General features: G+C 41.1%; 2 protein-coding genes across 3 annotated transcripts; both read right to left on the minus strand.

Moving 5' to 3' along the window:
• Positions 1 to 18560: 18560 nt before the first annotated feature.
• LOC131240136 (uncharacterized) lies at positions 18561 to 26223 on the minus strand. Its single transcript, XM_058238210.1, has 5 exons — positions 25178 to 26223; positions 23113 to 23875; positions 22359 to 22617; positions 21196 to 21258; positions 18561 to 18829 (listed from the first exon to the last, which is right to left on the minus strand). Exons 1-5 carry the CDS (start codon positions 25479 to 25481, stop codon positions 18764 to 18766), a joined length of 1455 nt encoding a protein of 484 aa, XP_058094193.1. The 5' UTR covers positions 25482 to 26223; the 3' UTR covers positions 18561 to 18763.
• A 2606-nt stretch (positions 26224 to 28829) lies between these two features.
• Positions 28830 to 55985, minus strand: LOC131240146 (uncharacterized GPI-anchored protein At1g61900-like). Of its 2 annotated transcripts, XM_058238219.1 has the most exons (8): positions 55820 to 55985; positions 44812 to 45042; positions 43735 to 44340; positions 40116 to 40361; positions 39391 to 39402; positions 37626 to 37772; positions 30296 to 30340; positions 28830 to 29159 (listed from the first exon to the last, which is right to left on the minus strand). In XM_058238219.1, the coding sequence occupies exons 1-8, from the start codon at positions 55899 to 55901 to the stop codon at positions 29089 to 29091; spliced, it is 1440 nt and encodes a 479-aa protein (XP_058094202.1). In that variant the 5' UTR covers positions 55902 to 55985; the 3' UTR covers positions 28830 to 29088. The 2 variants fall into 2 exon arrangements, with proteins under 2 accessions (XP_058094202.1, XP_058094208.1); XM_058238225.1 differs by lacking the exon at positions 39391 to 39402.
• Positions 55986 to 72089: the final 16104 nt, after the last annotated feature.

Below are 72089 nucleotides of genomic sequence, written 5' to 3' on the forward strand. Positions count from 1 at the left end.
GCTTGACCCAAAACTTCAGTGGCATCTAAAAGTCTTCAACTGTAAGTGTTTAATCCACATGCTGTGGTCCACTTGAGCCTTAGAACTGATTCAATTTTTTAGCTTGTATCCTTAAAATGATATGGCAAAATGAATGGACGGTGTGGATAAACCCATACATTACAGTGTTCGTTCCTAGGGACAAGGAGGGTAGTATCCAGTTCTCCTCACTTGTGGGTAAAATGGTGGCCTGCTTAATGGTTGGACCGGCTAATGGAATGGCTTGGACCATTCTTCGTTGGGTTCAACCTGGTCTAGTCCCTTGGGCCAATCTTAAGTCTCTAGTCCTGTGGGCCCGGCTGTCCAACCGATTGCTACCACAGTCTAGCTAACTTCGGAGGAGGAAGCGTGCTAGCCTTACCACGTGCAAGTAATGTGGAGACGATTATAGGTAACAAAACACCACGTGGGTTGAACACGTACGAGATCCATGCCATCCATTAGGTGCACTGCCTCATGCTCACCTTGGAAATCAGAATTTGGTTGGTAGAGAACTCAGGCAGGCCACACACCATAAGGAAGATTTGGGGGGCACGGCTTCGGTGGTCCCCCTCAACCACCAAGGTGGGTGGGATCCCTGACTGTGAGGCCCACCTCAATGTATGTTCCTTACATCGATGCCATCCAACCGTTGTTTTTTTTTTTTTTTTGAAATCTTATTTTATGGTATGATCCAAAAAGTGAAACAGATCCCATTCTCAGTTGGACCATACCACATGAAACAGTGATGACTGATCATTGAAAGCTTTTTGTGGGCCACGAAAGTTTTGGATCATGATGAGATTTGTGTAGACCCTTTATACAGGTCTTTATTGCCTTATCAAAAGGTTGGATGAAAAATAAACATTTCTGTGGTCCCGAAGAAGTTTTTAATGGGGGATTCAATCACTACTGTTTCCTGTGTTGTGGCCATCTAAGATTTATATATGCTTTATTTTTTGTATAACATCTTAAAATGAGCTGTAAAAACAGTTGGACGGTGTGGATATATTTAAGATACGTCAAAACGGGCGCCACATTCAGGGATCCCACCCACCTTGGTGGATCCGGAGATCCACCGAAGCTGCACCCAGATTTGGGAGGAGATACATACCGTTGGTTGCAAATGAGCCCAAACGTAGATATTATTTTCCATCCAATCCATTCATACGAGTCTTCTCATCAAGATAAAGATTCTACACAAAAATCACGCTATTTAAAAACTCAGTTGGACCGCATCACACGAATTTAGAGATTTAATGCATATTTTACGCTTTCTCTTGTGCTGAGGCCCACATAAGTTTTGGACGAGTATGATGTTTGCGATCAAAGCATAACATGGGGTGGCGCAACTAATGGACGTGATGGATTAGCCTAACACAGGGTGGCGAAACCGATGGACGGGTGGATTTCATTCATTTAAAGTGATTCTCCCACGTCAGCGTAGCGTCACCAGTTCGTTCTTATAACGTCACTACCTAAAACGTGTAGACATACGGAGAGGTCGCAATCATATGGAAAGGATTGGCTAGTGGCTACTCCACTGCCACTAGCCCGGTTGCTAGTTGTCGGTGCTCTGTGGCCCCACCATATGTCTTTTATCCATGCCGTTCATCCATTTTCACTGTTCATTTTAGTTATTCTGTATGAAAAATGAGCGGGATATAAATCTACGGTCGACCACACCAAAGGAAAACAGTGGTGATTGGATATCCACCATTAAAATCCTCTTCACGCCCACTGTACTGTTTATTTGACATCCAATCTGTTGATTAGGTCACACAGACCTAGATGAAGTGAAAAACCAAAGATCGGCTTGATCCAACAATTTTATGGACCCAAAAAGTTTTCAATGGTCACATTCAATCAACACTGTTTCCTGTAATGTGGTCCAATTGAGATTGGGATATACCACATTTTTGGTTTCATGAATAAAATTATCTATAAAAATAGATGGACGGCATGGATGAAACACATACGTCATGGTGGGGTCCACAGCACCGACTGGCAGGGGGAGTAGCCAATCCGTTCCCACGTGCGGGACGCGTGGTGCTTGCGCGGCCACAAGAAGTTCCTGCAGTCAGAAGCTGTGGGGCCCAGCGATATGCCTGCACCAGCTCCACATCATTCGTCAGTTTCACGATATGACAATATGACAGGATGGACGCGGATTTCCTGCGAAAGCCGTTCGCAGGCTGCGGTGGAAGCTTAGGTGGGCCCCTCAGTGATATTTGTCAGATATACAACCGTCCACTCGTTTTGTGATATTATTTGGGGCTAAAAATGAGCTGATCCAGTACTCAGGTGGGCCCAAAACGTGAGGATTGAACGTACGTAGTTAAAATAACAGTGGGTTACTAGTAGTTTTTAATTTCTGTTCATTTAAGTAGGGATGACGCTACGATTGCATAGAAGGCATGTAAACATCGGTCGGAGGTTTCTGTAAGAATTTTCGTACCCAGCTTTTACTTCAGTGCGCCTACTTAAGTTTTGGATATCGTTTATTTTTTATTTTAAGACTTAGAATGAACTCACAAAATGAATAAATGGAATAGATTTCTCACAAATATCGCAGTAAGCCTCACTTATGTTTCCAGCGCAGAAGACTGCGAGAAATCCGCATCCCATTGATTTTGCTGAGAACTTGGGTGGGGATGGAAGCGGATTGCGTACTGAGTAACTCGGTGCGGTGAGGGTACTGAGTAAACTCCGTGGGCCCTGGGTCATTCATGCATTGTATCCATTCCGTCCATCTCTTTTAACACATAATTTTAGGGCGTGTTTGGCTGGGCGTTGGATATGGCATTAGATGGGATTAGGAGGGTTATCGTGCGCCATCTCATCCCATCCCCCGTTTGGGATGGCGGGATGTACCTCACCCTCGTAAACACCGCCCGTAGCTAACATGGATTCTGCCAATCCCAGGATATGAATTTTCGCCTCTATATGGGGCCCACCAAGATATCAATGAGATATCCACTTCATCCATCATTTTGACTGACCTACATTTAGCCATAAACCTGTTTTAAGGCAAATATAAAATAGTGACTGGGGCACACCACAAGAAGCAGTGTAGATGCAAGCCCATCCATTTGGGACGGTCCAAACAGGCTGCTGCATATCCCATGGGCTATCCCAAACCCATGGGAGCAAGGGACAAACACGGACACCATCATCGTTACCTTAAAATCCATTTCATCCCACCTAATCCCATGGAATTGATCCGGCCAAACATGCCCTTAGGGCTTTATACCAAAAATGGATTATATCAAATTTTCAAATGGACAGAAATTGTGTGAATTGAACATCTACCGTTGTAAAATTCTTGGGGACAACAGAGGTTTTAGATCAAGTTGATATTTGTGTTTTCCCTTCATCCATGTCCTTCTGATCTTATGAACAGGTTGGATGACAAATAAACATCACTGAGGCCTTAGAAAATTTTCAACGGTTAAAATCAATACTTCCACTTTTTCCAGTGGTATGGCCCACTCGAGCGTTGTATATGCATCAATTTTGGGTTGAATCGATAAAATGACCTGGAAAAACGAATGGACGGCATGGATAAACCACATGCATTCGCAGTGGGCCCAACTGAGTTTACTCAGTACGATAAAAGCGTACTGAGTAACTCAGTAGGCAATCCGATTTCAGTGGGGATGACCGCGATGTCTGTGAGAAATCTATCCCATCCATCCAGTCTGTGAATCATTTTAGTACTAGAAATAAAAAATACAGTTTTCAAGATTCAAATGTGCTGCACTAAAGGAAAAGGTGGGTAGGGAAATTCTTACGATTCAAACCTCCCCAGGTAGGCAGTGATGTTTACATGCCATCCATACCGTTCATAGCACCATTTGTACTGAGATGAGCTGAAAACACAAATATAATTATGATTGGCCCTACAAATATTTCAAATGTTCAATTGTGGACATTTAATCCTCACATTTTCAGCCCACATATTGGATCTGTCTCATTTTTGGCCTCATGTTCTAAAATAATCAGAAAGATAGAAGTGGACTGCATGGTGTGCCACGATCACCTAATGTGTTGACCTAACTAGGTTTTGTGCAGGGTTGAAAGTCGGGCGGGTTGGTGCTCTAACCCAACCCAAGGTTCCTATATCTCAACCCTAACCCAACTCAACCCAATCTAGGATTGGGAACTCTCAACCCAAGCGAGCTCAGTCAGGTTGAACGGGTTGGTCGAGTACATACCTGCTAATATTTTCATTATTACATTAGTTTATTATATTTAAATATAAGATTTATTTTTTGTATTTATGATTTTATTAATTATATATGTGATTATTCATCATAAAAAATTTCATTTTTTTCTTTAAAAAAACAAGTTGAAATATAAGACGACTACTCCATTAAAAGTCATGTGGCATAACATGTAATCTATTTGGGAGAGAGAAATCCGGCATATGTTGTTAGCTTGAGTCCTTGAAAATGACGTGGACAATTGAGACCCGACATCACTAGTGTGCCTTCGACACAAATGATCCACACTCAATTATAAATTATAAGTGACTTATATATTGATTGGGTTCGGGTTGGGTCGAGCAACCCGAGACCTCAACTTGAGCACAACCTAAGTTTTATCGGGTTAGTGTTTGTATAGTCCAAGCTTGAGATTGGACCCGATATATCTTGCCCAAGCCCAACCCAATGTCGGGTCGGTCACGGGTCGGTCGGGTTGAACCCGCCGAACTTTCAGCCCTAGTTTTGTGGGCCCTATATGTATGTGTTATATCTACCATATCTATTTATTTTTGTGAGATGATTTTAGGAGATAGGTAAATGTGTTATATCTATCCTGTCAATTTATTTTTGCCAGATGATTTTAAGGGATAGATAAAAAAAGAATATACAGATATAAAACTTAAGTAGTCCACACTATAAAACAATTGAAATCTTCATGGGGCCACCAACATAATGTTTATTTGCCATCCAACTTGTTCATGAGGCCAACTGGAACGAAAGGAGAAGATAAATATTAGCTTGATCCAAAACTTTTGCAGCCCAATAAGTTTTCAATAATAGGTGTTCAATTCCCACTATGTTTTATAATGTGGTACACTTGAGCATGCTATCTGTTTCATTTTTTACCCTGTACTTTAAAATGATCTTGCAAAATGCATGAACAGTGTGGATATAGCAAACACACTATGTTGGGCCCATATAACCTTGTTTACGTAAACACACAAGTGGGGCGTGTGACACGCCACTCAATCAGCTTCCAAAGAGGATCCAAAACTCATGTGCCCAAAAGATGTTTACATACGATCCAATCATCCAAACCGTTCATACTATTACTATCACTCAGATCAACTTTAGTCACAAATATCACTCTCATACAGAACTTCTGTAGCACCAGCTGCAAAGCTTTCAATGGTAGGTCTTCCATCACCACTGTTTCGTATGGTGTGGCCTACTTGAGTTTTGAATCTTACTAATTTTGGAATACTATTTTAGGGCCAGTTTGGTACTTGCATTAGAGTGAATTAGAAGTGATGAAATTAGCTTTAAGGTAGTGAGAGGACTTTAAGAGGTTGTACATAAATTCCAGTGGATTGGAAGACCCTGGGATGATCTCCCTCCTCCGGCTATATACTCGTGGGAGTGTTTTAAAATGCAAGCATTTTTAACAGTGTGTGTCTTTAGCACTACTACTTCCTACGATGTGGTCCACTGTAGCCTTAGATCTACCTTTATTTTGATCTAATTCTCTACATTGAATCGACCTTACGGTGTGAATCGAAGTTATACATCATTGGGGGTCACTTGTGAGGCCGCCTGTGGTCTCATCCGGTATCCCACGCTGTATGGGTGATAGGCAAAGTCTGAAGGAATGATTTCACGAATTTCTTAGAATGCCCATGCAATTTATGAAGTATTATCCGCTTGAGTAACATCCGGCCATCCAAACAGACTATTTGGATAGAAATATGAATCAAATCCCTCTTAATACTATCTGGTTCCTTCCGGTCCCATGGGCCAAACATGACCTTAGTAGGATATTTAGATATTTAGAAACTGATAGAATTTGTGGAGGTCATTTCTATGGCCAGCTTTGCTTCGGAGACTACAGCAACTTGTATGACAGGGTCACAGCTAATCATCTTCCCCACCGACCAATGTGTGGTCAGGAAAAAAGCTTTCCCGTTGAAAGGGACAACGGACGCGACTTGGATGTGTGCCCCGGCCGCCAGTTCCTGTGGTAGGAAGCTGTGGGAGGAACCTGTGGGATCCACAGAAATTCTTGTGATAGATCCACTCCATCAATCAGTTTCAAAAGACCACGATATAAACGGATTCTAAAAATTAGATAGAAACAAAACTTAAGGGAGTCACACCATACGAAAAAGCTGGGATTGAATGCCTACCTTTGAAAACCTTGTGAGGCTAAAGAAGTTTCGTACCAGGATGATATTATACCTAAATTTTATCAAGTGTTAATAACCGTATAAACGGTTTGGATGGCATATAAACATCATGGTCAGCTCTAGGAAGATTTCGACATTGGACGTTTCCGTTCTAGGTATATCGTCCCATTGTGGTCCTGCGGAACTGATGGACGGAGTGGATTTGTCACGGGAAATCTCTACGGGCCCATATAGCTTCTGATCATAGGAAGCTTATGTGGCCGGGGCCACAGGAGGGACAGCTGCACCTTGTTTTCATCTTGTTCAAGAGAGCTTGTTCGTGCATGTAGTTTCGTGCCACGCAAGCAGTATCCACTGAAAGTGAGCCGTCAATCATGGACGCGGATTGCGTCCTACGGGCTCTGTGGGGCCCACCTTGATGTAAGTGTTTTATCCACGCCGTTCATCTTTTTTCTCATATCATTTTAAGGTATGATCCAAAAAATTGAGGCAGGTAAAGGGCTTAAGTGGACCACAAAGGTTCACCATTAAAAACTTCTTGGGAGCCGGAGAAGTTTCGAATCAAGCTGATATTTGTTTTTTCACTTCATCCACGTCTAAATGACCTTATGAATAGGTTGGATGGTTTTTTTTTTAAAAAAAAAAACATCACGGTAGCCCTTAGAAAGGTTTCAACAGTGGGTGTCATTATCCCTGCAGCTTCCTTTGGTGTGGCCCACTGAAGCCGTGGACCTGCCTCATTTTTAGTTTCAATCTTTAAAATGTTCTGAGAAAACCAATGAACGGCGTGGATAAAACAATTACATCATTATGGGCCCCACAGAGCCCTGCCCGGACGGATTACCGTCTGGGCTGGGGTAGGACGCAATCCGCGTCTGTCAATCATACACTTCCATTCGAATACGTAGGGGGTTCGATCGTATTTGGGAAGATGATTAAATAAAAATATTTTAAGTGGTCCACTGTCACTTAGATTGATGTCCACCGTTGAACCTTGGAGATATCTACCATGATGTTTATATAAAATGGGGTTGAATTAATGAATCTTACTAGGAAAGCAAATAAATATAGTTGAATTGATGGATCCCACTGAGAAAAACTAATGATAATAATAATAAACATAGCCGTAATCTAAGACTTCGGTGGACTCAAGAAAGTTCTAATGATGAGGCTTTCTTGAATGTTAGATATGCCTACTTTCTAAGTGATTTTGTATAACGAGAGTGGAGTGGTTGGTGCTCTGTGGGCCCCACCAAGATGTATGTGTTTCATCACCCCGACCCTCCATTTTTCAGATCATTTTAAGACATGATCCAAAAAATAAAGTAGATCCAAATCTAAGTCGGACCACCATGACACCCACCATTAAAATTTTGTCCAGGGCTACAAAAGTTTTGTATCAAGATGATATTTGTTTTTTCTCTTCACCAGGTCCATATGACGTGAATAACCGGTTGGATGTCAAATAAACATTACAATACGCACTAGGGGGGGTTTTTAACTGTGGGCATTCAATCACTTCTGTTTTTTATGGTGTGGTCTATTTGAGATTTAAATCATGGTGGGGGCCACAGATTATCGACCACTAGCCAACTAGCTAATGACAGCTTGACTAACCAAACACTGTCCATGGAGTAAACTCAACGTATACATCATAATGAGCCCCGCAAAGCCTCTTTTCTTCTTTTCTTTTTCTTTTTTTCGTGGCTTATCTGAGCACTCAACAAACCTGCATTGGGGTAGATTAGATTACCTCCTTAGAACGCGAGGCCCCGTGAAAAAACCTTTGTGCACTTGTAGATGGACACGGATTGCATGTTGACCCCAACACCAGGTGACCCAAGCAGTCTTGGTAAGAAGTGGGATCTGATTGTGCCATATGCCACAGATGTAGCCTATGCAAGGCATGTTTGAAATAGGGCTGAAAGTCGGGCGGATTCAACCCAACCGGCTGGTGACTGACCTGACATTGGGTTGGTCTCGAGCAAGATGTATTATTGGTCTTGAGCTTGGGCTATATAAACACCAACCCGATAAAACTTGGGTCAGGCTTGGGTTGAGGTCCTCGGTTGCCCGACCCAACTCGAAATCAATCAATATATAAGTTATAAATTATAATTGAGTGCGGATCGTTTGTGTTGAAGGCACAAGAAATTCCATTGTCGTCGGTCTCATTGGTTCACGCCATTTCCGATGACTCGAGCTAACAAGATACGCGGATTTCTCTCCCAAGTAGATTGTGTGCTACACAACACTACTTTTAAAGGAGTATTTGTCTCATATTTTAGCTTCCTTGTTTAGAAAAAAAATGAAGTTCTATACAATAAATAACTACACGTATAATTAATAAAATCATAGGTATAAAAAATAAGACATATATTGAAATATGATAGACTAATGTAATTACGAAAATATTAGCATGTATCCACCTAACCAACTTGACCGAGCCCGCTTGGGTCGAGCTCGGGTTGAGAATTCCCAACCCGAGGTTGGGTTAGGGTTGAGGTATAGAAACCCTGGATTGGGCTTGGGTTGAGCGCCAACCCACCCAACTTTCAGCCCTAGTTTGAAAGGGGAGTGGATTAGGTGAGACTCTGACACCCAAGACAATGGAGCCCTTACTGCGGGGTCCACCTTGATGTGTGTATTTTGTATCCATGATGTCCATCCCTTTGTCCATATAATTTTAAGGACATTATCCAAAAACTAAAGTGAATCTAATTATTAGGTTGACCATAACATAGGAAATAGTGGTCCATATAATTTTAGGACATTATCTAGAAAATAAAGTGGATCTAACTGTTAGGTTGACCATAACATAGGAAATAGTGGTGATTGATCATATATTTGTATTTTACTTTTATCCAAGCTTACATGACCTTGTCCACAGACTGGATGACAAAAATGCACTCCATAAACATTAAGGTGCACCCTAAGAAGTTTTTAATGATAGGGCATCCAATCACCACTGTTTCTTATGGTATGGTCCACCTGTAATTGGATCTACTTCATTTTAGGGATAATGCCCTCAAATGACTTGCAAAAATGGATGGGCATCCTGGATACAAAATACATACATCAAGGTGGGCTCCCATTGTAAGGGTTACACCATCTTGGGTGAGGCCGGGGTTTTCACCGCCCAATCAAATCCCGCTACAACCTAACACCACCGAGTGATATAGTTTTGGGGTCATCATGCAATCCACATCCCTGTTTGCCGTGAAGCTGCAGTGAAGAGCAAGGATGATTTATAACATCCTGAATTTTCGCTATTTTGGATTGCCAAAAATTCTTAATTTTTTTGAAGTATAATAATTTTTTTAAAGTATAATAATTAGCTCACGTCGTCACTTAGTGATCCTTGATGCTCGAGGTGAGCCTATACGTAAGTAATACTAGTAAAGAACCGTACAAATTCAATTAACCAACCGTATGAAGCGAACTAATCTGCCTGATCACTTAAACCTCAAGTCTAGCCTCGTGAATTGTTCATCTAGGGCTTAAATCTAATTGACTCATCACCGACTAATCAAGACAACCATAACTAAATTAAGGATCTACTCAAAGCCGAGCCAGCTATGACTCGGATCTTAACTAATGGACCAAGTCAACCTATTTACTCATTTAGCCTAATAACCAATGGTTTAGAGTGATCATGACTGAATCAGCATTTTCATTAATTTCGAATAGGCCACACTGTGCACTTAGTTAATCCAGACCATAAAAATGGCGCCCAAGAAATCTCCCTACCCAATTCATTTGAAAAATGCCCCGATTATTCTAACAAGCTCTAGACCACTCGTTAGTGGCCCACCAATTCCGAAATTATAGAATAAGGTCCGTCTCACTGGGCTTGACGCCTATCGCAGGTGGTGAACCAAGATAGTGCCCAAAATTGCTCAACTTGAACCAGAAGCCAAGTGCTTGATACGCACGAATCCCCTAAGTTGAAATCTGAAAACTTAAGTGAACTAGACATTCTGCTCTTTCGCGAAGTTATGACTTTCTGACCGTTAGATCGCAACCAAACTCGGGCCATGAGTCAGGGATATTTCTTTGCTCATATCTATATAACTGGTGCCCTAATCGAACATCAATGACTGTTAATCCCAAATAAGGCCCCCGCGGTAAATTGAGTCATCCGTTTGCTGCCAAATTCAGACCAATCACTCATCCGACAATGGGGCACTTGCCCCATGGCACAGAGGGGCCAGGGGGCCATTGAAATGGCCCTAGGGACCAAAAATCAACTTATTAGGGGCATGCATGCTAGAATAAAAGCTCTTAAGGTCATTTAGATGAAAATTTCATGCTATATAAGTCCAAGAAATTCACTCCCTCACTCCTATACGAATTTTGCTGCAAGGGAGAGAGAGAGAGTGGCGAGAATAAAGAGAGAGGGAGCTTCAAAGGAGCTGAATTTTGAGAAATTCTCCCTCCTACCTCAACTCACATCGGAGCCCAGGACTCCGCCGCCATAGAAGCAGCCCTCCAACCATAGAAAGGTAATCAATTCAGCCCCTTCCAAATTTTAGGTATCCTAAACCACTTACATGAAATCTAACATGCAAATTCTATTGGCACAGGGCTCCGTTATACCAACCCGCGGAACCAACGCCTTAGGAGCGGCTCCACAAACTGCCAAACCATTCTTAGGTGTTGAAATTAATAATTGTGTGTATGAAATTTGCTTTGCGCACTGATTTATAGGAAATCCTTAGATAGTTAATTCTCTACAAATTTGCCTATGCATGTTTAGAATAATCAATACTTAATTCCATACTAGATTAGAATAAGCCATTAAAATGCTGCCCTTTTTCCTTGTTTTCCCTTTTGATTATGTGAAATTGAATTTGATTCATTCCCAAATCTGTGGCAATTTGAGGGAAATGTACCGCATGTCTTCTATACGTTTAAATTGGATCAAATGTTTACGATTATTTACATGCATGCCTGAATTTTCTACAACTAGGAATAGTTCATGATCTTCTTATGATATTAAGCAATTTAAACTTTATATATATATATATATATATGCATTGCCGAATGCTCTACAACTCGAAGTAGTTCATGATCTTTTCTATGATGTTAAGTAATTTAAATCTTTTGCCGGGTTGGCCAGCAAAACTACAAGGCCTGTGTGGGCAGCCCCACCGGTTGGGCTGCCCAATGACCAATTTGACCAATTTAAATCGAACACGGATAGGCGATAGTAGCTGGACTACGCGGGATGCTCGCACCCAATGTCGGGTGTTCTATAGTTCGCCCAAATCGGACAAATTGGTTCACTAACTGACCAACCATATTTGTTGACAATGTATGATCACGCCTGTTTGAACCTGAGACACTTCATGCCTTTGGAACACCCATTTACAACCATTATGATGCAATCCACAAGTCTTGTGAGTCAGGTATGGTGGAATGTGACACTATGCTCGAGCTGTTGGCCTACGCTAGAGTGACGAGCTTCCCTATAGTGACTGCGAGCAATCCAGGGTACAAACCCACCTCGTGAGCAAGGCATAGTGGAATGGGACAATATGCTCGAGTTGTCGACCTACGTAAGGGTGATGAGCTTCCCCATAGTGACCGCGAGTAAACCTACTTTACAAAATCACCTTTGTATGCGTTTTCTAGGAGTGACGAACCCAAAAGGATCAAGGATCGCAAGCGCAAGGCCGTCGCGGCCGCCTGGGCTTCACGATTGGGTTAGGGCATTGACTATGCTAGGGTGTCCTAGTTTCCCCAACCTACTAGGTGAATGAATATAACTAAATACTCGGCTAACATGTTCATGACGACATCGCATTAGTTAGGTTGGCGACTCGGTAGTCGATGTTTCACTGGGGGAGTGTCGGGCATATACGATCGTTAGATGGTGTCGCTCGAGAGTGTGTTGGATGGTGAGAGCATGTATCATATCACAACAACATGTATACACATTAATAAGAGTAGTTAGGAACTTTGTGTCTGATATTTTTCATTAATCGCACTTATGGAATTGATAACTTGTATAACTTATTGCTAATGGAACCCATTGAGTTGATTACTCACTCCCACTCTGAGACGGTGTTTTAAAACACCAACCAGAACCTATCTTAGATGTAGGTGTCACGGAACTTAACGTGCTAGATGGGGCGAGCATAGACGAGGAGGATGAGCTCTCCTGCTTTCAGCTTCTGGGCGGATCACCATAGGCAGCCCGAGGACTAGTGATGGGGCCTTAGGGCAAGAGGACATTTGCGCATTCTTTTAGATCATATATTTTGTTAGGACGTTATTCCGTACCTCATGCGTGCTATTTCCTTTTGATGGTCATACGTTATATTAGTCGCACTTTATTTCAATAATTTAGTCGTAGTTTATGACACATGATCCATTTAATTCCTTGAATGTTCATGTGCTAACTAAATAAACCTAAATTACTTGCTTACACAAGGCATAAGTGACACCAGGGATATCGGGAGTCGAGAATTTACTCGGCCCCAAAATCCAGAGCACTACATGATTTGATTGTGAGGGCTCATTTCTAAATGCATATCTTATGTATTCTAACCCTGGCCACCTCTCGGCTAACAATATAACATGACTTTCTTATAAATCTTAGAGCTACATGAATCCCCATGATTCTAAATTCAGCATGTTGGGTTTTTATAAAATAAAGAAAGAATGAAAAAATCGTTGGGTTTTCAAATTTATAAAGAAGAGATTAGAAGAAGAGTTGTGGCTTTTAGTGATTATTAGTGATCATTCATTTGTAAATAGTGATGTCTCATGGTGAATAGGGCATCCTTTGATTTTGAAAGATTAATAAAATGGTGTTATTAATGATAAAAGGATGTCATTGTTGAAAAAACAGTAAAAAGAAGATGTCTTTTACTGAAAATAAACTTTTTTTAGGGTATTAGCAACACACTCTATTCTTAGCCACACACACTCTACCCCTAGCCACACTTATTAAGTTCATTAAAAAGTAACCCTTATAGCGTTATAAAAAAACTCATTTTCGGATCATTTCAAATCACAATAACTCCAATAATCTTCTTTCTTTTTTCTTCATTTTCAATTTTTCTTTGAATAGCTATATAGAATTTTCAAGAAGTAAATTGCAAACAATTAAAATGTCACAAAATAAATTATAATAACATAAAAGTCATAAGTGTATATTTTAAAAGTGTATTCGGGATATGGTTTTTCAATTTCGCAGGTTAAAGTCACATCCATCTGATTTTAAAGAAGAGACTTATTGTATCTTGAAGACAGATTTATTGCAATCCTCTTGCAAACTGGTTTAACTACCAATATGGTATGAATATCATTTTAAAGATAGTGACATCATGATAAGCCTTAGGCTATCTTTAGGTGAGTGTTTTTTTTTTTTGGTTCCGCCTTTACTCTTACGATTTTAAAGTGATATTATAGCCTTTTTTAATAGGCAATCCCAATTCCACTTGAGCAATATCATTTGATGGGTTGAATTTTCTTCGATGGCAATCGAGACTCAAAAGTATACTCCTTTCTTGCATCATTTGAGTTGGATCACGTGTTCGCTTAAGAACTTCCAGTTATATAAAAGTAGTTAGACAATAACATTAATCACCGGAACCTTCCCAATGCTCACAATTATGTTTATTTGTCAACTCATTCGTAATGACACCCATTTATCGGATTGATCCAAAATTTTCCCAGCTCCAAAAAGTTTAGTGCCTGTTTGATTTTTCAAATTCATGGTAAATGCCTTGAAAATACTTATTATAATTTCACCCTTTCAAACGCATCTACTTCTACTTAGGAAAATAGTCCAAAAGGATTAATTTAAATTTGTGGGCCTCACCATGATGTATATGACATATCCATGTTGTCCATCTGCTTTATTATGATATTTGAGGTATGAGCCAAAAAAAATAAGGTAGATATAATGTTGAAGTAGCCCACACCAAAGTAAACAGTGGCCGGGAGAAGTTTTTAACGTGGGGTGTTTGATTCCCTTTTCCCTGTGGTGTAGTCTACTAAAACTTTAAATCCTGCTCCCGCTCTCTCTCTCTCTCTCTTTTTTTTTTAGCTCGTCCTAGATTCAGTCAGCATAACGGCTGGACGTTTGGATAATCCACGTACATCACGGTGTGCCCTCGCAAAAATTTGGCAGCATTTTCAATTTTAGCGCCGGCAAAAGTAAGAGCCAAATCTAGAAAGGGATGCACTAACCACGCAAGAAAATAATTATAACCTACTTATACTGCAGTTACGTTTACTTTATAAAAACACATCCCGGATACGTACATTCCTTGCAATTTTCCACGACCGTCGCCTTTGATGTGGCTCCATGAAAAGAGACATCTCACTTTTGTCAGAGACACGGATTCCGTGGTGATCTTAACGCCACGTAGCCCCGGCAGTGTAGGAACGTGGTTGGGCCATGAGCTGCCTTGGGGATGTGACCTGTTCAAAGCATGCTTTTGATGGCCAATAAGTACTCTTTACTGTGGTGCGGTGCACCTCAAATTTGTATCTACTTGTGCTCTGGACCATCCCTAAAATAAACTGAAAAACCAGATGGATTTTGTGGATATAAAATGCATTTGACATCCAACCCTTCTAGAGGATGACCTGGTGAAAAAAAATCAGTCCTATCTGTTCATCAGGTGGGCCATATTATAGAAAACAATGTCTAAGCCATTGATAAATAAAAAACACAAATGTGGTCCAATGGATCGGTGAATATAGACGAATTCTTGCAGAATGTGATCCTTGTGATAGGGCCAACATGTTGGATGGGTTGGATGTCAGGAACACTCAAAATATTAGAAATCATACCTCTAAGTGAACCGTAGGGTATTATCCCATCGGTTGGACTGGAGAACCTTTTTCAATTACCTCTCACAGCTAAACTAGCACAAGAGAAATGATGCAGTGCTCTCATTGCATTATGACTTATAGGTGCTTCTCGTTGCATTAACATTTGGACATTTCCATTTGATTGATCCAGACCATCCATTAGATACCCTTCATCTTTATAGCCGTTCATCTTCCAAGCCATGGATGGGATGGCTTAGGATTCTTTCACAAGTGTGCACAAGCAATCAAATATGAGGCCCAACAAACAGATATCTCGAATGGTTAGTTAGGCCCATTTTTCAACAAATGATATCGACCATCTATTTTATAAGCTTTCGATCTGATGGTTAGGATTGTCCAAGTTGGTTTAACTTTTAGTGGCAGCTCATGAAACATGAAGATAATATTCAGCGATGCCAAACCGTTGATACGATCGGCCTCACAATGGACTATGCACCAAAATTCAAAGAGAAGGAAAGAAATACAACCATTCGCATTCAATCAACGGATAAGATCTTCTGATCTACTGAAATTCTGGTGCATGGGCCATATGGAAAGGCCCAGATCATCAATGGTTTGGATTAATTATGGGTCCTCTACCAACTCTATTCCCATGAATTGTAAAATAATTATGAGGCCAGTTACTCTACTACTATTGGATAATAAGTAGAGCTGGACACAAACCTAGCCAGCTCAAAAGCTAGCTTAGATTGGTTCGAAACCAAGGCTCGGAGTCAAGCTCGTTTGAAAAAAACAAATTAAACTCAAACCAAAGCAGTCTCAGCTTAGCTCGGCTCAAAACTCAACTTGATTCAGTTCCGTTTGTTTTAGTTCATAAATTGTATACACACCTTTTCTTGAGGTGTGAACCACTTGAGCTTTGGATATAATTTAATTTTGGAACCATGTACTAAAATGATATGTAAAAACGAATGGACAGCATGAATAATACATAAAGAATAATACATATACTTGATGATGTGGATAATACATAATACATATACATGAATGCACACGATTTCATGTAGTATATTCAGCTCGGCTTGAATATTTGGACCAAATTAAATCAAGCTCAAGCTCAAATAATTTAGCCCGAACCAAGATTAAATAGTAGGAATAGACCTTAAATAGTGTAAAACTAGAACCATGTGTCATGTAAACAAGCCAAATCAAATTTTGGTCAAATTCGATAATAAGATTGGATCGTGTACAGATAATAAGATTATCTACAATTTTTTGCATTGCCCCAACCTTATGTAGGGCTCAGATCCACTCCGTCCATAAGGTGTGCCCTTCAATATCACCATGTATCTATAAATTCAAGCCAATCCAAAACGCAGGTGAACCACCACCACATGGAACAGTTGGGATGGTGACACCCACCAACTCAAACCAATGCAAAACACAGGTGTATCACCACCACATGGAACAATTGGGATGGTGACACCCACCACTAAAACCTACTTTGACTGTGGGTCCACTGTTTTTGTATGGAAACGGATTGGGTACTGCGTAAACTATGTAGGTTCCACCGTGATTTACGTATTTTATCCACTCCATCCATCCATTTTAACAACAGATAATTTTAGGGCTTAAGCCCAAAACTGATGCATATCCAAATCTCAAGTGCGACCACACCACAGGAAATAGTGTGAATTGAATGTCCACCGTTGAAAAAATCTTGGAGGTTACAGAAGTTTTGGATCAAGCTAATATTTGTGTTTTCACTTCATCCATGTCTTTGTGATCTTATGAACAGGTTGGATGACAAATAAAGATCACTGTGGACCCTGGAAAGGTTTCAACGGTCGAAATCACTATTCCCACTGTTTCCTGTGGTATGGTCCACTTGAGCTTTGGATATGCTTCATTTTTCGGCTCAACGTCTAAAATGAGCTGGAAAAATGGATGGACGGCATGGATAAACTACATACATTCACGGTGGGCCCAACTGAGTTTACTCAGTACGATAAAAGCCGATTTTGTTGCCATCCAAACATCCGATGGGAGGGGATTAGGTGTTACGGTAACACCTGGTTGTTACCCTTACCATGTGGGGCCCATCTTGATGAATTTGTTGCATATCCACTCCGTCCATCCATTTTTACAGCTCATTTGACGTGATCCCAAACTTTAGGAGATCCAAATCTCATGTGGACCACAACACTAGAAACAGCAGAGCTGTCAACGGGCTGGGCCTGGGCTTGGCTTGGCATTTTTAACTGATTCGGGCTATAACTATGGGCTGGGCCTATTCTAAATTTTGATTTTGTCAGGCAGGAGACCAGCGCATTGACAGCCCTAAGAAATCGTGGTGAATCACCGTAAAAAACTTTTTGTGGCCCACAAAAGCCGGAAACGGATTGACTACTCCCCCTGACACCAGCCAATGGCTGGTGGTCAATGCTCCGTGGGCCCCACCATGATGTATGTGTTTCATCCATGCCGTCCATCTATTTTTACAGATCATTTTACAGTATGAGACCAAAAATGAGGTATATCCCAATCTTAAGTGGACCACATTACAGGAAACAGTGTTGAATGAGCGTCAACCATTAAAAAACATTTTGGGGCCATAAAAGTTTTGGATCAAGTTGATTTTTGTTTTTTCCCTTCATCTGGGCCTGTATGACCTAATCGACATATTGGATGTCAAATAAACAGTACAGTAGGCCTTGGAGGATTTTAATGATGGATATCCAATCACTATTGTTTTCTTGTGGTGTGGTCCACAGAGATTTATATACCTCTTATTTTTAGGATCAAGCCATAAACTGATCTGTAAAAATGGATGAACGGAATGGATGAAACACACACATCATGGTGGGGCCCACATAGCACCGACAACCAGCCGCGGGGGCTGGTGTCAGGGGGAGTAGCCAATCCGTTTCCACAAAAGCCAATCTTTGTATTTTCCGTCCATACAGGTGGGCCCTAGGAAGTTTTTAATGGTGGGAGTTCGATCACCACTGTTTCTGGGATGTGGCCCACCCGAGATTTGGATCTGCTTAATTTTTGGGACCATGTCCTAAAATGAGCTGAAAAATAGATGGACAACGATAAATAATCAAGGTGGGCCCCACGGTAAGGTAGCACCTAATCCACTCCCCCATCCAATCCATTCATAAGAAGCGTCCTGCCAGGAAGGATGGACACCTAAAAATCAGGCCATTCTAAAATTCTTGTGGGCCAAACCATGTGATTTTAATGGTTTTAGGCATGATTTTACAAGGTGTGCCCCACCTAAGTTTTCGATCAGCCTGATTTTGGGATCAAATGAGATAGGAAGCGCACGAGATGGATGGAATGGATGTCATGCAAGCCCCACGGTGGGGCTTATACAAAACTGTAGAATAAGCTTACAAGATGGTGAGAAAATGCGGAAGAATAGAGACACTCATTAGCAGCTGGTCTTGAAACTCAGTGACTCAATTAACGATTTTGATGCATTTATACATATATATACAACAATTAAAATCTAATTATAGTAACCCACATCCACATCTCTCTCTTCCTCTCTCATCGCTTCGAACTCTTCTTTTCAGCAGCTTTCTTTTTTGACTTCCTGAATCCTGCACCACTCTCCTGTCAGTAACAACAAGAGCAACATCAGAAGAGCTCACCCCAGTTGCAACTGTTAAGCCACAAGACCAGTTTTCTCTTGTTGTCCCAAAGTTATAGTTTAATGGCTTGCAATCCAACTTAATTATGAGGAAATAAACAATGCTCGACCTGAACTACCAGCATTTTCGTTCAGGCCTGCATATCGACTACCTTACAGGTGGGTCCCACTTTTCACAGATCATTCATCTCAGCACCAAGCCATGTAATTGGACAGGGGCAACTTCAGCGATGAAAGATTTTTATCTCAGGCTGCAATTTTTCAGTGGCCAATGGGAAGTTCGGAAGCCGTAGATAATAGCAACTGAACTACAAAGAGTTTATAATTCTATTAAAAAATTAAAGAGGTTTATGGTTATTATTTTTAAATAAATTGATCATTTACCACATATATAATATGGAATTAGGCGTATTTTAGTCATTCCATGGTAAAAAGAGAGCAGTGAGTACCTTGATGAAGAATGTGGACTTATTAGGTGCGCCCATAATCATGCGGCCGCTCCAACAAAAAGGAAAATAGAGAAGGATTGTCATCACATGACATCATGTGGATGCCTATCTGGGGTTATTAGGTACGCTATCTTAAGTTGGGTTTTTAGTTAATCCCTGGCTGAAAATGAAGTATGGGTTTGTTCAGTGTTACCTAAATCGCCAACCCTCCTACATTTTCCATTCCGAATCGTACAATCTGGATGATGAGTCATTTGTCATCTGGGTTACCACTTTTACCAATCTGAATTTATGGTTTTATACTATTACTGTTGATTAAGTTGTAGTGTAAATTTATATCTACAAAGTAGAGGTTTGTACTTTAATATACGCAATAGCATGCATATAACACCCTACTGAATATGTGGGGTCTATAATAATAAGATTCACTATTTCAAATATAAATTACAAAATCAATTCGTAAATAAGAGTATCAGATAGACTTGATTTATGTACTGAAGTGACAGCAGCATGATCCTAGCCGTAGCATACCACTTATTGGAGGAAGTAATGTATGCATACCAGTTCCTGTACCACGTACTCTACTATAGTTGCACAAAGTGTGAAGTGAGGCAGCAACAAATTTGGGTAAGGGAGCCAGGAAGCGTCTATTTTGAACTGTAAACAAGTATAAATTGGTAGGAAGTGGGAGTTGGAGAGAGTGTGAGGCACAATGTGAAGTGGGAGCAGCACGTATTTAGAAGGATACTGCAACTAAGTACCGTACCAAACCCCGATCCAGGTAACCTTGCATTAGTAAAAGTTTAAGAAAGTTTTTTTTCTTCTTTTTTTCCCCCTTTTCTTTTTGTGGGTTTCTTTTTGGAAATCATAAGTTTTAAAATTGAGTTTTCCACAGTTAAAGAGTTGTTGAGGAGATTTTTATAAGGCTACAAGTTATATATTTACTAACAAAGAGATAATGAACTAGTCTAGTATGAAAACAGAGGTATAGACTACTATTTAATTTCTGAATTTTGGGAACTTATGTTCTTTATTGGGTCAAGATCATGATTAGACGTATTGCCTGAAACTATGTATCATCAGATATGTACCAGTATCAATGATGAACGATATGGCTGTATTAGCCTTTATTGGCCTGAGACAGCCCAATACAATGTGATATGGGGCAATATGATCTCTTACCAGCGGTGATTGATACAGTACACATCATAGCTCTCTCTCTCTCTCCCTCCCTCCCTCCCTCCCTCCTAGATCACCTAATTTTTATTACTTTGCAGCAATTTACTCAGTTTTATGATTCAAAGGAATTCAAGGATTTCAAGTTGCAACACTTGGTTGCCATTCTTTTAGGTGAACCAGTAAAAGGATAATGCTTTGTGTTGTTTACACATCTACAGAAAATTTTGGAGTAATATAGGCTGGCCAGCCAAGCATTTTCAAAATTTGCTCTGACTAATTTTTGTTTGGCTATATGATGAATGGTCTAGAACAATGGTTGATCAAGCAAGTCAAACAGCTGAATCAGGTGATTGAATAATATGGGAAGTGTCTAATTCTTGTGTTGAGCAATTTCGAAACTGGGTAAACAAACAAATATCAGATTTGGGTATTAAGCTTGATACACAACTCCCATAGCCATGTTGTCAGGAGCATTGTGGATGCTAAGGAATGATAGGATCCTCAACCAAAGGATGAACACAGTAAATTCTTGGTTCAGTGATCTAGACCCTTGGTTTATTGGGCCCCACAATGGATGGGCCATGGACCAAAAAGATCTACTCAATTGGACAATCCTGGTTGTTCATAATGTGTGTGTGTGTGTGTGTTATGCACGTGCATACATTCACTACAAACATTTGCAAGCTAGTTGATAAAAATACCTTCCTGTATTGCCGATAGGCCATTTGACCAGTCAACTCTTGCCCATTCTTGTTGACATAAACCTGAAGAAGATTAAATCAAGCATAACTTAATCAGCGAATATGCAGATGAACACATTTTCAGTGTATGCAAGCATAAACATGAAGGCAATTGTATATGATATATGTATATGCATTTAGGGCAAAGGGTTAAAATGGCTGTATTGGGTATCATATCATTCATGACAGATAACCTGATGCATACAGGATGATATGACCAAGTTCTGGTATAAAAACAATCCTAACTTCCAAAACCCCACAAAATGTGTTAAAACATGTTTATAAACATTTTTCAATGCTTAACTCCCACAAATACAGGCTTATAATAGGTGAGTCAGGAGGTCTTTTGTGTGACTTATCTGTATTGTTGGGCACCGAAAACAATATGTATTGGCTGACACATACCGGTTTTAGATGATACTGAAACCATGTTTAGAGAGAGCTTTCCATGTAAAATGAATGAAATAAAATATAAGAGATGTACTTACCAAAATAATAATGATATTAGCAGCAGCACTAAAATACGTGAAAGGACTAGGTGAGACACTGATGTCTAAGTTATCAAGCACTCGATCCCTACAGACATGGCAAAATTCAAACAGATCCAGACCTTTCATCTGTTTAACCTATCATGAATGCAGTCGAGCCCACAAATCACAGGGATAGGGTGATCCAAGTCAATGATTGGAGGACTTCTAAGGAATAGAAATGGACAGTTAAGGTACAGCCAACAGCTGACATTCAACAGGCAGAGCCCTTCCATCAGTGGCTAGGATCATCTGTCCTGCATAATTTGAACCAAACAGATGAAAGGTCCAGACCTCATACATATATGCTATTTATATGGAAATTGAATGCTTGAGAGCTTGGATGTTAGTTTTCAGAACTGCTCTTTTGAATTTCTCAAAAATACTGAAAATCATCAGAAAGAGAGTGGATTGAAAGCACATCTTCTTCTTTTTTTACACACACACCCTCACACCCACACACACCACAATGGGTACTCGAACCCATGACCTTAGTGTTGAAACTCTTGTGAGTCTACCACTAAGCCATGAGTAAGGACCCAATTGAAAGCACATCTTAATGACTGAAACTTGTCTAGACTTGGCATATCTACTTGCCTTTCTTCCATCTTGACCAGTATACCAATGACCAGCAGCGTGAGCATCTGCATGAACTCGTCTTTTTCCAGCATCCCTAGGGATGTTATCACAGCTTCTTGGGTTCAACCAACTCCCAGAATCTTGTGAGACCCCTGGAGCACTTGCATTCTTTAGATTCTTCTTGCTCTTCTTTGAGCTTCCTCCAAGGCCTTTGTTCCCAGTCCCATATGCTTGAGCAGAAACTTTTCTAGAAACATCGGTGTGGCCAAATTGACTCCTGTAATGACATTACAGCATTAGAACAAGTAAAAATAGAGCTTCTCACCAAAAAAATAAAAAGTAAGAGAAATTAGAGGGTTTAATGCATGTGGATGCAAAAAGTGTCCACACTTTGATGCACCAATTTGGTACTAGTCAGGCCCATGGTGATCAAGGCTGTCAACCTTGTGGGCCCCAAATGGATGGCAGACTATCTGAAATCATCTGCATTGGAAGATCTGGTCCATCTGATATCTGGCCTTTATTTATTTTTTTTCCTGAAGAGTAGCTGTACTTTTCCTAACCATCTCTATATGTAGGCCACTTCAAAGGATAATCTTCCCTGTTAGGAGATCATTGGGGCATTCCCATCCACAGTAGGTTAGTTAGATCAATGGGTTGAATTGCCCCATAGCACAGATTGCCATATAAGAACAGTAGTCAAGTTCTTATCCATCAAGACCTCATAATTCCTTGAATAGTAATAATAGTATAGATGTATGAAATGACTTACATATAATCAATAACTGCTGGTTCATACTGCTGCTGTCCTCTGTGGCCCGAAGTAACAATAGGAAAAAAATTGGGCAAGCGGTGGCGGACTAGCTTCTGAACTCTTGGATCATTGTGGCAAAAATAGCGATAAGCAGGAGGAAGATGATTGGGCTGACTACCACATTCCTTTACATTTTCACGGATATTGTTTTTCAGAAAACAACCCATTGTTTCATTCAAAAGACTGTCTTCAGCAAGTGCCTTAGACCTATTAGCTCTCATATCTCCTTCCTTACCATCACTCACATTATTATCCTTCAAAGATCTGAAATATTCTTGACAGAACTCATCCAAAGCAGGTGTTTCCAATTTGTTTTTCTTTGGACTGAAATCCTTCCATAAACTTTCAGTTTGGAGCATACTTGATGAGGTTTTTGCTCTCTTCTGTTGATTCCCAGTTATGGACTGGGTAGGGCCACACGGCCTCTCCTTTGTGTATGCATCAGCCCTTTTAATGTTTTTGGGTTGGTTTTCACAGGAAGAAGGTTCGTCAGTATCAGAATCCAGTAGCTGGAATTTTCTAAGAGGGCTTATAGTTAACTTTGGAAAGGCAAACTTGTTGCCACTTTCTTCTAAACTTGCAGAAGTTGAGGCATTAGAAGCTTGTTTCTTTTCCTGGGTATTGGATTTGATTGCTGATTGAGTAGTCAGGACCCTCTGACTCTGCAGGGAGAACTTTGAACTGCTACACGCAGAACGATTTTGTATTGACAAATGTTCTTCTGTCATTGAAAAAAGAAAAGAAAAAACTGGATGAATATTACTTGAAAGAAAGATAATTCATTTATCTCTCGTCCTTTGAAGCTCAAATTGGAGTTACAAACATATTACCAAAGCATAAATGTACAGAAGCTTACTTCAAATGGAACATATTACAATATGAAAATGAAAGAACATTAAAATACCCAACATATGCAATGGGAATGTTGAGAAGAAATAGATTAAGGCAAAACAAAAGGTCTACCCAAGTTCTCTTTGCAAGTTTATATGATGATACAAAGCCCTTATCATCTGCATGAACCTTTAAATGAAAATCTGCTTCATATTTTAGGTTTTCACTGATATCAACTATTATTTTTACAAGGAGGCTGTAGATATCCAAAACAAGAAAAGGAAGAAGATGTAAAAGGTCAACTTGCAAGTCATCAAGGAACAATTTAGCATGGGGATCACATTGGTGAACTAGCAGTAACAAGGAGGGTGAAGATGATGACACAACAGTGAACCAGAAATCAAATCCATAGATGGGAGATTTGATCCAGGGACAACAAATCAGATCCGAAAACAGACAAAAGGGATCTATAATCCATAGTCGGCAAGGGCATGTGTTCTGAGACGGGTTTGCAGATAGCAAGTAGCTAGTGACTGCTTCAAGTGCACAATAGTTCAAGTGCAAAGTGTTTGAGGTGCGCAATGGTTCAGGTTTGCAAGTTAGATGATCTAACTAGAGCTGAAGATAAGCTCCAATCAGAGAAGGATGGCAAAGATAATCCAGAAAGAAGGGCAGATTTATATTAAGTCCTTTTTTTAAAATACTAAATAGTGGTTGATTCATTCCACAAAACAGAGACATCACTTGAGAGATGATGTTGAACAAGGCACCACACATAAATAGGAGATGGCTAATTAGATCTAGGTTGGGGACTATATATGAAATCCATAACAGATCAATAACCAAATTAACATGGGTCTCCTGAATAGCAGTGTAGATGTACAGGATCTGATAACCTTTGATGGATATGTGGTGAAGATGGTCATGGTGATCAATAACGAAATATTGGGAATGTTCCGTGTCGAACCTGGACTGTCCCAAATGCAGATTGGGGGAAAGAAAATGCAGAAAATCAGAAGCCTGTGCAATTAGGGTCCTGTATTCCTTGCGGGCCCCAATTTCACGGTGGCACTAATCATTACCTGTTCTGCCAAAATATTGTTACGGATGTCATTTTGGGGTACATTCAAATGCATTCTTACAATCTCGGTACAAAACTTCCAATCAACAAGGGGGGAAATTGTTCGAATACCTTTCTGTCGATCTTCCTGAGAAGAGAACTCTTCAATATCGTCATCGGCGTTCGAGAGCTCATGTGGGGATTGTTTCTCGCTGATGGCCGATGAAGGAACCGGAGACCCTCGCTTCAGGCGCTTGAGGACAGGAGGCAAGTCTGGATCTAGGGTTTCGGGATGGAAATCTCTGTCATCTTCGCTGTCATCTTTGACGGACTGAGATGATACATTGATTGGAGTTTCTGTGGATGGCTGGTGAAGAGATTCGTCCGGATCGAAATCGATTCCGAGAGAGAATGAAGGAGCTGCGAAATCTCCCATGGAGAGAGAGAGAGAGAGAGAGAGAGAGAGAGAGAGAGAGATTTTGAATTTTTTGAGGCGCCAATGAATGGAGGGTATTTATTGGAGTAGGTTTTGCCGCGGAACATGATTTGCAGTACCATTGCGTTCCAAATACAAGCGGAACACGATTTTCAGTACTCCTGCGGGATGCCAAACCTGTAGTTTTCACTACTCAGGAACGAAAACATGGCGTAGTTGTACAGAAATACGGACCGTTCATATAATCAAATTTAAATCCACTGTGGATAGAGCACAATCTAAAATTTGAACGGACAAGATAATATAAACCATCTGATTTTTCCCATGTAATTTGGACCACCCACTGTTTATACTTTTAACTATCCATTTGATAGCCGTTGATCGGATGGTTAGGATTGCTTAATAATTATGATTTCTTAGATTTTGGATGGTTTGAATAGTTGTACATTAGTGCCACTTATGATGAGGACGAGTCACCACCAATATTAGGATGGATGCTTATAGAGGGACACGGATTGGGTACTACCCGTCAGAGCTCTGCACAGACAGGAGCTCTGAGGGGCCACCATGATGTATGGATTTTATCTACACCGTCCATCCATTTTACCATATCGTTTTAGGAAATGAGCCCAAAACGAGGCAAATCCAAGGCTCAAGTGGACCACAGTCAGGATTAAACGACTACTATTGAAAACTTCTATGGGCCACAGAAGTTTTGGATCAAGCCGGTATATGGGTTTTCCTCCATCCAAATCTATGTGACCTTATGGACAGGTTGGATGGCAAATAAATACCAACATGGGTCCTGGGAAGGTTTTGACGGTGGGCGTGCTTCTACCTGTGGTGTGGTCCACTTGAATCTTGGATCTGCCTAATTTTGGGATTATGTTCTAAAATAATATGGCAAAATGGATGGACGGTATGGATAAAACCCATACATCATGGTGGGGCCCTCAGAGTCCTACCTGTGCTGAGCTCGGGACATGCACAGGTAGTACCCACAATCTGCGTCCGAAATTATAAGCCTTGGTGAGCCATGAAAGTGGGTCCACTGTTTAAAATAAATTTTTTTTTTTTAAAAAAAAAATCCATTTTTTATCTGCTTTTTGGATATGAATATTTCAATGATTTATTAACCTTTTCAACAGGATTATGCAACTGGAAGGCATCATGAATATATGACTGAAAATGAGTAGCATCAGTCATTCATAATAGCAAATGCTAGAGAATGCTCTACCTAAGTGGTCATTGAATACTGGCTGTTTGGATTCAAGCAAGGTAAATGAAAAGAGATTTTGTTTTGCATTGAAAGGAATTAAAAAAAGAAAAAAAGAAACTGGCAGCAAGGACTGTTTGTTTCTTCCATAAAATAACTTGGTAGTTGTTGGCATGTGCATTTGCAGGCCACCAATTGAACCGTTAGGATTTTTGGGTTTTCGGGAGATTGATTAGACCCATTAGGGCAATGGTCTGGATTGCTGAGCCAAGGGCAACCTTTCCAGAAACTAGAAATTCAAGGTATGAAGGATCATATTGGAGAGTTGGGAGTTGTCTTTGCTATGTTTGGGGTGGTGGATCCTGTTGAAGAGTAGCTGAATCCTGTAATGGTGGGAAAGGAATAGGAAGTGAACCTACTGAAATGAGAAGGTGGAGGTCAGGTCAGGTGAAGTCTCGTGTAATGGTTGGGTAACAAGAGTGCCTGAGACTATTGAAGGGATTTCTGTAGGTGGAATTGCTTTGATCTTGAATTATCAAAGAGACCGAAGTTCAATCCATGGAGAAGCTTGTCACCATTTGATGAAGAAACAAATTGCACGAATGCAATTTGGATTGACGAGCGGGAGAGTTTCTCTATAGAGCCCTGCCCAGATTCAAATTACAAGCGTGCTTGGTTATGGATGTCAGGTGCATATTGCATAGCAAACCTCAATTCATACTTTGGCCGAACGATCAGACACCAATGCCTCCTCCTCCCTGATGGGCTGGCCCCACCATCAATTTGCATGTGGTGGGGCCCACTGGCACCTTGAACCAGGGAGAATGGAAGTTGTGACCATCGTCAAGATCATGGATGCAATGCCAAAAGGTAGACCACTTAGTTCTAATCTGGTTTACGTGAAAATAAAGTCTGCAAACCCTCTATCATAAGAGGGACCCAACATCAGTGATCAGCTCTGTTCATTTAAGAACTCAATCATGGACGCCCACTTACAGAAAAAAAAAAAAAAAACAGACAGATGCTCCTGACCAACCAGTTAATGTGCCTCAGCTTGTGTAAGGAGGGTTTTAAAACCAGGCGCCTCCGATCGACTCGTTCGGTCCCTGAGTCGAGTCATCACTCACCCGAGTCAGGGATGACTCACGGTGTCGAACCGGAACAGGTTTGAGAGAGTCGGAGTCGACTCTGATGTGTTGCATGGGGCTCATCCAGGCAAGTTTTTAAGACTCCAACGAGTCCCAGCCAGCCCACACTCAGACCCAATCCAGTTTGACACCAATAGTGGCTTAGACGATCCACCACTGACTCAAATGAGTTGGGCCAGTCCCCTACTTGTTATTGGAAAGAAATGAAATTTCATATCCACACGATTGTTGCTTCCTGGTTTTTCGAAATTCTACTCGGTAGAAATCCCAAAAAGAATCACAAATAGTTTGAGCCTAACATGGCCAAAAGTGACCCATCTGACCTATCAAAATAATAATTAGAAAAATAAAAATAAAAAATCATAGCCTTAGGGTGTGTTCGGATGCCACTAAAATGTGTTTTAATGCATTTTCCCACACGACAGGCAAGGCACTAACATGGGGAATCACATCAACAGCTAGAATTAGATCTGAAACTGGCCCAGGCAAGCATCCAATGGTCCTGAAATTTCACCCATATGCTTATGCTTCTGCTGCTTCTTCTTCTTCTTCTTCTTCTTTTTTCAGGTCAGCAAGTTTGATAAATGGTTCAAATTTAAAAACATCACATGTTGTTTTAACACGTGAACGACAGTCAAAGCAACGCCTAGCTAACCCCATTTCTTTGAAAGTGGTTTCCTCAAATGCAACCTAATGTTTTACAGTAAGATACATTGTGACTCTTAACCACTGGCTTTGGGCCTTTCTCAATGACGCACCATTCTATCAATTGTTGTGTTTCCACCAGACAAAATGAGGCGTAATATAAACGGTTTGGATCATTGGAGGATGAACCGGATTCAAAGGCGAAAGTCCCAATGTATCACATTGCAATACAAGCAAACCTCTTTTTGAAAAACCCAGGAGGGAGCAGCTTTCCCGACATCTCTGCATGGCACTCACATAGAGAAACGAATTGAGCAGCATGCCATGATCCAAGTCAAATAGGAAAAGCCATGGTTTCTCTACTTACATACTCTTCCTCATTTAGGAAGGATTCCTTTACAAACTACAAACATTATTACACAACTAGCAAGAATCATGAATCAATTACTAAGGAGTATCTGTTCTGCAGCAATTAAATACATACCTTGTCTCAAAACAGCATGGAACCGGTCAATTTCAGTCGGGTCGAGCAGCAGCAATTGCATCAGAGAGCAGCTTCCCATCATAATTACAGGTGCGAGAGCAAATTCTATCAAAATTATACGAATGTGGTAATGATCATTGAGGATGTAAGGAGCAAAGGCAAAATCATTTCTTTCCTTGTTTGGCCTGCCAAAATAAGAAATGCAAGTTAATGAGGAATTTAAATTTGGACAAAAAGGAAATACAGGATGGTCGATCAAGCTTTTGTTCGGCCCAACAAACTGAGATTCAGCTTAACGTCGTCCAAATTGTTCATATGGTGGGCTCCATGGTGAATGGATGTAATACTTGAAATCTCCCCATCAGATGATCCTAACCGTTTGATTTGGGCGATTTTTTCTACACCTGCTTATCTGTAATATGGCAGCTATATTCGTAGAGTGGACCATTCTGCAAGGTGTTCCATAACAGTAATGGTGGCGAAACGGCCACTGCCGTTACTGTTATGAGATAGGCCATCACGGCCTCTCTTTTTTTTTTTGCTGTTGAAAAAACCTATTTCGAGATTGTTACTGGCAGTTTTCTGTAATGGCCGGCCCCGTAATGCATAACAGTGATGGCCGTAATCCCATGCGGTTCTGATTTCATGCCAGGGGTTTTACATGGTGGGCCCCATGTGATGAACATTTGAATCTCAATGTCTGCCACTCTAGAACTAGTGGCATGCCGTGTGCACTGCCTAACACCTGCATGCAGGCATAGCAAATCACTTCGATATATATATATATGTGTGTGTGTGTGTGTGTGTGTGTGTGACGATTACAGGATCCTTGACCCATGACTTCTATTTTGTACAAGTGGAGTCCATGGTTCAGTGATCCAGACCATTGGTCTGTTGGTCCTCATTATTGACAGACCATGCCCCTAAAATCTCCTTCATAGGGTGAATCCTAGCAGTTAAGAGGAGAAATACACCATCAGTGCTCAATGTTGATGCCAAGGATCTTCCAACCTGGGAGACTTTTGGGGTATGGACATCCACGGGACCCAACATACCAATGATCTGGACCACTAAACCATGGGCAACATTTGTCTGAAAACCTGAGAAAACTGCATATCCTTGCTTGAGTATCATAGAATTCCTCTATAAACACAAGAACAGTCTACACATTTATTTTCTGTAGAGCACAATCCATGTCCCCTTTGACCAGTACACGTCTAATTTTCTTCAACTATCCATACAAAATGGGAAAAGAGAGTAACATGAAGGTCTGTAACACTTAAAAAAGAAACAATGAAAAAAAAATTAAGAGTATCCATACCGCTCTGTGAAGTTGTTGCAGCTGGAAGTGCTGGCATGTTTACCGCTGCAAATGTCATTAGTTTAGCTCCATGTGAGATTCAGAGTTAAAAATGTATTTAAAAAAAAAAAAAAAAAGAAGAAGAAGAAAAGAAGAGGAAAAAAGAGAGGAGAAAATGCAGAGAGAACTCATAAGGAAATTATGCTGCAATGTCATAACAGCTCCTTGCAATTGCCAATAGAGATACTTCAAAGAGTTTCTTTCTTGGTGAAGAGAGAAACTTCCGACTCTAATAAAACTATGTTTGCCAGGCCCGCATGCACATTTGGCATGTGTAGGACAGCTGAGCCACCTATCATGTGGGACCAAGGTCACCTGGATCATGGGCACTCTGATACGTGGTATTGGTACTGGTATGCTAATGCCTCCAATATGTGGTAGTCTACGTGCAGGATCACGTGTGTCGCTCTACACTAACATATGCAATATAGGTTTTCATATATGAATGATGATGTAGTTTACATATGAAATAATGAATGTTATTATTATAAATCCCGCCTACATAGTATTATATATGCATGATATTACACCAATTAAGGCATAAACTGATACCTTCTAAACATTGTGTGGGACCAAACTTGTAGATCACTGGCCAAAAACTCAGGCTGTTCAACTTAAGGTAAGCTTCACATACAAATCAATGAATTTTGGAGCTGTCTAGAAAAAAAAATTTGCAATGTGGCTCACACGGTAGTTGAATAACTAGAATTTTCCTATACATTGTGGCTAACACGGTAGTTGAACAACTAGAATTTTGGACAGATCATCTCTACAGCAGATCTGGTTTGTAAGCTGGATTTGGAAAAGGCGTACGACCAAGTCGACTGGGACTTTCTGGACTAAATGCTGTTCCACCTGGGCTTTGGAGACAGATGGAGGAGTTGGATCTGCTACTGTATCAAGATAGCTTCTTTTTCAGTCATGATAAACGTATCTTCCCATGGCTTCTTCAACACTTCTCGTCGCCTTAGACAATGGGATCCCCTCTCCCCCCCATCTTCTTGTGGTTACTGGGGAGGCCTTCAGTAAGATGATGTTCAAAGCTGAGTTGGCTGGTCTTATTAAGGGCTTAGTTGTGGTGGATGATGGAAACACCCTTAATCATTTGCAGTATGCTGATGACACTTTGTTATTCTGCGATGCAGATGTTTCGATGGTTGACAATCTTTGGAAAGTCATTATTTGGTTTGAAGCGGTTTATGGCTTGAAGGTTAACGTTGACAAATGTGAGATGCTTGGGGTTCACATTTCGCAGGATGACTTGAGACAATTTGTTGGAGTCTTCGGGTGCAAGATAGGCTCCTTTTCTTCCTCATATGTTGGCCTTCCATTGTGCATTGGAAAGGCGCTGATCCATCTCTGGGACAAGGTGATCGAGAGGATTGAGAGAAAGCTCTTGACATGGCAATGTAGATTTATTTTGTATGGGGGTGGATTGACTCTCATCAAATCTGCTTTCTCAAACATGCCAATATACTTCATGTCTCTTTTTTATGCCCGGCTAGGGTAGTGGATCGTCTTGAAAACATCGGACGAGACTTCTTTTGGAAAGGGGCCTCTAAGAGTGAGAAGCTTCACCTCCTCAAATGGGAAGAGGTTTGCAAACCAGTGGGGGGGGGGGGGGGGGGCGCTTGTTGCAAGCAAATATAGAGTGTGTGACGGCGGATGGTTCGTCAAATGGTCTTCACTCTATCGCATCTGGCTTATGGAGAGGGATTGCTACAATTGAGCACCTAGTTCGAAGTAGGGTTGCATTTACCCTAGGAAATGGTTCTTGTATAAGATTCTAGGCAGGCATTTGGTGTGGCAATGAGGTCCTTTAGGAGGTCTTCCCCAGACTAGCTCTTCTTGCTCTAGACCGTCATGTTTCAGTTGCTTCGTGTTTCTCCTCCTTGGGGAATGCGATTGTGTGGAGCCCCCCAGGCTGCAAGAATTTGAATGAAGTTGAGACTTCCGATTTTATCGCGTTGTTGGATTTGCTGAAGCGTACAACCCCTTTATCGGATGATGATCGGTTGATGTGGACAACCCACCCCTCTAGGAGATTCTCTGTCAATTTGATGTATAATGCAATTCTATCCTCAATTCCTCTTCCAGGCCCACATATTCCTTTCCACCATTGGTTCCATGGGGCTCCCCCAAGAGTGGCTATGTTTGTTTGGCTAGTTGGAAGAAAGAGAATCTTGATGATAGATAATTTACAGCGAAAATCTCTAGTTTTTCCCAACATTTGTCGGATGTGCCTTAAGGACGCGGAGTCGATTGACCAATTGTTCATTCATTGCCTCATTGTTTGATCAGCTTGGGAGTTTTTCTTCACTGTTATGCATGTGGCCTGCGTAATGCCGGACTCGGTGGATAAGCTTCTCTAGGCCTGGCATGGTGCTGGAGGGTTGAAAGGATGGAAGAAAGCTTGGAGGATGCTCATTATTGCAGCCTTTTGGTACATATGGAGGGAGCGGAATGAACACAGCTTCAGGGATAAATGCTCCTCCGTTGATGAGCTAATATGGAAAATTAATAGTCTTTTGTTGCTGTGGGTGTCTTATGAGTAGGCAACTTGTTGCCCTCTCTTTTTTTAGGTTGTGCATTGTATTCTTTCCCACTTTGCGAGCCTTTTCAATAAATTGTTGTTTCCTCTAAAAAAATCTCTAGAGCAGATATCACCTGATACAGCTCAGATGTCTGACATGTGCAACGTTGGCATGTTTGTCGCATAGAAGCTCAATTCACATCATCAATACAGTAGGTCTCACTACAATTTTAAAGAAGTAAACAGGCGGGTATTTGGTGCCAGCTCGCTCCCGTGAGTAATTAATATTGGAAACTTTAAGATCATATTCCAAACAGTAGTAGCATTCTGAAACATGAGTGCCTGTGTAATTTGCAAGTGCACCTGCTTTGGATCTCTATGAACTTTCTTCTCCTCTAGCTAGCTTCTTATGGCTAAACTTAATGGATGCAACACTAATCCAACTCAATCTTTTCCAAGGAGTAAGCATTCTTTTCCCCATCTAGCATAGCTTTCCAATCGATTTCTCATCACCAACCAAGTAGAATGTAATAAGCATCGATGGGAATGACATGACAAAGGAGTCGTTTCAGGAGTGAAGATGTTATTCTGTGGGACACTGAGCATCTCACACTCACACATAGGATGGAAGAAAATTTGAGCCCAGAAAACAAGATTGGAAGAATGATGGGGATATCCAAAAACTTGGGTTTATCGTTTCGTGGATGGAATCATGAACTTCAAGAACTCTTCACAAATCTGGAGGGTAGAGATTTAAGGAACCTGTGTCAATGAGAGGGGAAGCAATTAAGAGAGTAAGTAGGGGGCTCTAAGGCTAGCATAGTTGGTAAACTTTGATTTTGAAATTAAAAAAAGAAGCAAGTCTAGCATAGGGAAAAGGTAATCCAAAAGCCTGCTAGGGTGGCTAAACAATTAAGTTCTAAATGAAAGTTCTGTCACGGAATGCAAACATGCTGGCGCTGTTGGATGGTAGAAGAATTTTGAGGAATATGGTGAAGGAAATAGGATATCGACATCCTGATGATTCAAGAAACCAACTAAGAGAAAATGGATGAACATAAGATATTGGGGATTTCGGGGAAGAGAAATAGTGGGTAGGCCCTTTTGGCAAAAGGTGTGGAAGGAGGAATTGTGATAGTTTGGGAAGGTGATAAATTCAGAGTTTCTGACAAAGGATAGTGTAGACACCCCACCTAAAACAAGGACGTGTCACTCTGAGCTTCAACTTAATTTCAATGAATTCTCCTACTAACTTGGAAATCAATGAAAAACCAAACGGAGGGGTAGGTACGGGAGATAGAGACTGAGAAAATGGGTTGGGACGGGTAGGTATGGGACGTAGAGGCTGGGAAGATGGGTCGGGAGAGAGCCATGGATCAAGGAAAAGGTCTGGGGAATTAGAATGGTTAGGCGAAAGGCTAGACAATGCATTAATGGCCCCTTAAAATGCAACTAGATCTTCCACATTGAATGTGGAACTAATTCCCATGAAGGGTGGAAGATTTGTCACATACGCATTGAGACCATTTCATTTTATAATTTTGAAGGGTCCAGTGCTACGCGCGTGTAACTTACGAACAATCCCCGGAGGATACCGCTCAGGCCTGATGCGGACCATCACAGAGTCTCTTACATTGAATTCCTTGAAACATTTGTGTTGGTCTACAGAAAATTTGTAACGTTTATTACTAGTAGTGATCTTCTGCCTGATTTCTTGATGCCATGAATAAATGTTATGCGCAAAAGACTCTACAGACTCTGACGGCCTATGGGACGGTGACATAGGGACAAGATCAATAGATTTCTCAGGTTTATAACCAGTAATGACTTCATAAGAACTGAGACCTGTGGACCTATCAACAGAACTATTAAACACAAACTCGGCTATAGGTATTACGATGTCCCATGTTCATGTGTGCTCTATATCCCTCCTAAGGGGAGACTCATCCGGTAGATCATTAGGAAAGGCATCACGAAACTCATCCACTACCGGAATGGCCTCAATGGGTAACTCTACACTAGCCTCTGGTGCACTCTCTCTAACCACAAGGCCGCACATGTACCCCTCAAAATAATGGTCATAATGTCCTTCATGGGGTGGGAGTATGGGTGCACGCCCATGACTGATTCCTTGGCCACCTCCATTAATTGGTCTATTCTTCTGGCCACCAGCCTGAGATTGGTTATCTTCCCTAATGGTGGGGTTTGTCCTAAGGGAGGTAAGTTAATTGATGGGGACATCATGCGCACACGCACATGCACGCCACCCCCTACGCATGTACATATGAAGGAGGGCCCAACCATCAATCTGGCTCGATGACACCACATCTATCTCGATTCGCCCCCATCCATCATCATCTTTATTACCCATCTTCTACTATCTTTTCTTCTCATTTCACCCCATCATCTACACTTCGAATCAATCATCTATTGCAGCAATTCTCTTCTCCACGGCAGAATTTCAGAATCTGGCCCTACAGGAAGGCTGAAACTTCGGCGGAGCACTACGCACAAACCATACATTAGATTGAGCTAAGATTTGAGGGTTTTGGAGTCCAAGCCTGGCCAACCAGGGCCAAGGTTGGCATTTTTCTGAATAGTGGACCCCACACACGTGTGGCTGGGATCACACGCGCATGCGTTTAGGCCATTGTTGTTGTCCACGTGTGCGGTACTTCTCTGGTTCATTTCTCTCCTCTCTTTCACTTCGCTTTCACCCAAAATCCCTAAACCTAACCCAAAATTACTCAAAAACCCAATTTCATGCCCTTTCTTCAACCTTAAGGTTATCTGAATTGAAATTTGTGAACCCCTTAGATCGGGGAATTATTTCTGTACATATGTGGATGAATTTACCCTCTTTTGATTCTTGTTTGGTCTATGATTTTGATTGATCCGACCCTAGCATGTATAGGCTTGGATACGCATAAGATTCCCCTTGATTGAGTGTTTGCACTTTTATGTGGGATGTGAAAATTTGTATAATTATTTTTGAACTAACGTGCTTGCACATCATACTTGAATTTCATGTCCTGCATCAAATTTGGTATCAGAACTTAGGGTTCTTATAGGGGAATACATTACATGTTAGGGTTAGTGTTTTTGAGTCCTTCATGCATCCAGTTCATCACATATAGTTGTTAGAAGTCCCTAAGCCCTGATATTAGCCGCTGAAATTTCTGTTAGCAGGAAGTTAGCAATTCACATTGCTGTAATTCTGTTATTCCCTTATTTTGACAACTATGTTGCTGGATTTTAGTAGAGCACTTCGTAGTTTCCCTCATATAGAGTCTCATAGGATCATTTAATCCTATTTAGCTGCATATAGTCATCATAGAAAGTTCTTAGGTGGAGTTAGCAAGTTGTACGCTTACACGTACGGGTCATAGTTTTGGCTAGCACCCTACACTAAACATGGAACAACTGCTAGAGTCACTAAACAAGCTGTCCTAGCAGATCGAGTCTTGGGGTAAGCACTTGGAACAAAGCATAAATCAACGCCTTGATCAAATAAAGGTCTCCCTCAGGACAAACCCCACCATTAAGAAAGATAGCCAATCTAAGGCAGATGGCCAGCAGGATAGACCAATGATTGGAGTTGGTCAAGGAATCAGTTATGGGCGTGCACCCGTGCACCCACCTCATGAGGGACATCAAGACCCCTATTTTGAGGGGTACAACATGTGCGACCTTGTGGCTGGAGAGAGTGCACCAGAGCCTAGTGTAGAGTTATCCACTGAGGTCATTCTGATAGTGGATAGGTCACGTGATGTTTTTCCTGATGATCTACCGGATAAGTCTCCCCCTAGGAGGGATATAGAGCACACCAGAACATGGGACACTGTAATACCTACAGTCGAGTTTGCGTTTAATAATTCTGTCAATAGGTCCACAGGTCGCAATCCTTATGAAGTCGTTACTGATTATAAACCTAGGAAACATATTGATCTTGTCCCTATGTCAGTGTCATAAGCCGTCAGAGCCTGCAAAGTCTTTTACGCATCACATTCATTCATAGCATCAAGAAATCAGGCAGAAGATAACTACTAGTAATGAACATTACAAATTTTCCGCAGATCAGCATAAACGTTTTAAAGAATTCAATATTGAGGACTCTTTGATGATTCGCATCAGGCCCGAGCGGTATCCTCCGGGGGCCGTGCGTAAATTACATGAAATTAAGGGTCAGATCAACAAATTTATGGAGACAAATTAAGGGTGGGATTGGGCCAGGAAGCCTGCCCAATTTGGCTGTAGGCCAGGCTTGGACCCTTCTAGCTTAGCCCATGGACTGGGCTTGGGCTTCACGTGCACAGCTTGACCAATTTTTGGGTTGGGCTTGGGCTCAAGTCATTTCAGCCAGACTAGCCTGGCTTTATATATATATATATATTAGGAACATTCAAGTGAGAAATGGGGATTTATCAATTTTCTAACCAGGCAAGTAGCGTCAAGTTAGGCCAAATACCAACTTTTTTTTGGCTTGGGCATGGGTCTACTATGCTAGGACCATGTATGGCTTGAGTTGTGCTCGAGCCTTGGGTCTTATGTGTCAGGCCGGGCTCTGGCTTAGCCTGGCCTGGCCATTGCCACCCCTAATGGGAATGTGTTTCCTGTGCAAATATCCTCTAAGATTATTTTATAACCCTAATGGGAATGTGTTTCCTGTGCAAATCTCTAAAATTATTTTACAAATCAAAATTGAAGGTAAAGAAATCACTGAATGTAGATGGGAGGAAACAAAGATGTGGGACATACTCCTATTGCATGATGATATTGATAACTGTTGATATGTAGAAGGCCAAGGAGCTGCTATATTGTCATTCAAGTCACAAGTGAAGCTGATTCCAGAAGATGGGTCAAATGTTGCATCTGAAGGCAAGCTTGGCAGGAGGCATCCAGACTCTGGTATAAAAATAGAAGCAATCGATAAGATAAGCAAAGAGGAAATTCTTTTCATGCCTGTTGGATGCACAAAGAAAACTTTTTTATTTTTACCATAGAGCCAAGTACATGTCAAGCTCAAAGTACATGTCAAGCTCAAAATATTTGGGACAAGGCCATGAAGATGAGGATGACGTCCAAAAACATGCATGCACATAGAAAGAAAAATGCTACCATGCAAGCTTGAGAGTTGATTATGACATGCTTTCAGTACTTGCATAATGCAACTTCCAAAAAATGATACGCAGATTGAATGAATGAATGAATTCCTTTTTTTGTGTGTGAATTTTTTTTTTTTTTTTTTTTTGGAGGGGGGGGGGGGGGGGAATTGTTCACTTTTGAGGCTATGTAAAATGTTCCTGAAAATGTCAGTACAAGAAAAAGAAAGGCAAAGTTGAAGCAGCATTGGGTTGACAGACAACAGGAAATAATGGAAAAGAGAAAAGGGCACATTGGAGCCAATGGAGAAAAGACTGTAATACTAATAACCATAAACTGGTCATCTATAGAAACATGTCTTTCCATAGTTCACATAAACATTAAGGTTGCACTTCTCCATTTGGATTACAATAAATATGATGGATTCCAAGAAAAGGGAATCCAGGACATTTCCTAGATGGTGGAAAAGGAAATTGTAATAATTGCAGAATTGATTTCTTTTACCATGGAATTATCTTATTGGCATGGTGTGCTGTAAAGGCCGTTATAGGGCCATAAAGGCCGTTACGTAAAGGTAACGGTGGCAACCGTTACACGTTACAGGGTCGTAAAGGCCGTAACAGCCGTTATGGAAAAAAATGACCCGTAATTGCCATTAACGATACGTTACGTCCCCTATAAAGGCCATAACAACCCTGTAATTGTCTGTTATGGGGAATATACAGGTTTTCCATACTTTTTAATCAACACTAGGGGCAGATATAGGTTTTTGGGAAAACATTTTCAATAAAAAAAGAGACCGTAACAGCCGTTACGACCCATATCGTAAAGGTAACGGTGGTGGCCATTACGGCCACCGTTACCGTTACAGAACACCTTGCTTATTGGTAATCAGTTTGGATAAAAATATTTCACAGTAAATCAAATCACAAGTGATTAGATTACAATTCCCCTCTGTTTGGATGCAAGTGATCCACTGGATCCCAAGAAAAGGGAATCCAGGACTTTCACACATGATTGAAGAGGAAATCGTAATCATTGCAGAATTGATTTCTTTTACCATGGAAATCTCTTATACAAACTGGCCCTAATAATCAAATGATGTTGGAACAGTTGGTAAGTTTCAAACCATGTTTACATGTACAAGAAATTTTTGGGCAGTGGCAAACCTATCCAAACTAGAGGGTCTAACTGATAGGCGCATGCACATGAGTAGGCCACATGTATGTGCAGAGACGATATGCGTTCCAGCGTTTATATACATGAGTTCTTCCATAAACACTAATAATTGTAAATTATATGGATGTAAATTTGAAAATAATCAGACATTTGTTATAACAAGTGAAACTAGTATGATGTTGAAATTGAATGGAAGGAAAGAAGCTGAATATATTCATATGATAAAGTGTATGAACATTACCTTGGGATCCAACTGATCGGCCAATTGTGGATTCCATCATGGTCAAACAACAAAAAATAAATAAATATCAATATTGATTTCCTATTTAAGTAATTCAAAGGTGTATAACACAGTATGCATATGCAGATTCCTATAGCGATCACCTTAGACAAGATTCACCAATAAGGCTAGACTCCAATGTGAGTTTGTCATCAAGTACTAAATTGTGTCAGCTGCACCACGGTATGTGTGGCATATACGCTGTGGTTTTTAGACTTGGTAACTCGGATCTACTCATTCAGTCTCCAGTTGAGTCACGACTCGCTCAAGAGAGGAGGGGGGTACTGGGCGACTTATGGTATAAAACTGGATTGGGTAGTACCGAATCTAAGTCAACTTTGACAGGTCGTATCAGACTAGCCCGAGTCTTAATACCATGATATATGCACATAAATGCAGATCGCAAAAGTCACAACCCCAGTAGTGGATGGAGCACACTCCACGGCTACAATGATTGGAGGATTTTGTCCCATAGGTGCCCATCAAAGGTCCAAATCAAACTGGCCATTATATTTTTGCTACTGATACATTCTCAATGGGGTTCAGTGATTGGATTGAGATGCATGTATTCTACTGAGGATCAGTTGTGACAATTAAGTGTTTTGAGGCAATGCACATTGGAGTCTAATCCTTGATTATACTCAACAATGTCTGTTCCCACTGAAGGGATAAGTGATACAACTAACCTTGGAGAGAAAAATCCTTGAGGGTTATATGACAAAGGCTATAAAGGTTTTCACTGATATTCACTTTCAGCAACTGGGAACCGAGCAATGCTGCACAATTCAAAGCTTGCAAATTGGTTATGAAACTCTGCTTTTGCAGGTGAGATATGTAATTCTCCATGGCATTGCAGCAATCTCTCCTGTTATCAATCCCATTGGCACAGTATTTTGCAACATTTGTTGTGTTGGGGAAAACCAGTGGACAAACTGCAGAAGAAAAAATAAGTAAGATCAAAGGCCCGAGACCCGAGAATCATATCTGGAAGATAATAAGCACCAGGTCTAGTGATCCTGTAACAGGAAAACATAGCAAGTAGATCCATAATGGGATAAAGAGAAATGTTAAGATGCAATTGATACTATGGGAGCTTCCAATAGTGTCAAGCAGAGTGGGCCCTGCAATTGCGTTTCAAACATCCAACCCATCAGTCAGAAGCGCCCCCTGATGTTAGGCTCAGGGACCAAAATTCAGCCTGATCCGTTACTCAAGTGGGCCAAACCAGAGGAAACAGTGGAGAAGGTACTCCACCATAGGAGCCTGTGAAGCCCACCATGATGTTTCTATCCCATCCCACCTTCATTGTGTGTGCTGCACCTGGATGAGGGACACCAAAAATCAGGCCATTCGAAAACTCAGGTGGGCCCCACTAGGCGATTCTAGAGGTTTTAGGCATGATTTGGCACTGTTCCCTGTGGAGTGGCCCACCTGAGTTTTGGATCCAGCTGCTTTTCAGAGGTCCCATTTTCATGGTGGTCCACATCTGATGCATGGTTCAGATGCCATATACATATCGCAGTCAGCCCTACAGAAACTTCAGTGTACCATACACTCGACAGTGGGATCTTTGACTGTGCATAAATGTGCACGGAAATGGCCTGCGGCTTGAGAATTGAGTTGGTTAGTGCACACCCTACCCATACGGAAGACCCAGAATCAAGTCCTGGTTGTCCCGCTAATGGGGTTTTAGTATGGAAACCCAAAGCAAAATAAAAGAAAGAAAAGAAAGAAAAGAAACAATATATGGAAATGATTAGACATAAATGTATCAAGGAGAAGACCATATTGATAGTTCACCACAATTTCTTAAGTTTTGGTTCTCATCCACTACATTTGCATGCATGCACATCAATCGATGTAGGACACATTGTGTTTTGGAGTATAGCCCAAAATTTACACTGGCTGAATGATCCTAACCATCCAATTAGATACTATAACATGGACAGTTAAAAATAAATAGCCAAAGGACCAAATTCAACCAGCAAAATCCAGTAGTTAAGATGATTCAGTTGGATTGCATTTGGCCTTCAATCGGGCCCATGATTTGCACATGAGGCCAGATACCCATACATGTATTCCAAGTGCATGGAGGATGTATCCTGTAGCTTAAAAATAATGGTGAGATATCAAGAAAGTCTAGCCCAAGTAAAGGTTGATAACTTATTAAGAGAAGACAGTCAAAATTCTGACAGGCCATAAAAAACGTACTTTAAAAAAAGTAGTAAATAGAAGGCCATTATTCCCACTCAAATTGAAAACTGAGAACTGATCACCTACAACCAGTCTAGACTAACCTAACCAACAGCCCATTTCCACATGGGAATGAAAATTCAGAAGCATGATAAAAAGGGGTCCATGCAACCAGTTGTAGGTGATCGCTTCTCTTGAAAATTTACTCCAACAATTTATTGAAGTCAGGTATAACTGTAAACAGAACTTGCCAACCATTTAAAAGAGAATGTAACAACAACCAACCATGCAAGATCACTTGTGCTCTCAAAAGAGAAGAAAATTCTGCTTTAAAAGCTTACTATCTTATTTAAGCCCTAAATTTGATGATACCAACCTCTTCCTTTTTCCCAATATTGGCAATTTTGTGCAAATTCTCTTCTTTTCTTGACTCCATTACCCCAAAAGTATATAGGGATATGAGATCGATGTCGGACAAAATAGACTTATTACTAAAATGGAGAAAACAGGTGACATACTGACAGAGGAGTTACAAAACAGCATGTTTAGTTACTTTATGTACGAGGTGTGCTCTAGTGGTACCGTTACCACTGTAAGGTTATGGTGGTACCAAGTAGAGGTGCGGCCCATGTGGTGTATGTATCACATCCAACCTGTCCATTGGATGTGTCCATTCAGTTTACTCTCAGTTTCTTGAAAATCAGCTAGATCCAAAACTCTGGTGGGCCACAGCATAGGGGACAAGGTGGGAGGGGACATCACACCCTTGATTCTCACAGGGACCCACCTGAGTTGCAGAATAGACTTATTTGTGTCCTGAACCTTCATCCATGGCAGATTAAGTGTCAGGACGGCCTAGATTCCATATAAACAACATATTGTACCCTCCATACAAATTAGGGGTGGATGTCCCTCTCAACTTGTCTGTTGTTCTGTGGCCCACCTGAGTTTCACAAACTCAGGCTGATTTTTTGTCCCTGCAGGTAATGTAAGGCTATTCATCTGGGGATGGATTGGATGCCGTGAATACATCACGTGGAACCCTTCTCCTGGTACCACCGAGTACCCCTTTATGTATTTGTTTCATCATTGTTCTTTAATCTATTTCCAGCCTCAGGGCAATCCTGGTACTTTCCTATCAAAACTTACACATACAGGTCTGGATACTATTAACATGTGGAGTCCTAGAGGAGGAATTTCGATGGATTTAAAACTCATCCCACATCTATAAAATAAAGGTTGGGTCCCCAAACCTACATGCATTTGAAGCAATTCTCTCCCAACCCAACTTCTAAGGTGCAAAAGGTCCAGTTCAGCAATTCTCCCATGGCTTCTCAAATACGTATATTGTTTCAATTTAGTTGTTTTGATTCCCATAATCAATGCATAGTTCGATCCTATTATGCCACAATTCATTTTACACGATAAACTTTTTGAACACATCTCACATTTGTCCAACCAAGAGTGTCTGGACAAGTTTCTATGAATCAACTATTTGTTGTATTGTCTGTTTTTTGTCAAACACCAAGTTTGAACAAGCACGTGGCTCTAGTACACACAAGGCACATTGGCCGTGTGGATGTGCGGCACACTCGTATAGTAACAATGGCACATATGGTACATATGGGTTACTTGAAAATGCATGGTACTCCATCTCTTGAACATGCATAGTGGCACGTGGCGTATCTACACACATGTGGTCACATGTGGCACTTGAAGGTTGAATGTGGCTCGTGGGGTGGTTGAAGATGAGTGGTCTCACTCATGGCACATTCAGATGTGCAACTTATCTGGCAAATGTCGCAAATGTGCCATGCATGCACACAAAAGATTACTATGTGTATTTTACGAAAAATGGGCTAAAAGCAACTTTGTGTTCGTGCCCAATCCATAATGATGGCTAGTTTTTTGGACAGTCTTGTCTTTGGTTTTATTGAAATAATTGTGTTGACAAATGTGCCCTGTTAGGGCAAGGCTGCTGAATGAAACTCTTTTAGTAACCAAACAGCCCTAAGGAAGAAACGGTGAGTGGAAAGTTACCAATGAGTGAACAACATACCACATGTAAAAATTTATTTAAAACAGACAGCAGGAAAGGTCTTTCAAACTTACCTTTATTCAGGTTGCAATTAGAAATTCGTCTGAGGACTTGTGTTGCAGGTAATGGATCGAGCCTACTGGCCAGCCATCTAAGGACAATGCTTTTACAATCATCAAATCTAGACAAGTGCTCAGTCGAGATATGGACATCATTCATGCCAGACAGACCACCATCTCCCAAGGCTATCTTTTGGGCAGCTTCGGATATCGCATTTTGGCAAATCTGTCTGCAGCACTCATTTACAGGATCTACTTTCTCACAGGCGGCAAGAAGCTTAGAAGTGTCTGTAACACTCTCAAACTCATGAATATCTTTGATGGGGCAAGAGGCTTCGGTAAGGTTCGATGGATGGATCGAGCATATCTGGTGGAGATTTTCGGCAGCGCCCCGGCTTGCTAGAATCTGCTCAATGTCTGACATGCAGTGGTTTGCATGAGACATACCCAAAGCGAGCATACCTGTATCTTTGCTGGATTGCCCGACAAGAAAGGCAAGAGTAGCCTGCAGCTGCGGGCAACAAATTACATTGGCTAGAAATGGAGCAAAGGAAGCCCAGCAATCCACTGCTGTCGTGCTTATCAATCTTTCAGCTATAGAGAAGTTTAAGGAACAATGTCCTGCAAGAAATAAAGCCATGCTGAGTGAAATACATACAAATGCACTTTCAGGGAATTAAGTCCTGATGCATCAGGACAGAAACGATTTCCTGATGCGCCGATTCATAACATGAGGATCCACAGTATGACGATCCAGACAATTGTCTTATGAGCCCCAATTGGATGGGGATGTGCTAAAAATCTCATCAACTGGAAGATCTGAACAATTCGATTAGCAGACCACAGAGAAACATGTACAATGGTTTGGGAAAAAGACCAAAGATTGGATGATCAAGTTCTTCCAATCCAGAATACTTTTGGGGTCTCCCCTCCAAGGTTTACATTAACATTCTGGATCACTGGATCACTAAGACTGTGGAATGGGAGCATTAGGATACTTTTTGCAATGCCCTCTGTATCAGGACCTATAATTCCTTTTCTCCTTTAAAGCTATTCATCTTTTCATGATTTAACGTCGTATGTAAACGAGACCTGATAATCTTGGCACACTACTATTTGCAAAAGGTTTCAGTGGCGAAGGTGCTAGAAGAGGAATGAAGGGTTGAGGAGACTTGCTCGGGGAATTATCAGGCAAAAGAGTATTTTCCTCCTCTGTTATAACAGAACCACGCTGAGATGACAAAAGCTGACGCAGCAATTGGAGCCTATTACTCTGAAAATCAGGAGATGAATCCAATCGTTTGCTGTTGGATTCATGTGAACCTGGACCACAAGTATAAGCATCTTAAAAATTATTGATAAATGCAACACATGAGATATGACATCTGAGTTTGCAAACAGAAAAGAGTGAGCAGCTCCTTAATATATCTGCCATGAACAAGTCCCTTAATATATCGATGTAAAGAAGAATTTTTACCAGTTACCACATACATTAAAAGGTTAATAATAAACAAACAGCAAAAGTCCAAATGCAGAAAGCAAAAGTCTTTGCATTGAACTCATAAAATATCATGTTAACCATACACAAAATATCATCTAATTAGTATCATATTGGCTGAGAGGTATGCGTGAATTCATCCCAATGCATTGTAATATTATACATTGGGACTTGATCCTTTATCCTTTTTTCTTTTTTTTCGAAGGATAAACTTTATTAAAAAGGAGCAAAGCCAGCAGGAAAACAAAAAATAGCAGAGAACAACAGAAAAACAGCAGAGAAGCAGAACAGAAAACTAAAAATACAACAGAACAGATCTTTGGTCAAGGATTCCACTCCCAGCAAAGAGACTTGAGCGAAAACATGAATGAAAGGGGTGACTGAGATCTCGGAAACAGCGGTCATTCCATTCCTTCCACATGCTCCAAAATACTGCCAACAAAGTCTGCTGCCATTTCTTGATATCCTTCACCAAAGGGCAAACCCCCAATCCAAGAAGTCGTCAACTCTCTAATGGTCCCAGGCATTACCTAGATGACCTTGAACATAGAAAGAATAGTCCCGTATTCCTTTTGTAAAACAGCAGTGTAAGAAAATATGGTCAACTGATTCCGCTGCGTGCATACAATGAGAGCAGACATTTGGTAAGATCATACCTCTTTTATGAAGGTTGTCCAGGGTGAGAATTTTACCCCTTCCCACAAGCCAAGAAAAAGCCAAAACCTTGAGTGGGGCCTGAATACGCCAAATAAGGGCTAAGAAACTGAACTCAGATTCCTGATCAACTGGATGAATCACCTTAAAAATCAAACAAACTGACAAGCGGACTGATTTGTCCGCATGCCAATATGGAACATCTCTCTCATCAGGGGAAGCATGCACGCCTTCCAGAAGAGAAAGCAGTCTGAACAACTCTTCAGTTTCTGCGTCATTTAGATTGCGCCTACATAGAGGAGTCCAGGAGCCCCCCCTTATCCACGACCGAGAAGCAATCTGAAACAGACACACCCTGACGCAGGCTCAAAGTGGCAACCAGGGGGAATTGGGACCTGAGGCTAGAGTCCCCCAGCCAAATATCATCCCAGAAGCGAATGTTGTCCCCTTTGCCTAAAGAGAATCCAATCTAAGGGAATATTTTACTAGCCATTCTTGAAATCAACTTCCAACAGTAGGTGGCCCTATACATAGACGAGTTTCTGGTCCATCTTCCCTGATTTGAGACACCATATTTGCTGGCCATGGCTTCACACCATAATCTTTTTTCTTCCGCCACAAATCTCCATGCCCATTTGCCTAATAGAGCATTATTAAACACCCCCACCCCCCCTGGTTTGCAAACCTCTCCCCAAGAGAGAAGGTGGAACTTGAAATTCAGATTCCCTCCTTGCCAAACAAACTTCCTCTGCAATCTGTCCATCCTAGCCAGAACAGACTTGGGGCAACAAAAAAGGAAGAAGAAATAAGTGGGCAGGTTAGAAAGAGAGGAATTGATCAAGGTGATCCTAGTTCCTAACGCTAACAACTTGCCTTTCCATGGATCCATTCTCTCTAACACCCTGTACCACAAGGCGAGAGAGACTTTACCAAGACACAACGAGAGACCCAGGTACGTTGTGGGGAACGAAGCAGCAGGGCAGCTCATCACCTCAGCCAGATAAGCTACTGTCCTGTCCTCAATGTTGACGCCACGCAGCTCAGATTTGGAGAAATTTACCTTGAGACCAGAGACTAGCTCAAAGTATTGAAGAATGAGGTTGAGGTTGAAAACCTTGTGAACCCCCGCTTCGCAGAAAATTAATGTATCATCGGCAAACTGAATGTGAGATATGGGAGTCAAGGAGTTGGCCACTTTGAACCCTTGAAACAGATCCACTTGCTGCCCTCTAACCAGCATCATACTGAAAGCCTCAGAAACAACTATAAAGAGGAAAGGGGGGAGAGAGGATAGCCTTGACGAAGCCCCTTAGAAGACCAAAAATAACCAAATGGAGTCCCATTCATGAGAACTGAAAAATGAGCAGAAGACACACAAGCACACATCCATCCCCGCCACTTTTCTCCGAATCCCATTCTGTTGAGCATGAAATCAAGAATCTCCCAGTCCACGTAATTGTAAGCTTTGGCCCGGTCCAGTTTGCAAACAACTCCCTTAATCACAGCTCTATGACAAGAATCTATACACTCATTAGCCAGGAGAGAGCAATCAACTATCTGTCTATCTGCTATGAAGGCCATTTGGGCAGTGGAGATGACCTTAGACAGCACCAATTGGATACGATTGGAAAGGACCTTAGCAAGGATCTTATAGGAACCATTGATCAGACCTATCGGCCCGAAGTCTTTGAAAGAAGTTCCCTTCACCTTAAGGATAAGGATTATGAAAGAGCTACCCATTTCCTTCAGCAGCGTACCCAACTCATGAAATCCCATGATATTAGCTTTGAGAATCTCCCAAAAGACTTGGAAGAAGGCCAAAGGGAATCCATCAGGACCTAGGGCTTTATCACGTTCTAGCCCCATCACAGCATTTCTAACTTCCATCTCTGAAAAAGGCGATTCAAGGACACAGGCATCTTCCTCTGAAATCTGTTTGAAGCTCAGAAGTTGTAATTTTGGCCCGATGATATCTTCCTTGGAAAGGAGATCCAAGAAGTAGGCAACGGCAGCTGAAGTGATCTGATCCTTCTTGTCAATTAACTTGCCATTTACCCACGGAGAAGAAATCATGTTGCATCTAGCCCACGCGTTAGCAATATTGTGGAAGTACCTGATATTTCTATCCCCCTCTTTGAGCCAAACGGACAACCTCTACCTCCATTTAATTTCCTCTTCCAGCAACTTTTGCTTAACTTTTGTCCAATGTTGTTTCCGTATGCAATTTCTGCTTCAGATAGGGGCCCCAACTGTTCCTTAGCATCTAGAGACCGGATAGCTTGGAGCAGACTCTCCGTTGTTGCAGCTCTCTGATCATAGATTTCCTGCTCTCTGATCATAGATTTCCTTCCTCCAAGATTTGAGTTTGCCTTTGATGTTTTTGAGTTTTTAACACAGCCAGAATCCTCCAAGATTCAGCCCCCATCTCCAAGGAAATGGGCCACTGATCAGAGATAGACTTTGGCATTGCCACTTGTTGCATCAAAGGAAAAGAATCTAACCAAGATTGAGACACTAGGAACCTGTCTAGTCTAGACATGGCGAGATTAGATTGGCCATTGGACCATGTGAACTTCGCTCCCCCCAGAGGGAAATCAACGAGGTTTAGGCTTTGAATCCACTAAAAAAAAAAACCTTCATGCTCTTAGAAATTCTTCCTCTCTTATATTTCTCATGAATGAATCTCACTACATTGAAATTGCCCCCCACACACCAAGGCAGCTACCATTTGTCCCCTGCTGAGGATAATTCCTCCCAGAAGGATGGCCTAAGGGAAGGCTGATTTGGACCAAACACCCTTGTAATCACCCAACAGACTGTGGACTCTGCTCCTTTGAAGACAACCAACAAGGAGTGGGATCCTGACCAACTATCAAGTTTTTCTCAATTACCCAAACAGTCTATGTGGTAGGGCCTCCTTGGATGGGGGATGCTGAAAATGTTATTAGATTGAACATTTTAACCCTTTGATTACACAAAGGTTTATGGTGACCGTCCATTTTAAAAGCAAATGAGTCAAATTTCAAATTGTTAAACAACCACATTTTAACCCTTTGATTACACAAAGCTTTATGGTGACCGTCCATTTTAAAAGCAAATGAGTCAAATTTCAAATTGTTAAACAACCACATTTTAACCCTTTGATTACACAAAGGTTATGGTGACCGTCCATTTTAAAAGCAAATGAGTCAAATTTCAAATTGTTAAACAACCCAAGTTAAGAGATTTTATTTGTTGGTATCCACCATACGAGTTGATACTCATCGTATAACGGGTTTGGATCATTGGAAGACAATCCATATTCAAATACTAAAACCCTGATGAATCACATTGCAATACGCCAGGATGTACTCAAGCAAATCTCATCAACCAATATGTATTGGTAAATTTTTTTATTTTTTTTTCAGAAGTAACCATAGATATATTGATATAAAAAGAGAAAATACAGGAAAAAGGGAGAATCTGCTGAGGAAGCAGACTAAACTAAGCACCTAGAAAGCGAAGGTCAAAATCCTTCAGAAAAATTACATTAACCACCCATTCAATTAGCAGACTCTTGGCCCTGGAAGAGACAGATTCGATAGAAGTGGACTTGTTGTTAAAGCATTTGCCATTTCTTTCTTCCCAAACAGACCACCAAATTGCTAGGATAGCCATTCTCCAAACGCACGTTCTTTTTTTTTTTTTTTTTCCTAACTTGATCCCTTGCCATGCTGATAAGAGATTATGGGTCGAATTAGTGATGCACCAACTGATTTTGAAACGCTTGCAAAATTCAGACCAGATTTGAGATATAAACGGACAATGAATGAGTAAATGGTCCATCGATTCTTCATCCTTCATGCAGCACAAGCATATATTGACGATTTGCATTCCCCTCTTTCTGAGATTGTCTGCCGTAAGAATTCTCTTTCTTGCCAACCAACCAACCAAAGCAAATGAATTTTGGGGGAGCTGAGTACTTCCAAATGAAGGGAGCGGCAGGCCTGATAGGATTAAATTTAGGAAGGAGCTGGGTATAGGATGATCTAACAGAGAATTTGCTGGATTTATCCAGCGTCCAAATAAGGCTATCGGGGGAGGACTAATTAGGCATTGAATTGGAGATGCAGCTGAGCAGGTCCACATATTCATTGAACTCGCAGTCATGGAGATTTCTTCTGCACTTCACATCCCACACGATCTTACCAGCAATGACTGAGAAACAATAAACAATCTGCAATGGAAATGGCCTTGATTGGAGCGAGAAGGAAAATGTTCAGAAAGCGGATTTTCAGCAGCTCTTCGCCCACCCAAAGATCTTCCCAAAATCGAATGGCAATACCATTACCCAGCTCAAAACTAATACCCTTAAGGACTGCCTTTTTCATACGGAGAATGCCCCTCCATAAGAAAGAAGCCCTGTAGGAAGATGATTCTCTTGTCCACCCACCACCTTGAGAAGAACCGTATTTACTTTTAATGATAGTATTCCAAAGAGAACCACCTTCAGCTCCTAACCTCCATATCCACTTGCCTAGAAGATTTTTAAGTCTTTGACAACTGCTCCACCTGCCTGGAAATGCTTACATACCTCTCTCCAATCAAAGAGGTGAAATTTCTTCTAATTTTCCTTTCCAAGCCACAAAAAGTCTCATCTTAATTTATCGATGGATGCCAAAACAGAAGATGGGCATCTAAAAGAGACATAAAGTACAAAGGAAGGTTGGAGAGAGCTACCCTGATAAGAGTTAGACAGCCTCCCAAAGACAGGTAGCGGCATTTCCACCTGGCGAGATACTTCTGAAATTTGCAGACAATCTTATCCCATAGAAATTTTGGGGGTGGACCTAAAGAAAGAGGGAGCCCCACAAAGGTAGTTGGAAAGGAAGCCGAGGGACAACCAAGAAGAGTTGCATAGCTGGATAGATCTTCATCTTCCAAATTAATGCCAAACATCTTGATTTTGCCAAGTTAACTCTCAGCCCAAAGACGGCCTCGAAACAACGTATCGCTGTGCGCAAGTTGTCGATGAAGACCAAGGAGGCTCCAGAAAAAATCAGAGTGTCATCAGCAAAGTGGATATGAGAGATTGGGGTAGGCATGCCTGGGATTGCAATACCCCACAAAATACCTTCATCTTGGCCTTTGTGGAGCATTCTAGACAGGGCATCACCCACGATAAGAAAGAGAAAAGGAGATAGGGGATCTCCTTGTCTCAGCCCTCTCGAGTAGTTGAAGAAGCCCTTGGGGGATCCGTTGAGGAGAATTGAGAAGTGGGCTAAACTAATACATTCTCCTATCCACCCTCTCCACCTATCACCAAAACCCATACGAGTTGGCATATATTGGAGGAAGCCCCAATCGACATGATCATAGGCTTTTTCGATGTCCAACTTGCAAAAAATACTCTTCGCTCTAGATCTATGACACGAATGAAGACATTCATTTGCTACGAGAGCACAATCTACAATCTGTCTGCCCTGAATGAATGCATTTTTATCGACCGAGATGATCTTCCCCATTACATTCCTTAATCGAGTACTTAGAACTTTGGCTAGGATTTTGTACGGGCCCCCAATCAAGCTGATTGGTCTAAAATCCAAAAAAGAATCTGCACCTGCGACCTTGGGGATAAGCGCAATAAAGGAGGCGTCGAGACCTTTTAATAGTCTTCCCCTTTTGTGAAATTCGTGAAAGAAATCCATGACGTCCTGGTGAATAACTTCCCAGACTTTTTGGAAGAAAACCATTGGGAAGCCATCGGGACCAGGGGATTTGTCTCCACCAAGCGAGTCGACAATCATCTTCACTTCCTCCTCGAAGAATTAAGCTTCGAGAGACTCGGAATCGGCTTCATCTATGTTGTTCAGCTGGAGGTAGTCGAGCTGCGGTCTAACCCATCCTTCAGAGGATAGAAGAGATTTGAAGTGATGAATGGCATTAGCAGCAATCTGATCTTTATCTTCAAAGCGGACCTCATTTACAGAGATGCTAAAGATTGTTTTGGATCGAGCATGCATGTTGGCGATGCTATGGAAATAGCTAGTATTCTTGTCACCCTCTCTGATCCATCTTGCCCTAGATTTAAGTTTCCAAGAGATTTCATCTTCCAAAGCCCTGGCAGAAATAGATTGGATGATTTGGATTCTGCGACCCAATGTTTCTGTCGACATGGGGATGCCTTCGGATTCAGCATCAATTTTTTGAAGCTCAGAGAGCAGTGATACCATTTCAGCTTCTCTCTTACCGAACTCATCGATTGTCCACTGCTTCAGATTATCTTTGAGAAGCCTGAGCTTGCAGAGGAGCCTATGGCCTGCAAACCCTTCCACCTAGAAACCCGACCACCACTCCGCAATCAATTGTCTGAATCCCTTTATCATGAGCCAGGAAAAGTTAAACCTAGGTGGTTTAGGGCCCCATTTCTCTTCTTCCATCGACAGCAATATCGGACAGTGGTCGGAAGTAGTTCTAGGGAGAGCTACTTGGGAGACAGAAGGGGAAAGCTTCCAACCACTCAAGGGAGAGAAGGAATCTGTCCAGCCTGGATAGTATCAGAATCCTTCTCCCATTTGGCCAAGTAAATTTGGCCCCTAATAATGGAAGATCTACGAGTTCTTGGACTTGGATCCATTTAGAGAAAGATTTCATAGCTGAAGAGGGCCTTCCTCTTTGGGAATGTTCCTTCGCAAATCTGGTGACATAGAAACCACCGACTACGCAGCACGGACCTGAGAAAGACTGTCTAGAAATAGTCAGCTCATCCCAAAATTCTGGCTTGATTGAGTCGATAGTAGGGCTAGAAACAGCGGAAATAAGACATTGAAATTTGGACGACTTATCTTGAAGAACCACCGTCACCGAGAAGACGCCGACCAAGGAGGACTGAAGCTCTCACTTTGATGATTTCCATGCAATCAGAATACCGCCCGAACTGCTTATGGCGTCTAGGGACGCCCACTTCGCATCCTTCGCTTTCCATAAACTAGCTAGGAGACTATCTTTGAACTAGGGAACCTTAGTTTCCTGGAGGCAAAGGACGTCAGGATTTCTTCTTCCCACAGAGCCTTTGATTAGATTTCTCTTATGTTTGGATCCCACCCCCCTAACATTCCACGAGATGATTCTCATTGGGGCACAGAGCTTCCCCGATTTCCCTGCCTTCCTAGCATTTCTTTGGAGGCTGATATTAGACCAGGACTCGGCGCAAGGCATTGAAGCTCCCGATTGTTGATGGATCTGGAGAGGGATTTTGTTGGAGTTCTGGATTCTGGAAGGGGTCTTCCTCTGTTCTTGATGCATTGGAATAACGCTATATAGTCCTCCGGTCTATCCCCAAAAGACAACCCAAGGGATCTTCCGACATGTATTGGTAATTTTTGAAAAAAAAAAAAAGTGTCATGCATTTTCCATACACACAACCAATAATGAACTAAATCAGTCCAAAATCACACTGACACGGCCAATTTGGAGTGTGTATCAACTAAGATATGCTGATATGCATTGGTTTTGGAGCTGGATAAGATGTGCTCTGATAACAATATCTTGAACCTTGGTGTTTGTTAGGATTATATAGGGATTTTCTTATTTACAATGGTCAGGCTATCCTTAGGCACTGAAGAAATTAAGAAAAGGGTTGGTTTAGTTGTTACACCAGAGTTGGGCGTTTATGGGGTAGGTGTCATAGGGAATAACAGGAACTAGGGGCATGTGTTAGCGATCACCCATTGAATAGCGATTTGGGCAGAAAAGAATAAAATAGGGTGGTTTGGAGGAAGATATTCCATTTTGGAGATCTCAAGTTAAAATGTGGAGATTAGTCCCCTTGAAGTGGCCTTCAATTCAACGATTTTTATTTTTTTTTATTTTTTTTTTAGAATTTCAATTCAATGAATTTTCCTTTGTATTTTCCACTTCTCTAGGCTTGTGTCAACATTCGATATCCACCAACAAAGCAGTGGGTGGGAACTCAAAGATAACCTCGTGAGAGTGGCAGACTTGCTCTGAATTATCACATTCCAATTTCCCCGAAGATCAGCCATCCTCACCCCTTCGAATTGTTTGGTTACACTAGACCAAACAAGCAAGATAAAATCTTATGTTCCCGGCCATAGACAGAATGAGAATAGTTTTCAAATATTCTCTGGTTTCTCTCCCGCTATATACGCCATATAATCGCAATGGGAAGGGCTCTTCATAACATTTCCCCCCTAAGCTTGAACATACCATTAGTCCATCCATTGAAGAGTTCCACCACTGATGCTGGAAGAAACCAATCCACATGGAAGAGACTAAGGAAGAAGGCCCATATAATCATAGTCGCCTTGCAATTTTCCACTCCTTGACGGCACATTACACACATGTTAGTATATACTAATACCATCTATGTAGGTCATGTGCTTCAATACACACAAAGTACACATTGTTTTTGCATTCACTGATTTACACACTACTTAATTAAAACTCCAAAACTAAAGCCAATGGAGTTGATAACAATGTTAAAGCATTTAACACTGAACACAGCAACAAAAACAACACAAAGTGGACTGGTAGTGGTACATGTATAAACATATCCTTAAAACACCAAGAAGTGGACTGGTACATGTATAAAAATATCCCAAAAAATGCAAGGAGTGGACCAATACATGTATAAAAATATCCTTAAAAAACCAAGGAGTGGACTGGTACATGTATAAAAATATCCTAAAAACACCAAAAGGCTGTTTGGATGCATGCAAAATCATGCACTGCACATGATGTCTCCTGAACATGCTATGCAGGTCTTGCAATGCAAGACTACCTATACTTTACCTTGCTTGTCAAGAACTTGGGACATGGAGTGGTGATACGTGTGGGGAGCTTATGAATGTTGGTGACAAACGTAGCATTATGGCGCATGTGAACACTGATTCATACATATGGCACATATGAGTTGCTTCAAACCACAAAAATGCCACCAATATAGGATAGCATGTGAGGTTCATAACTTTGCGTGCATCCAAACAACATAAATAATATCAGAATAGGCATTTTCCATTTCTCTGATGTATCTGTTATTTTCAATTTTTTTACTTAAAAAATTCACACAGATTTGGCTAATACAAGCATCGATACAGCCAGTATTACCCATTTGTATTTGTTTTTTGGGTAGAACAGAGAGTGACTGTTATAATGTATGCAGAAGAAGAAAAAACTATTTTTTTTAAAGACCATATCAGAATTGATGTCCAAACAACAAGGATGAGACTACAATTAGTGTCTTCCAGAGCTCCCTAGGCAGTTTATCTATCTTATGCTTGGCATGCATGCACGCCTCTGACGACCCAAACAGCGGCACCTTTGGATGATGGCCCAAAATATCACACTGAACGGACAATCTCAACCGTTTCAATTTGCAAGTTGATGCTGGACCGATCAAGTCGTGGCCCTATTGTGGATGAAGCATAACCTGAAAATCACACTGATCAGATGATTTCAACTGTATGATTTTCGCACGGTGAATTCAGACCACTGAACATTTCATTTTTAACCATCCATTCAATAGTTACTAATTAGACAGCTAGGATCACCCCATAAACGTGATTTTCCGGCTATACGCATCCATGACAGGGTTTGCAACTAGGACGGTCCAGATTGGCATGAATGAATGATACAGGTATAACTGATGATCACCACAACCTAGTGGCAAACACACAAATAAATAAAACTCAACGGATTCCATAGCTAATTTCACAAACTCCAAATCAGAACAAAATTCAGACAAAAAGAAATCAAGACCCAAATGACAGAAAACCCATCAAATTACAAAACCCAAATCCCAAAAGCAACATAATAGAATAAATCTCACAACATCCAATTCCAAAAAAGAAGGAAAGAGCAATAAAATGTGCATAAAATGAGAAGAACCCATGAAGGAGAATTCCTAAAAGCAATCTCCAAGAAGAATGAATATCCAAGAGAACTCACAGAGAAAGAGAATGAGGGAGAAGAGCAGAGAAAGCTTGTTGAGATTGAGAGAGAGGCCTTCTCTCATTTCTACTTCTCTCATGAGATATCTTAAGGGATCCTTTCCTCTTCTTTGTTGAACATTTGAGAGAGGCTGTGAGTGTGTGAAGAGGGTTGGAGAGAGAGAGAGAGAGAGAGAGAGAGATTGGACTAGAATTTGAGTGGACTGTGGATGTGCAGTGGGCCGTACCAGGCCATGAAAGAAATAGGAATGCGTACTGAGTTACTCAGTGCGCTTTATCGTACTGAGTAAACTGTGTTGGGCCCACCTTGAATGTATGTGGTTTATCCACGCCGTCCGTACGTTTTTCCAGATAATTTTAGTGATTGAACCAAAATTGAAGCATATCCAAGCTCAAGTGAACCACACCACAGGAAATAATAGGAATAATGATGTCCACCGTTAAAACCTTCCTAGTACCCACTGTACTTTTTATTTTTCATCCAACCTATTCATAAGGTCACACAGACATGGAGAAACGGAAAACATAAATACCAACTTGATCCAAAACTTCTATAGCCCCTAATTAGTTTTCAATGGTAAGTGTTCAGTTCACACCGTTTCTTGTGGTGTGGTCCACTTGAGATTTAAATGTGCTTCAATTTTTGTCTGATCCACTAAAATTATCTATTAAACAAGATGGACAGCATGGATAAAAACACAAATCACAGTGGGCCTCGCAGAGTTTACTCAGTACGCTTAATCTGCAGCAATCCGCTTATGGTGGGGTGCGGCCTACAGAAGTTTCCAATACCTCATAGCTGGCATCTAAGAGGGGGCAGCGGATTGCGTACCGAGTAACTCAGCACGTAAGCGTGATGAGTAAAGTCTGTGGGGTCCACCTTGCATTTATGTATTTTATCCATTATGCGTATCTATTTTAAAAGATAATTTTAAAGCTTGAGCTTAAAAATGAAGTATATCCAAGCCCCAAGGAGACCACACCACAGGAAACAATGTGAATTGACAGTGTACTGTGGAAAATTTGTTGGGGACCAAAGAAGTTCTGGATCATATGTTTTACTTTAAAATCATATATTTTATGTCAGATAACTCATTTCAAATTGCGAGATACACCCTGATTTAAGGTCCGGTGGTTTAGATCACTTCTATCATCGACCCAGACCTTTTTTGATCCATCTTGGCCATGTAACTGTCTACGGCCTGCTCTACATCACAGGGCCACTATCAAGTATTTGTTTGATCACACAGTCCAGCCTTCTGCCCTATCAAGATGAGCCAAAAAATGACGATATCAGATCCTCCTTATATTTATGTTTTTACTGGCTTATATGTTTTTCCTTCATTTGTCTGTGTGACATTGGAATAGCTTGAATGGCAAGCAAAACATTATGATAGACCCTAAGAAGGTTTCAAGGATAGATGTGCAATTCCTACCATTTTTGTAGTATGGTCCACTTAAGTTTTGGATCTATGTTCAAAAATGAGCTGGCAAAACTCATCGACAATGTGAATTAAAAAAAGAAAATCACGGTGGACCCTAAGCTTTGGCCACATCATGCCATAAGATATCCTTTAGCGGGTGCTGCATTCAATTCCTCATAGGTATGCACATTAATTTTTGGTCGGCCCACTAAGTGTATAAACTCCACTCCAACCATTAAATATGTAAACCCACCTTAGGGCTACTGCTGGAAGACCAAACGGGCCTATTAAATCTGTTGATTGTCTACTAAGCCTACATTGATGATTATGTTAAATCTATTCAAACCATTAAATGACAAAAGAAAAACATTTAAGCTAAGGGCCCAAAATTCACGACAATCCATGAAATTGGGTGGGCCATACTGAGGGAAGCACTTTGGAGAGTAGGCATCACCTCGTGCACTGTTTTCAACCATATGATCTACTTGAACTCCAAGTGGAGCTAGATTTCGAGACCTTCACAAAAAATTGGGTTCCACAGTACTAACCGGAGTCAATTTTAAAAAGAAGTTAGAAAAAGTGACGGTAATTATGAAAAGTTGAAGCATGTTCTTGGTGTATCATGAACTTTGGAGGAATTTTCAGTTAAAACCTTTATAATAAATATTATAAATTTTTAATATAGATTTATATAACAAATTCGTTAACTTATTTACATTTTTTATCGAGATAAAGTGATATATTTTAAAATTTCCCATATTTTGAAAATATCACGATAAAATGCATTTGATATATTTTCTGCTGTATTGTCGCGATACTTTCGAAATCTAAGGCAATATTTATCCCGCGGCAGTAGGGGTTTGTAGAGGCACGCTCCAGTGGTGCCGAGCTGATTTGGATCCACAAGTGTTGTATGAAGGCCATCCAAACCGTCCATTAGACGCATCATCTCATGATACCTCTAAATGCCAAAAATTAGCCCGATCTAACACCCAGGTGGGCCAAAAAACAGGGGGAAATGTGAGTGGAGGTTGACCCTTGATTTGCACAGGAAACTGCCTAAACTGAAAAGCAGCTTTGGTTTATTCTACCCTTCACCCAGGCTAACTAAAGGGTCAGAACAACCTAGATTTCATACAGACAATATGGTGGGCCCTCTGCGGATTAGGTGATGTTGCCAACACCACCCCTGGCAGTGGTGTGTGATGTTTTGTGCGTTGTGGTCCCAACTTTATATCCACACCGTTCATCTGTCTTGCTAGCTCAGTTTATGGCCTGAGCCTAAAAATGAAACAAATCTAAATTTCAAGTCGACCACACTAAAGGAAACAAAGGTCATTGAACGACCAACATTAAAAACTTCACGGGCCACCGAAGTTTTGGATCAAATTGATATTTGTATTTCCATTCATCTAGATCTTTGAGCTCATGAATAGTTGGGATGACAAATAAACATTAAGGTAGGCGTAGGAAGTTTTTAATGGTAGGCGTTCAATGACCACTTTTTCCTGTGGTGTGGTCTACTTACTATTTCGATCTGCTTCATTTTTCGGAGAGGGTACTAAATTGAGCTGATGAAACGGATGGACAGCGTGGATTTAAAACACATACATCAAGGTAGGCCCCACAACGACCGAAACATCACGCACCACTGCTGGGGTTGGTGTTAGCAACAACACCGGATCTGGTCCTCGTACTTTATACTCTGTGTTTGTTTTAGCCCACCTGTCACCTCCCAACTAGCGGTAATATATGCTGACGCATCTGATGTACGGGTTGAATTTCATGGTACATCAAGTGGGCCCCACATCTACCCAATACCACCATAGTCTATGTTTGTTTCGGGACTACTGGACCGCTCCAAGAAGTTGTATGGTATACACACGTTTTCGATCCCTGCAAGTGGATCCACACCATTGGTCTCTTGGGTCCCACGGACGCGAATTGCCTGGCCCCACCTGCTGGGAATTCCTGTGATTGGAAGTTATGTGGAACCCACAGATATGCCCGTGAGAAACCCACTCCGTCCATCAGTTTCTCAAGCTCACAAGAACACGGCCCCAAAAATAAGAGAGATTCAAAACTTCGGTGGACCACGACAGTGGAATTTAAATGCTCACCATTGGAAACTTTGTGGGGCCTCTAGAAGTTGGAAGCGGATTGGTTGGTGTGCCACACACCAGCTATATAGCTGGTGTAGGTACGTGTCGTGCGAAGACGGGCACTACACTCCTCGAGCTCCAAGTTGTACGAACAGTTCAAAGCAGAGATCAAAGTTACATGGCCCACAGTGATATATTTATTATATCTACACCATTTGTCTTTTTTCCGAGGTCATTATATAAAAAATGAATCATATCCAGGGATCAATTGGACCACACTACCAATAGCAGTGGGGATAATAATTTTTGCTGTTAAAGATTTTGTAGGCCCACCATAATATTTATTTTCCATTCAATCCGTTCATAAGGTTACAAAGTCATGGATGAGGAGGATAAAAATTTTCATATTGATCTAAAACTCCGGTGACTCCCAGAAGGATTTCAATGGTAGACATTCAATCCCATGCGACTTTTGTAGCGTGGTCAACTTGATAGTTAGATTTATCTTATTTTTAGTCTCAAGCCTTGTGGATAGGCAGTTTGGATATAACACGTACCTCATGATGGGACTCACAAAACTTGTCAGTGTCAATATACCACCTATGTAGCTGGTGTGTAGTACAGCAGCCAATCCGCTTCCCTCTAAGATTTGGATAGAATGACATTTGTGACTACAGTTTATCCCAGTTGTAATAGGGAACGGTTTGGATGACATATAAACATCATTGTCCCCTCCCTGAAGGTTCAACGGTGGACATTTCCATTCTAACTACTCTTTTCTGTCGTATGCCCGCCTGATGGACGGAGTGGATTTTTCATGGGCACCTCTGTGGGTCCCACATAAGCTTCGGACCATGGGAACTTTCTATGTACGAAGGGCACAGGCAACTCGCGTTCGGGTCGCACAATGGATGAAAAATTCTAAAATTGGAAGATCCTGTCTGCTAACATCCGGATTTTTTATTTTTTTTTTCAGTTGAATACGGGCCATTGCTAGATTTCGAATCTGAACTGTCCATCAAAGGTTAATGTAAAGAAGATTCTCCCAACAGATCGTAAACACTACCTTCCTGCAACGTGTTGTCCGGAGCGTGTGCAACAAAAGGCTCCGTCTGGCGGGCTATGATGTCCGTATGACATCGATTCTCTCCGTCAGTCGCGCCATCATGTCCGGAGTCACGACATACCCCAAAGGTCGGCAGATCCGAGAGCGGAATTCGGTGCAGCGAGGGGACACAGGCTTCGGTGAGGGTGTCACTTTAGGGCCATATATCCACGCTGACCATCCGTTTCTTGAGTTTATTTTAGAGCATGATCTTAAAAATGAAACAGATCAAAATATCAGTGGACCACACCATAGGAAAGAGTGGTCATTGAACGCTCACTGTTAAAAACTTTCACCGTTGAAACCTTTATAAGGCCCACTGTGATGTATATTTCTCATCCAACCTCTTAATTCGATCACACGGACGCGAAGAAAGGTAAAACAAAAATATAAGCTTGATCCTGATCCAAAACTTCAAAACTTCTGTAGCCCCAAGCAGTTTTCAACAGTAGACATGCAACTCAACTGTTTCGTGTGGTGTAGTCTATTTGAATAGTAAATATGCCTCATTTTTATTAGGCTCTAAGTTATAAATTTAACTGGTAAAATGTATGGCCGGATGGATTAAATACATAAATCATGGACTTCACATAGTTTACTTAGTATGCTAAGCTCAACGAGTTACTCACTACCCAAACCGCTTCCTTGTACGTCCACGCTGTCCATCCGTTTCTTGGGCTCATCTTAGAATATGAGTCCAAAAGTAAAGTAAATCCAAATATTAGTTGACTACATATGAGTCTAAAAATGAAGTAGATCCAAATATTAGTGGACCACACTATAGGAAAGAGGGGTCATTGAGCACTTACCATTAAAACTTCCTAGGCCCACCCTAACATTTATTTGTCATCCAACCTGTTGATAAAGTCACATGGTCTAAGAAAAAGGGAAAAAAATATCACCTTGATCCGAAACTTTTGTGGCACATAACAAGTTTTTAGTGGTGGTTTTCAATCACCATTATTTCATACGGGGCAGTCCACCTAAATTTTGGATCTACTATATTTTTGGGCTCATGCGCTCAGGTTGGCTGAAAAAAGTAAAAGTGGCCCCACTATAACAATTGACACTTTTTTGGGTCCACCGTGTTGTTTATATACAATCGAACCCGTTTATGAGATAAGACCCACCAGGAGGAAGGACTATCAGCTTGATTCAAAACTTTGTTGGACCCCGTAACATTTTAATGGTGGGTCCTATCCCCATTGTTTCCTCAGTGTGGTCCACTTGAATTTTGAAAGTGTCTGATATTTGGGCTTACATCCCATCATAAGTGGGCGAAACCGTAAAATAGCGTGGATGTCATACAGATATCACGGTGGAGCCCACAAAGCTTTTTGTTTACAGCCCCTCGTGAAAAGCGTTTTACGAAATTCGAGCCTGACCAAAGATCGCAAGCTGGATGTTATGAAATTAGATGGGGATGTTACGGTAGATTGGGGATCATTGTGGGGTTGAAGGTATGCCCTACTAAAGCCAGACGAATTTCTGACATGTGGGCCCCATGGTTGACTAATCTGATGGTTGACATCATAGGTAGACAGATGCTCTGCAAGTCTTCTAGATTAAATATCTCAACCATTAGATACAGCAGCATAAGAATATGGATGGTTAAAGAGAAAAAAAAAAAAAAAACTTATTCATTGGATATATCCAAAGGTTAGGATCTTCCAATGTGAAAGCTTCTCGTGGCATCCTCCATCTATATTGGGGCCCATCTGATCAACAGTTTGGATGACGGAACCATGGGCCCCACATGTATGGAATCCCTTCCGAACATAACCTATAGGGTGGTTGATAGTTCTGATCTCTACATGGTTGGGAATTTGGTGTGGAAATTGAATACTAGCAGTTGGCTAGAAAGACATTCCAATCAGCTATCTGGACCGTCCAATCAATCAATATGCACTTTAAGATTTTCAAGGTGTCCCCACAGGCGAACTTGGGCTGTCAAGGGGCACCCTATGGATTGAAGAACCAGATTTTTGATCTAATAGGTCCAAAATGGACGGACCATCCCATGGAAACTTCCCAATGGAACACTCCTATACTTAGATGGGTTGCCTAAATATAGACGGTTAAGAATGATTGTAGCAATGATTCATGTTAAATGATCAAAGGTAAGCAATTGGATGGCATGGATCTTCCAATCTAAGAAGACTTCTGGGGGATGGATGACCTGTGGTGGGATCAATCAGATCAATTTTCTAGTTCCTTAATAATCTTTACAAGTGTTTATGAAGGGAGAAGGTGGGATATTTACTTTTAGAAGGAATCTCTGTGCCCATTAGACCATATAAGCTATAAAGTGGTTATTGCACTTCTTTTAAGAACAAGGAAAATTAGGCCCTTCCTGAATTATAAAAGAAAAGAAATATATATAGCCAAATGTGCAGCTGCGCACCAATTCTTGCAGCTTTCATGATAACTTTTTGAGAACTCTCGTTTAAGATGTGAGTCTAAAATTTTGAACCATCCATATGATGTGATGTAGCACCCCATGAAACTCACACTATCCAAATTTTACTTTGATCTAAAACTTCAATGGGTCATTAAAAAAGAAAATAATTTCCTCCCTTAATTTGCATCTCTCTTTGCTATAGCCCACTAAAGTTTTAAATCAAGGTGAAAATTGGTTCCCAGAGATTTCACGGGATGCCACGTGTGTGTGTGTGTATAAAGAGAGAGAGAGAGAGAGAGAGAGAGATAGATCCAAGATGCATGATGGACATCCATCCCATTACTCAAATGCACCTTTCCAACTTGAAATAGGAGGAGACATGTGAAGGGAGAGTAAATGTTGGATGGGCTATACACTTATTAATATTAGGGCTTGTTTGGTTAGGTGGATTAAGAAGGATTAAGAGGTATGGGATGGTAGAATCCCGGGACATGCCAAACGAGCCAAACAGACCCGATGAACTTGTCTTGGGATATAGCAAAGCCATGGATCTTAAACCAATCCACTGACATCACTATCATTACCTTAAAATTGATCCCATCCCTCCTAATTCTGTTCAATTGTGCTTGAGGTGTGTTTGGTTGGACGAATTGGAAGGTAAAATCCCACGATATGTCGGGCGTGCCAAACAGACTCGGTGAACTTGTCCTCGAATATAGCAATCTCATGGATCTTAAACCAATCCATTGACACCACCATAATTACCTTAAAATCCATTTAATCCCTTCTAATCTCATGGGATCCATCCGGCCAAACAAGCCCTCATAGATTTGGACCATCCAACTCAAAATTAGATCTATGCATTAGATAGATTATATTGTCAACTTGGCATGACACAAATTTTTAAAAAATAATATTATGATCAAACATGTCAAATACTTATGAAAAGAGTGGGTTGTTAATAAAACTATCCAACGATCCATATTTAACATGCTACTTTCCTTGGAAGTGTACTTTCTTAGTTTTTGGTACATAACTTCTCTTTGGTGTGTCTTAAATGACTTAAATCTTTGATACATGTATCACTTTACATAACTATGACATGCATTTAGAATCCCTCAGTGTAGGTGCATGAATTGCATAAAAGAGAAATTTTTTTCTCATTAAATGCATAGCTAGTTGAACGAAAATGCAATGTCCAACTATTTGTGTGTGAGCATTACTAATAAGGTGTAGCCCATCCTAAATTTACTCTCCCTTCATACGTCTCCTCTTCCTAAATATCTTGGATAAAGTTTGCATGAACTTCCCAAGGACATCAAGGCATTGCTTTCCCTAACTTAAAAAGAAAGAGTTCATGTGAGTAGATCCACCCCATCCATCATGTGGGCCACCTCGTATTTGGATGGAGGCTTAAAGCTAAGGCTGATTCAACACTCGATTTGGCTACACCATGGTAAATAATTAAGATAGAAAGTTCCACCGTTAAAATCATCCAAATTGTGTGTGGCCTATTGACTTGTATATATGGTTGTTGTGGTGTTTTACAAAAAGTAATGCTTGTGATGGGCTAACAGGTTGGATGTCATATTTACATAGAATGCTGGATGATATGTGGTGGACATTAAACGGCACTCCACCCAGCTGAACATTGGCTTTTTTTTATAGGAAAAAAGAATTTCAATGGACACTTGATTTTTTATGGGGCTCATCTTGATGTGTTATGTCTGATCCAGTACTCCAACAATTAGATGTGTAATCTTATGTCAGGCACAAAACCTAAAAATCAAGCCCACCTATGATTCAGGTGGGGCACACCAAGAAAACTAGTTGGAATAAAGACATCCACCCTTGATTTTTATAGGGCCCACGATGGAGATTATACCAAATCCACTCCAATCATGTGATGCCACACTAAAATTTAGGCTTAGGGCCCAAAATATAGGTCCATCCATCTTTCAAGTAGGCCACGCCAATGTAAATAGTTTGGACTGTGAGCTTTTCTTTATCAACTATTTCCAGTCATGTGATCCACCTGAAGCGCAGATGGACCTGCTTTTTGTGTCCCAAGTGTAATGTGAGGTGACCCACGAGATGTTTGGGGTAGGTTTAAAAGTAACACCTGGTGGGCTCACCCGAACATGCTACTCTTTTCCAAGGTTGCGGTTAAATCACTCCTCTACTGTCATTAGGAGGATTAATTACCAAAATAACGCCTTCTCTACTGGCATTATGAGCATTAATTACCACTTTAAATTAGGCCAAGTATTACTGTTTTGGGAACAGGTACCACACGGACGCCCACCTTGGATTTTTTCTCGGGCCCACTCTTACATGTACTTAAGATCCACTTCGACCATTACATGTGTAATCCAATGACAGGCCTAGAGCAAATAAAATGGACGCGGATTGCGTACCGACTGTCCCTAGCTTCAGACGGGCAGTTATGTGGGCGGGCCCACCGTGATTTATCTTTACATCCAAACCGTTTATCCCTTTTCTTAGATTATTTTAAGGCATCAAAAACAAAAATGAGGCAGATCCAACAATCAAATGGACCACACCATAGATGACTCTTGCATTTAATGCAACTAACATTTAATGCTCTGTGCATTTTAATGCAACTAAGCTTATTATTTGGTGTGGTCCACTTGATCGTTGGATATACCTCGTTTTTGTTTTGATGCCTTAAAATAATATGAGAAAAGGGATTGACGGTTTGAATGTACTGATACATCACGGTGGGCCCGCCCACAGAACTACCCGTTTGGAGCTAGGGACGGGCGGGGGTAGTATGCAATCCGCGATGAAATAAATTAGGCTAACCTGTGACGCGGATTAGATACTGGCAGGTTGAGTAGCGAGTCGGCTACTGAAGTGACGTCACCAAGTTTTGTGGGCCTACTATAATGTATGTGTTGTATCCACACCATCCATCCATTTTGAGATATCATTTTAGAGCATGATCCAAAGAATGAATCAGATAAAAAGCTATAGTGGACTTTACCACAGAAAACAATGGAGAGAGTGATTCACACCGTTGAAACTATCATAAGGCCCACCATAATGTTTATTTGAAATCCAACCCGTTCAAAAGTTTAAAAAGACATTAAATGAGGGAAAACACAAATAGCAGTTTGATCTAAAACTTTTGTGGCCTTTAGAAGTTTTTAATGGTGGGTGTCACTGTCCCCACTGTTTTCTATGCTGGGGTCCACTGGAGCTTTGGATTTAACTCAATCTTTGGATATTGCCCTAAAATGATCTCTTCAAGTGGATGGAAGGTGTGGATATAAAACATACATCATGGTGGGGCTCACGGAACTTGGTGACGTCACTTCAGTAGCAAGTCTTGCTACTCAACCAGTCAGTGGCTAATCTGCGCCTGCTAACCTGTGATTTAGATGGGCCGTACTAATGGGAACAATTATGAGAGAGACATCCACCCTTGATTTTTACAAGGCCCAAAATAATGAAACTATGAAATCCATTCTGGCCATCGGATATCGCACCAAAAGTCAGCCTAAGTCCCAAAAATCAGGTCCATACATGATTCATGTGAGCCACACAAAGGAAATAGTTTAGAGGGTGAACCTTTCCACCACCATCACCACCCTCCTCCTCCTCCTCTCTTTCTCTCTCCTCTCTACTCCCTCCCATCCTCCTCTTCCAAGCCCGACAACCACCCACCACCATCACCGCCCTCCTCTCTCTCTCTCTCTCTCTCTCTCTCTCTATCCGAATCGGTGCCAACTCGAACTGACTCAGTACTTTTGACCGGGTCGGACTCAGTCCGGATTAGTTTAAGCTAGACCTAAATTGGGGTCGGTTTAGTCATGCTGGATTGGGTATCAAGTTGAGTCGAGTTCAGGTTAGGTCTATTTCAAAATCAGATCGAGTTGGGTCAACCCTAACTCGGTCCAACTCGACTCAATGGTCAACTCTAGTTGTGTATGAGCATAATTACTCTCTCTCTCTCTCTCTCTCTCTCTCTCTCTCTCTCTCTCTCTCTCTCTCTATATATATATATATATATATCACCTGGCATATAAATTTCGCCAATGTAGGCATCATCTGGGCCACACCATTGAAATCTGTGAATGCCCCAACGATCTCACCCAAAATAAAAATTGGCCTACCTCATTAACCGTTTACTTTGACGACTTTCATTACAGGTAATCTTCATGATGAGGTGGACCTGTTGCATAGGTTAAATAATGTAGAATATAGGCACGGTAGCACGTGAAAGAAGAGAAAATAAAAGAAGAGAAAGGCCCTAATTGAGTTGAACCCCTCCTCTCACTTTTTATAATTAAATATTCTAATAGAACATGCATATCCTTGCAAGTAACAAAAGAAAAAAAGAAGATAAAAGGCAATTGAACCTAAGTGAGCCATGCCTATACATTCAACATATTGTTTCCATTGGCAATACCTGATCATTTCTTATTTTATTTTCTGTGACCCAAGAAAATGCACAATCCTTCTAAACCCATGTAGCCCGTGTGATGATTGGTCCAGTAATCAGCCATGGCCCACTCCTGAATATTCCATATGCCTGAAATGCCCATGTATGACTACTGAGAGCAGTAATTGCACAACCAGGTGAGGTTTACGAGTCAAGCGACTCAACTCAGTATTTCTCATGGATTCTTACATAGGAGAATGGCAAAGAAGAATTTCCCTACAGGTAAAACACCACATCACCATCGTGGTTGTCATCATAATGGTTAATTCACCTCTGGTATACTCTGTAGAGCGGGCCGCCAAGATCGATGCCTTACTTGAAACTCACTTCCACCGTCCATCAACTGAGTCATTACTTGATCCACTGTCATCCCTTGAGTGTGGAGCTTCATCAGCAGGTCATCCAATTGCTTCTTAGTAATCTTGATCTTCACCTCTGTAGAAGAAATTCCCTTCCTCTCACTCATCAATCTCTTCTCCTCAATTTGCTTATCGTTTTGAACGGTATCGTAGCGGACCATACTCATGACGTCCCGCTCAAAGATTGTTTCGGACTTGATCGGCTCTTGATCGTTGTCTTCGTCGTCGTCGACACATTTCATGGAAGATTGGTGCCTACAACAATTTCCCATTCCCTCCCTCCCTCCCTCGCTCCCTCTCCTTCTACTATTCTTTGGTTTCAAGAACTTTGTGAGACTTGTAGTACATGTAGAGAGAATTTGTGGTGATTTATGAGTTCTAGAAACCTTGGAGAAAATTTCAAACCACTCCATGTGCCTGTGTAGGATGCATTAAAGATTAGAGAACTGATCACATGCAGCCCAATGTATGCCAAGTCGCTGATTTGTAATGCAGCTACATCTTTCCCACCGACATGCCACTTATGTAGAGCATCTGTACCATACAAGCAGTAGGCCCCACCATGATGATCACCTGATAAAAAATTCAGGCCGGTCCGCTCAACAGACCACACTATTGGAATCAATGGACATCTAACGTTGCAGATCAACATTCCAGTGTGGCCCACTTGATGAGTAGATCTCCTAGATTTTTCTGCCAGGTGATCTTCATGGTTGGGCTTACCATTACCATGGTTTGGATGTCCTACATAAGTAAGTCTAGGCGGGAAAGATGTGGCTGCAGGGCAAGTTATGGTACTGCCGGATGCATGTGATCAGTTCTGAAAATTAAAGATGGAGCGTTGGAGATGCATTCATGTTCCATAGAAGTTAGGGAAAAGGATAAACCTGGCCTTGGGTTTGGCGGATTCAAACAAAAGTAAAGCTTCGATACTCTGGCTGTGTGGGATGGATGATGCGCAGGTACTAATAAATTGTCCATGTGGCAGATGTGTAATTCAAATTAAACCGTCCAAGTTGTGGTTCGGAATTTAGATGGGACATAATTTGAAGCTTATCCTGATTGGGCCATCTAACTTTCCGGTTGTTGCACACATAGTGAATGGTTGTAATGAACAAAATAGCAAACAGTCCTAATTCATCAGGGTTAAAGAACAGATGCTAGGATGGTTCATCAATCTCTGACTTTTGGGTGAATACCTATCTGCACTGGGTCTCACTTCTAAGGTGGGATTGGGATTCTCTATTTTTCACAAACAGTAAATTTTCTTTTTCTTGCATTTGGATTGGTCCACATCAATAATGACGTTGTCAATAGTGCTTCATTAAATGCATTATCTGATGTGACATAATTATATTGCAATAAATTAAATTTTTTTGACTATAGCTAGCAAACAGAAGATCCAAATAGCTAACATATTACAGGTGTACGATTTCTAAGTGCATGCACATCAACTATTCTACTCATACGGACAAATAAATCCCTTCAATAAATAGAATAAGGAATTATGGGTACCTGGCGGTGGAGCATGTGAACCACATGTTCATGTACTGGTGTTGCGTACACGTTGCATGCTCGTTGTCAATCTACACCAACCAAATTGTTTGGAGGTGTAACACCCGCGTCGTCAATCTAGACCAACTAAGTTGTTTAATTGTTTGAAGGTGTATGCTCTCCTTTTACGAGCAGTGCACGTATCTTTTCCATCTCCTCAGAGTCTGTAACTAAATCTCTTAAGATTAGTAGGACTGTCCTACTTTAGCAATCTTGGGTTAATTCTCCATTCTCATGGGGCTAAGGATGATCTTTCTAACACCTTTGGTAAAAATAAATATATTATCCCAACTATTATACGTAATATCAATATTACGTCGTTGTTATGATCAATCAAGTAACATATGACAAGCTTTCATGTCTACTTGGTCACACATTACTTTGTCATTATAATATTTACCATTAGAAATAACAATACAACATCATTTAAGTTATGACTTGTTTGAGAGCGTGGATTTGAAACCCCCTGAATTTGAAATCCTTTTATTGTGTTTGGCATCCTGAATTTTGGGAATCAACTTTAATCCAAAATTAGCTATGCATGGTATATTCAAGCGTTTGGATTTAATTACTAAATCAACTTTAATTTATCTAATTAGTGAACTTATATAATGTTTAACACAATGGTTGCAATAAGCCCGCTGAAATATATGCTTTGCCTGAAAATGATGAAATTACAAGTCTTGGATGGGCCACAACCACAAAATCATGTCCGAGTGACTAACCAACGATTATTAACCGTTGATTTACATGGGCAATGTTTGGACGGTGCTAATCATTGTATTAAAGTGATTATAATGATGCAATTGATAATCTAATATTTTTCGGGCATCATTAGTAAGTCATGTGTGTCACGTCCCAAACTCGAAAATCGAATTCACAAGAATCCCAATTACCGAATCCGGTGCCGACAGCCTCCATAGTGCCCCATTCTCGGCTCCCAGCACCCAAATATCAAGTTCCGATCCTGGGATCTTATAAGAAAGATTTTTCAACGTACATTTATCTCATAAGAGGCATAACCACAAGTTTACCCAAATCACAGAGGCAATATCATCATCATTACATATCTACTAATATAAATATTTGAATACAATGCTACAAGGGAAATACATATGTTAAAATCAAAACTCTAGAAGTCAGCTCCACGCTGCTGTAACTTAATATCACCTGCACGCATCTATTGTGCATAAGTTTATAGAAAGCTTAGAGGGTGGTGTAAGTGTGTGCACAAGGAAAGTGCCAAGTATTCAATATAATGCCATAATTATACAATATCGAAAATACTGGTAAGATCATGAATCATACGATATTATAGTAAGCGGAAATACTGACAAATTCATGAGTCAAATAATATCAGAGTACGCAATACAGATCAGCTATGCAAATGAGGAGTCATAAAGAACCAAATATCAGATGCCATATCTAGACCACATAAATGCAGAAACACAGTAATCCAAAATACCATATGCCACGGATGTAATGCAATATGCGGTGTGAATGGAATGACCATGCTGGAGTGTGAAGTCGGGATGATAGTACGTAGTATCGCAGGTTATGGGGTCCATCACAAGAGACTTCTATCCAAACCAGTCCCATACCTAAATTTGGATAATCAGACTCAATGTGGTAAACTCCTGATCTCAAGTTAGTCGCGCTCCCCAACCGAAATCCTAGTCATTGCGAAGGCACACGTAACAAATAGTTGCGCACCACTTGCCCGAGTGGATAATGAATGAATGATGAATGAATATGCAACTCCTGCCTAATAAGTCCACATATCAGTACTGTTCATCTCTAGGATTATCACCGGGGTCTAGTACACTCTACACCAGCTTACCGCCTCATCAAGCGCACAACTGGGTAAGTGGAAAAGACCCAACTATCTGCCTGGCCAGTAGTCGGCTAATATCTACCCGGCACGTCGATAGCGGACCCATTCATAAGTTGGTCAAACTCAGCCTATTTATGCCTACTCCCTTAGGCGGGTAAGGCCACACTCCCTCCCAACCGATCACGACACAGTGGGAGACGCTGCTTACTGGTATACGGTCCTCATGCGCTCATATGTATCCACTCGGTCTCGATGTTGGGACGTCATCTGATACCAAGAGGATTTAGGAATTTTCACCCAGGGCCATTTATGGTAGCCCGATGCTAATAACATATTTTCAGTGTCCCATTTGGCCATCCACGATATACTTGTGTAGGCTACGACCCTGATGTCGCTAGGGCGTATAGTAATCACAACACATAATGTCAGATGCATGAGTCATACAATCCAGTCATGCATCAATCCTGTGTATACCGTGTGCTCATGTGAGACAATCTTCGCCTATCAGGGAGTCTCATAACAATCTGCCCAATGACATATGCAATGGTCAACCACATCTCATAACAAATATGCAGATGATGCGTATAGACATGTATCATGATGCTATGCTGTCACATACTCATAATCGGTATCAATAACCGGCATCGACAATTGGCCTCGACAATGTGGACATTTAACCAACATTACCTCCAAGAAATGGCCCGCATAGAGCCTAACATATAGTGGACTCGTGGCCTTACACAAGGGCTTAATATATAACACTATAGACCTCACTCAAGAGTTTAATATACATTACGATGAGCCTCTCACATGGGCCTAATATACAATACAACGGGCTCCATTGCCTGACCCTCAAATGCACCACAATGGGCCTCATCACATAGGCCTTACATACATTACATAGGCCTCAAATGCATCAAGCCGAGGCTGAATGCTCATCAAAATGGGCCTCAAATACGGGCAGCATATACATCACAATGGGCCTCAACAATCGGCCTTGATATCTGGCCTCGACAATCGG

Source organism: Magnolia sinica, chromosome 1 (assembly GCF_029962835.1).
Source record: "Magnolia sinica isolate HGM2019 chromosome 1, MsV1, whole genome shotgun sequence".
NCBI lineage: Eukaryota > Viridiplantae > Streptophyta > Magnoliopsida > Magnoliales > Magnoliaceae > Magnolia > Magnolia sinica.

Bases quoted from the DNA above. Each gene is read 5' to 3' on its own strand.
- LOC131240136 (XM_058238210.1), bottom strand. From the start codon at position 25,481: ATGGGAGATTTCGCAGCTCCTTCATTCTCTCTCGGAATCGATTTCGAT. The intron at 23,876-25,177 runs GTATTCGAACAA...TTTCAATGACAG, and splicing joins TCAGGAAGATCGACAGAAAG to AAGAACATTTGTCAATACAA. The intron at 21,259-22,358 runs GCAAGTAGATAT...AATCTTCTTCAG, and splicing joins CTGGTCAAGATGGAAGAAAG to GTTTATGTCAACAAGAATGG.
- LOC131240146 (XM_058238219.1), bottom strand. From the start codon at position 55,901: ATGAGAGAAGTAGAAATGAGAGAAGGCCTCTCTCTCAATCTCAACAAG. The intron at 40,362-43,734 runs GTAAGTTTGAAA...TTTCTTCTGCAG, and splicing joins TAATTGCAACCTGAATAAAG to TTTGTCCACTGGTTTTCCCC. The intron at 29,160-30,295 runs GTATGGATACTC...TTATTTTGGCAG, and splicing joins TGCAACAACTTCACAGAGCG to GCCAAACAAGGAAAGAAATG.